At 38.2% G+C, this 72,089-nt stretch overlaps 5 protein-coding genes across 6 annotated transcripts in view; 2 read left to right on the forward strand and 3 right to left on the reverse strand.

Moving 5' to 3' along the window:
* Positions 1 to 17,533: 17,533 nt before the first annotated feature.
* On the reverse strand, positions 17,534 to 18,088 carry LOC108944929 (secreted RxLR effector protein 161-like). Its single transcript, XM_018770388.1, has one exon. It carries the CDS (start codon positions 18,086 to 18,088, stop codon positions 17,534 to 17,536), a length of 555 nt encoding a protein of 184 aa, XP_018625904.1.
* A 212-nt stretch (positions 18,089 to 18,300) lies between these two features.
* Positions 18,301 to 21,910, reverse strand: LOC138905389 (uncharacterized). Its single transcript, XM_070193910.1, has 6 exons — positions 21,367 to 21,910; positions 21,140 to 21,273; positions 20,773 to 20,844; positions 20,531 to 20,719; positions 19,944 to 20,250; positions 18,301 to 19,001 (listed from the first exon to the last, which is right to left on the reverse strand). The coding sequence occupies exons 1-6, from the start codon at positions 21,908 to 21,910 to the stop codon at positions 18,301 to 18,303; spliced, it is 1,947 nt and encodes a 648-aa protein (XP_070050011.1).
* A 4,909-nt stretch (positions 21,911 to 26,819) lies between these two features.
* On the reverse strand, positions 26,820 to 30,185 carry LOC104095040 (protein CONSERVED IN THE GREEN LINEAGE AND DIATOMS 27, chloroplastic). The gene is made up of 7 exons (XM_009601086.4): positions 29,794 to 30,185; positions 29,092 to 29,244; positions 28,850 to 28,927; positions 28,100 to 28,195; positions 27,558 to 27,593; positions 27,159 to 27,337; positions 26,820 to 27,085 (listed from the first exon to the last, which is right to left on the reverse strand). The coding sequence occupies exons 1-7, from the start codon at positions 30,025 to 30,027 to the stop codon at positions 26,923 to 26,925; spliced, it is 939 nt and encodes a 312-aa protein (XP_009599381.1). The 5' UTR covers positions 30,028 to 30,185; the 3' UTR covers positions 26,820 to 26,922.
* A 34,533-nt stretch (positions 30,186 to 64,718) lies between these two features.
* Positions 64,719 to 65,183, forward strand: LOC138905390 (uncharacterized mitochondrial protein AtMg00810-like). The gene has a single exon (XM_070193912.1). It carries the CDS (start codon positions 64,719 to 64,721, stop codon positions 65,181 to 65,183), a length of 465 nt encoding a protein of 154 aa, XP_070050013.1.
* A 4,182-nt stretch (positions 65,184 to 69,365) lies between these two features.
* The window catches only part of LOC104095039 (probable prolyl 4-hydroxylase 9), a 5,698-nt gene continuing 2,974 nt past the window's right edge, over positions 69,366 to 72,089 (forward strand). For both annotated transcript variants that reach the window (XM_009601083.4, XM_009601082.4), the window contains exons 1-4: positions 69,366 to 69,687; positions 69,778 to 69,894; positions 70,795 to 70,952; positions 71,652 to 71,754. In XM_009601083.4, coding sequence (XP_009599378.1) covers positions 69,565 to 69,687; positions 69,778 to 69,894; positions 70,795 to 70,952; positions 71,652 to 71,754 — 501 coding nt within the window. In that variant the 5' untranslated portion in view covers positions 69,366 to 69,564. The remainder of the gene's footprint in view (positions 69,688 to 69,777; positions 69,895 to 70,794; positions 70,953 to 71,651; positions 71,755 to 72,089) is intronic.

Consider the following 72,089-nt stretch of genomic DNA (forward strand, 5'->3'; position numbering starts at 1 on the left):
TAAATCCTCCCATTATGTAATACCTTATATATTATATACTATATAATATATTTTTACCGAGGTATTTTACTTATAGTTAAAATAATTTTATATTATTTTATTTATTATTTTATAATATATTCATACATTTAATTTTGTCACAACACTCAATTTGTTTAATCATATTCAAACATGAACATATATTGAAACATAAAAACGACAAAAAATATTTATTTTTTAATATTTATTTGATATAATAAAAACAGGTTTAGTTAACAATGATAGTTTTTTATAGTTAGTAAAACTTTCAAAAAAATTCAAAGATATTTGTGTTTAATATTAAGTCTTTTAAAGCTTTTAACTATAATATTATATTTTTTGAAATGTGTTAATTTGATGTGTTAGTGTGCTAAATGTGGGTATTTTGTTTATTTGTTTAACGAATATGGCTTGACTGATATAACTGTGAGCTTTAATTTTATAATTTTCATTAAAAATATTTCATATGTATGGTTAAGAATGTTGACTTGAAATTTATTCACAGTAATGTTACTAACAAATTTAATAATGCTACTTCTATATCTTGAAAATTAATGTTAAGAAAAAATTATATGTCAAATATATTATAAAAATAATAAATCAAACAATATTAAGTTATTTTAATTATAAGTAAAATACCTAGATAAAATTATATTATACAGTATATTATATAGAATGTATTACATAAATAGGGAGATTTATAATTTCAAGAACATAATAGACTTTTCAAGTGAAAATTTATGAAATTTGGTCAAAGTAACTATTGTGATAATTAGAACATAGTAAAATAATTTTTGTGTAACAAAAAAAAGAAGTGACTTTTGCGTAATAAACATTAAGTTGAATGACTTTTACGTAACAAAAAAAATATAACTTTAAGGTAATGAATACAAAGTTGAATATCATCCTTAAAATTTACTCTCAATACTCCCTATGCAGTATAACTTTAAGGTAATGAATACAATGTTGAATATCATCCTTAAAATTTACTCTTTATACTCCCTATGCAGTATCATGTCACCAAGAGAAGAATTAAAATTTAAAGTTAAAGGATTTTTAAATATAGAAAAGTTTCTTTCCATTCGTCACATACTAAGAAAGAATACCGTACAAAATGAAATCGAGAGAGCATAAGAGTATGAAACTTCTACTAATATTTAGCTAGCGTTTGGCCATAAATTCCAAGTTTATTTTGAAAAATCTGATTTTGGTGAAATTTGGTTTGAAGATGAAAATGTGTTTGGACATCTGTTTTGGGTGAAGTTTGGTTTGGAAAAACATGAAACATGACTTATACCCACAAGTTCTAAAAACTATCACAAATACCCAACAATACAATTATCAATAACATTCATTATATTATCGCAAACCATAGTCCTGAACATAAATAAATTTGATACAAAATTATTATTTTTATAATGAACTACATGATACACTATCAGATGACCGAGAAGATAAAGCAACATCGTTATAAAATAATAAATGGTGGGCTCTTTTATAAAATATAAAAGTTTGGGACAATTTTTAAAAATATAATAGTGATATTTTGGGCTGGTTTTGGAATTTGGGATTTGGCATTTAGGATTTGGCCAAAATATAGGCAAAATCTATGGCCAAACATATATTTGCCAAATAAAACCCAAATTTATTTTGACAAAATCTATAGCCAAACGGGTCCTTAGACTGCAGTAGTCGGACATCCAACTATGTATTTTTGTAGCTAAACTTACTTATTTGGTTCCTAAGTTATGGTATAAAATTAGAAATTTGGTTCTCAAGATTATGTAGCAAAATTTATATTTTTGCCTTTCAACTAATCAACATACCACCACCAACAAACTCAGTAAAATTCCACAAGTGGGGTCTAAGGAGAATTTTGTGTACATAGTCTCAAAGGCGGATCCAGAATTTGAACCTGTCATCAACACTGTTTACCCTCAAAATCGGATAACAATTGAATTTATACGTAGTTTTAAGGATACATGATCTAACTTGATACAAAATGAGAAATCAGATTCAAATTGAAATTAATGATAAAAAAGTAAATGCAAACCACACAGGTTGAACAATCTTGGCCTTGAAGATTGGTCACCCTCGAGTCAAAGATGTTGCAATCAGTGCCGGAACAGAGTGATGAGATAATAATGACTAGAAATAACAGTTTATTGCTTTGGGGCGTGTGTTACAATGTCTTTTACAAATAATCAGACCCCCTTTATATAGTAGAGGAGTCCTACATTAGGTACAATTCTATATAAGGTTAAAAATCTCATGATTTGCTAATTAATCGATTTCATTGATACGTGCCGAGATTCCCGCCGTGATATACGACCGGTTACAAATATTTCAGCCTTCCGTTATTTTTGTTCGATAATGTTTTTTCGAGCTAATTCGGAGTCGTGGTCAGTTCCGGGGTTACAGACTCGATAATCTTGAAGACGTATGTTCTAACATCGTGCCTAGGTTCTATGGAACCCAGGGTCGATCTTCAATCCATTATGTTTCATCCACGATCTATCATGCAATAGATGAGCTCGGTTTCTACCGTACACAGATAGTCCCCTCATTTTTCGGAGAGTAAACGACGAGAAACGATATGAGCCCTCGATCCTTGTCTTGATACTTTGCGTCAGAAACGATAAAAATGAGCAAAACGTCTCGTCAGTCACATCTAAATGGCATTAAATATTCGTCAGTTGCTGTTCGGCCACTACAGGTTTTGAACCGTCGTTTGCAAACTATAAATACTTCCTCCTTCGTTCATTCAAATTTTACATCCAATCTTTCCCTACTCTTGTTCTTAAAGAACCTTTGCATTTTCTAGTGTTTTCCCCAATTTCTTGAGAGCTTTGTAAGGGTTTCTCCTTTGTCTGAACTTTTCAAGCGTACCTCTTTAACTCCTTCTTCTTCATCTTCATCAAAAAATGGTGAAGACTTCTAAGTTTGTTCCCCAAAAAGAAACTCCCTCTGCCTCGCGACCGGCTGAAAAGGAAAATATTTCTGCTGCTACCGAGGAAACGATACCGGAGCCCCCTTGAAGATGTTTGTTCCTACGGGGTACCCGACCAGTGCTGATTTTAAGGTTGAGAAAACTTCATCGGTCCCGGGTGGGTGCGAGCCAGTCTCGAGATATATATGCTCGATCACCGACAACTTCCTCTCCAAGGTCAAGGAGGATTGCAACTCGGTTGGTAAGCATGTGGTGGTGCCTACGTCCGAGGAGGCGCCACGTAGAGGGTTTCTTGAGTGTTTATACTTATCCCTTCATGTTGGGCCCCTTGGACCCGGTCATCATTGCCTTTTGTAAGAGGTACGAGGTGACCCTAGGCCAAATTCATCCCTCATTCTGGAGGATAGTTATTATCCTCTGCTTCTTTGTAAACAAGATCGAGGGGTGTCCCTTCACCATCGATCACCTCATGCGTCTGCACAGTTCCTGACTCTATCTAGGGGTGCTAATAAAACTTGCTGGTCGGGCCAGTAAGGTCCCATTCTCGAGCATTGACGAGGATCGGGACCGAGGCTAGTTGGGCCGATTCATTCGAGTGAAGACCTCGGACTTAATCCCGGCCGAGGACCTGCCATTTCCTGCTAAATGGAGCATGAAGCGTAAGTATAACCTTGTCTTTAAGGTTTTGTCTATCATTTTTCTTTTGCCCTTCTTCTTATCGATTCTTTATGATGCAGTTGTTGCTCGGATGCCGGATGTAGTTCCTCGACTCAAGAAGAGGGTCGAGGGCATCGTGTCACAAAATCCCTATTCCGAGCGCGCGTGGTGCGAACTTTTGAAGGGCCGGTAAGAGGCCCGTGCTCACGGTGAGATTTCTCTACTGAGTGAATTAACACTTAGTTTTCTTAGCTGCATTCGTTCTCACCTTTTCTTCCTTTGTAGGTCTTCCCAAAGATGTTGAAATGAGGCCTCCATCTGGTGATGAAGACATCCTTCTCGAACCATCTGTTCCGAGGCAGGATAAAGAGAAGAAGAGAAAAAGGGCTCCGAGTTCTCCGAACTCAGAGAAGAAAAAACCAAAAAGGAGGCTGGTGTGCAAATCTAAGAAAAATATCAGTGCCCGAGAGGTCCCATCGGATTCGCTCAGTCGACTGAGGGACGAGTCCGTAGAAGAAGAAGAAGCCTCGATCTGATAACCCGCATGAGAAGCGGTACCGAGCTACCTCAAACCAGGGTAGCCGATGAGGAGGCAGTGGCCGAGGCCTCCGAACCAGGGAAGGACAAGGCCATTTTGCCCCGATCTGGGGAGGTCGATAAGGAGACCACATCCGGTACTCCTCGGGCTGAGGGAAATGCCCCGAAGGATGCGTTGGGTGTGATAGATCTTTTCGGGTAACCATCGTTCACCGACTCCATGATAAACAAGGCCCAGATACTGAAAGGACGCCCAAATGAGGGGCGGCAGATTCCTTCAACAACTTTTTCGATGGCTTCGATTCTACCGCCTTGGAGGTTATCATCGGGTTAGGTGACTTACGGGTACCAAAGAAGATGCTGTCTTCGGGAGCCAGCGGATCTTCTTCGAGTTTGAGATTAGTAGACCGATTCCCAGCTCCTAGTGTAGATCCTGACCGGAAGCGGACAATCATCATATCTATACCGGAGGATGCCCGGGTTTTCTCCGCCCCCGTGAGGGTTGCCAGCTATCTTCGATGCCTGGTGACCGAAGAGGATAAAACCAAAATGGACTAGGTGGAGGCCCCTTGTCTTTCAATGAAGCTCAACAGGCGTTGAATCGGGTAACTTCGTAACATTCTTCTTTGTGTTCGTAGGCCTCGATTCTTCATCACGAAACTTTTCTCCGATATAGGGAAGAGTTAAACCAACATGAGGCCGAGACCCGGGAGCTTACTGAGAAGAGGGATGCTTACGATCTCCTTGGTGAGAAGCTCCAGGCCGAGTTATAAGTGGCTCGGAAGGAGTATGTCGTCCTGGTAGAGTAGGTAAGAGGAGTATTTAAAGTTAGTGACGATGATTCAGACATAGTGGCTAACGACCCAAACTCGCAGGTTCAAAAAAAACTTGACCAGATCGAGAAGCTCCAGGCGGAGGTGGACACGGTGAAAGCTGAGGCCCAAGAATGGAAGAAAAACATAGACCGCATGGCCTCGGAAAAGGAGACTACCCGAGAACAACTGGCTTTGACTGAGGTCAAGCTTTGGGTTGCAAAAGAAAAGGTCTTGGTCTAGTCCAATAAGATCGAGGAGCTCTAGTCTCAACTGAGCTCGGCGATCTCCGGCCAAGAAAATCTGGCATGGGAACTTGAGGTGGCCAAGTCGGAGATTGCTGTGGTTAAGGCCGAGGTTGATGAGAGGGTGGCCTAGTACAAGGCCGATGCCGAGGTGACTCAGGATCAAGTGAGCAACTTGGTGGAGCATATGAAGTGGCAATCCCGAAGGGAGGCCCTCGAGGGAGTTCGAGCTCAGGGTTTTGTCCTGTTGGCCAAAATCGAGAATGCCAAGGTATTCGAAGCTAAGGCCATGAAGCTGGCTTATCCCGAGGAGGAGGATTCCGAGGGATCTGAAGATTTGGATGAGTCCGAAGGTAGCGGAGACCCCGAAGGTGATGACGCGGCTCCGGCGAATACTAGGCCATTTAGGATCTTTTTAAACATTTTTTTGTCTTTTGTTTTTTTGAGGCCGTTTTGGCCGTTGTAAAATTTTTATATCGGGGCCATTCGGCCCTTGTAAAAAGAAATTTCTGATTATGAATATAAGGCCTTTTCCCTTCAACAGCTTTCAAATTTTCTCTTTGCCTTATTTATTTTTATTTGCAAAGATCTAAATGCCTTGGCATGAAACAATTGGTTTTTGTTTAGAGACTCGAAGAAACCTTGCCTTCAACTATTTCGTTTTAAGGCATCGTGGGGGTTCGGTGTGACCGAAAGTTTTCTTTCCCCAAAGTCTATCGAGGGTAGCCTTTCGAACCGGTTAAGAAATTTCGAGACCTTGTTGTTTTTGTTACGGGTTTCGGACGTCTCTGAGCCATGTTTATGTGGCCGTAGCCTTTATAGTTCGGGTCTTGTCTTGTGTTAATATTATTATCCCAAGTTATCTGGGTTTGCCTAAGATGGCAGTCCCCTAGTGGGGGTGGCCTTAGCCTATAAAATTCAGGGGTTGCCTAATAGGTCTTATACCCTCGAGGTCTAATAGCTTGGACCATTCGGGTTTGTTTTTCGGACGGCAATTCCCCAGTGAGAGCGTGATTATTCAAACTCTGGTTAAGGTGGCCCTTGGGATCGTTTGATCGGAACCAGGGAATTCCTTAAGAAAAGTAAAGGAAAATTTTTTAAAAGACAAGATATTTGCAAGGAAGAGACTCCTCTTTATTCTTGTGCATAATCGTAATGTATGTGTACATGCTTTGTGTCAGGGTTCGCGCAGTCTATGTGGGCACAATTCATTTGACCGTTTGGCCCTTACATTGAATCCTATAGATCGAGACCCTTCAATCCCGAAGTCTCTTTCCATGCTAAAGTCGATATCAGAGGGTAATGCCCCCCAGTGTTCGGGGTTGACCGAAGAGAGGCCTCGAATGCTGATGATCATTGTCACCAGTTCGTTGCCAGCCTTTAATTCTAAGTTAGCACGATTTACTTGTTGCCTTGTTAAAAACCTTGCCGGAAAACCTATTTGGGATAAAATCGGCTCAAGGAAAAAAGAGTGAACGCATGCTTTTAGACCTAAAATTTCATCCCGTCCCTTGTTGGTTACCTGCAGGGGTTAGTTTAAGATGTAAATAAAGGAAAGAACAGGGCCATACCTTAGCAGTAATATCACTTTAAGTGAGTTATATTCCAGTTGTTCGGTAGTTGCTTGCCGTTCATTGTTCCGAGCTTGTAGGATCCTTTTACGGTGATCTCAATAATTTGGTACGGTCCTTCCCAGTTCGACCCTAATTTTCCTTCGTTCGGGTTTCGTGTGCTTAGCGTGACCTTTCTTTGTACCAAATCCCCGGTATTGAAGTGTCGAAGGTTGGCCCTTCGATTATAATATATTTCGATCCGCTATTTTTGGGCGGCCAACCGGACAAGGGCGGCTTCACGCCTTTCATCTAATAGCTCCAGGTTCGTACTCTTAGCTTCGTCATTCAATTCTTTTGTTGCATATCAGAATCTGATACTTGGTTCCCCGACCTAGACCTGTATCAATGCTTCGACGCTATAAACCGAAGAAAATGGGGTATCCCCTGTACTGGACTTTGAGGTTGTATGGTATGCTCACAAGACTTCGGGTAATATTTCCTTCCATCTTCCTTTAGCGTCGGTTAACCTTTTTTATGATTTTGGAGTATGGTTTTGTTGGTAGATTCAGCTTGTCCATTCCCACTAGGGTGATAGGGTGTCGATAGGGTCCTTTTGATCTTGTGGTATTCAAGGAATTTGGTTACTTTGCTTCCGATGAACTATTTTCCATTATCGCATACAATCTCGGCCGGCATTCTGAATCAGCATATAATGTGGTCCCAAATGAAATCGATGACCTCCTTCTCCCTGACCTTCTCGTACGCCTGGGCTTCCACCCACTTAGAAAAATAGTCAGTCATAAACAATATAAATTGAGACTTACCGGGTGCCCACGGAAGGGGGCCAACGACGTCCATTCCCCACTTCATGAACGGCCATGGTGACAAAACCGAATGCAGCAGCTCCCTGGGTCGATAGATCAGAGCGTGTCTTTGGCGTTCATCACATTTTCGAACGAACTCCTTTGCATGTTTTCCATGTTGATCCAGTGATAGCCGACTCTGATTATTTCTCGAACTAGCGATTCGGAGCCCGAATGATTTCCACAGGTACCTTCATGGATTTTTCTCAAAACATACTCAGTATCACCCGGCCCTAGACATATTGCAAGTGGGCCATCAAATGTTCTTCTGAACAAAGTTCCATCTTCTGACAGGCTAAGTCAGGCCGCCTTTGTACGCAGGGCCCTCGACTCTTTTGGACCCGAGGGTAGTTTACTGGATCTGAGATATTCCACGTACTTATTCATCTAGTCCCAAGTTAGGCTCGTCGAGTTGATCTCGGTGTGGCCTTCTTCCACCACCGATCTCATAAGTTGTATGACTTATCTCGAGTTAAACTCATCATCTTCGATCGATGACCCCAAATTAACGAGGGCATTGACCTCGCTGTTTTGATCCCGAGGTACATGTTGCAAAGTTCATTCTTTGAACCGATGTAATGTCACCTATAATTTGTCCAACTATCTTTGCATTCGTTCCTCTCTGACCTCGAATGTTCCATTGACTTCGTTTACCACAAGGAGTGAGTCGCACTTGGCTTCGATTACCTCTGCCCCCAAGCTCTTGGCTAGTTCAAGGCCTGCAATTATGGCCTCATATTCAGCCTCGTTGTTAGTTAATTTCACAGTCTTAATAGATTGTCTAATTGTATTACCTGTTGGTGGCTTTAGTACGATGCCAAGTCCGGACCCTTTTGCGTTTGAGGCACCGTCCGTGAAGAGGGTCCAGATTCCTAAGGAAGTTCTTGAGTTAACCAATAACTCTCTTTCGACCTCGGGTATTAGGGCCGGTGTAATGTCGGCCACAAAGTCTGCCAAAATTTGAGACTTAATGGCGGTCTAAGGTCGATACTCAATATCGTACCCACTTATTTCTACGGCCCATTTGGCTTATCGGCCCGAGAGTTCTGACTTATACATAACGTTCCTCAATGGGTAAGTAGTTACGACACATATAAGGTGACATTGGAAGTACGGTTTTAGCTTCCTAGAGGCGCTTAGCAAAGCGAGCGCCAGTTTTTCCAGGTGAGGGTACCTAGTTTCGGCCTCACCTAAGGTCCTACTAACATAGTAAATTGGAAATTGCATACCTTGCTCTTCCCGAACTAGGACTTCACTTACCGTTATCTCCAAAACTGCCAAGTACAAGTACAGTTGTTCGCCTGTCTTCGGTGTGTGAAGTAGGGGCGGGCTCGATAAATACCTCTTGAGTTCCTCCAACACTCGCTGGCATTCCGGGGTCCACGAGAAGTTGCTCTTCTTCTTCAACCGTGCGAACAATTAGTGGCTCTTGTCAGACGACCTCAAAATAAATCACCCAGGGCGGCTATTCGCCCGGTTAATCTTTGCACGACCTTTACGTAGTCCACGACCGTGATATCTTCGATGGCTTTGATTTTATTGGGATTGATCTCGATTCCCCGATTGGATACCATGAATTCGAGGAACTTACCTGACCCAACTCCAAACGCAAATGTTTCTGGGTTTAGCTTCATATTGTATTGCTTCAGTATGCTGAAGATTTCCTGTAAATGTTTTAAATGGTCCTTTGCTCGCAGGGGCATAACTAATATGTCGTCAGTGTAAACTTTCATTGATTTTCCTATTTGTTCCTCGAACATCCGATTTACTAGGCGTTGGTAAGTAGCACCAGCATTTTTTAATCCAAACGACATTACGTTATAACAATATGTGCCGTATTTAGTGACGAAGGAATTTTTTCCTGATCACCTGGGTCCGTCCGTATTTGGTTGTACCCGGAATCGGCGTCGTGAAAGCTGAGGATCTCGTGGCCGACCGTGACATCGATCATACGGTCGATGTTGGGCAAAAGAAAAGAGTCTTTGGGGCATGCCTTATTCAAATCTTTGTAGTCTACACATTCTTAGTTTATTCCCTTTTTTAGGGACTACTACTACGTTTGATAACTAATTCGGGTATTCAACTTCTCGAATATAGCCTATTTTAAGAAGTTTAGATACCTCATCCTTGATGAAAGCATGCTTGATCTCGCACTGGGGTCTCCTCTTCTGTTTAACCGGGTGAAATTTTGTGTCCAGGCTTAGCTTGTGAGTGGTTATCTCTGGTGGGATTCCTGTCATATCGAGGTGGGACCAAGCGAAATAATCTTTGTTAGTTATAAGAAATTGAATGAGTTTTTCCCTGAGCTCGGAGCTTAGCCCCGTGCCCAGGTATACCTTTCGATAGGGTAAGTTTTCTCGCAATATGACTTGTTCTAGCTCCTCAATTATCGATTTAGTGGCGTCGGAATTATCGGGGGCTATAAAAGATTTGGGAACCCCATAATTATCATCCTCGGTTTCCTTTTGTTTGTCCGAATATGTCGAAGATGGTATCAATGATTGCTATTTGGCCCCATTTTTTACCATCTGTTTGGGCCCTTCGATGTTGAATTTGTAGATGTCGGTATCACCTCCTCGACCTCGAACATTTCCTTCGCAGCCGGCTATTCTCTGTAGACTATTTTGACTCCGTCAGGTGTTGGGAATTTCAGTGATTGGTGTAGTGTCGAGGGCATCGCCCTCATGTTGTGGATCCATGGCCTCCCGAATAAAGCGTTATACCTCAAGTCTCCTTTGATCACATAAAATTTAGTCTCCTAGATATTTCTGGCGGTGTTTACGGGTAACGTTATTTTGCCCTTAGTGGTCTCACATGCCATGTTGAATTCGTTCAGAATTTGAACTGCAGGCACGATTTGGTCTTGTAGACCGAGCTGCTCCACGACCCTTGATCGAATGATGTTGGCTGAGGTATCTGGATCAATTAACACACGTTTAACCCGAATTTTATTTACGAGTACAGATATTACCAGTGCATCATTGTGGGGCTGCACATTCCCTTCTGCATCCTCGTCCTCGAAAGATAAAGTTCCTTCCGGTAAGTAGTCCCGAGTTCGTTTCTTCCTAGTGATGGATACTTTGGTGCGTTTCAACATCGGCCCCTGTGGGATATCAACCCCTCCGATGATCATGTTAATGACGTTTTGAGGTTCTTCTTATTCTGTCTGTTTGTTAAAATCCCTGTTCCTGAAATGATTCTTGGCTCGGTTGCTCAAGAACTCCCGAAGGTGACCATTGTTGAATAGACGGGCCACTTTCTCTCTCAAATGTCGACAATCTTCCATTCTGTGACCATGAGTGCCATGATATTTGCACATCTGGTTAGGATCCCTTTGGGTTGGATCGGACTGTAGAGGTCGAGGCCATTTGGTATCTTTAATGCGCCCGATAGCTTATACGACGGCGAAAGCATCGACATTGAAGTTATATTTCTATAGCCTCGATGAGTCTTTTGACCCGTCGAAGCCATTTTTGGTCAGAAGTCCCTGGCTGCTTTGACCTCGGTCATTTCTCATTTCATTTCTCATGGAGTTTTGCCTGGATCCGCTGCTTCTCCGATCTCCATTATATGGATGATACCGATCCCTGTTTGGCCTCGGTTCGCGATCGATATCTCTCTTGACTCCGTCGAGGGTTCTGACGGGATAGACAGACCCTAAAGGGCCCCCGATTTGGTCATCTTCGACTCTGATTTTCAATTGATACCGGTTATGCATGTCGTCCCATGTAACAACCGGGTATTTTATTAAGTTCTGCTTCAGCTGCCGGGAAGCCATTGAGCTTCGAATTTTAAGTCCCTGAGTGAAAGCTTGAACAACCCAATCATAAGCGACCGGCGGCAGATCCATTCTTTCCATTTGAAACCGGGACACGAACTCTCTGAGCATATCGTTATCCTTCTATTTGACTCTGAAAAGATCCGATTTTTGAGTCTCGACCTTGATGGCACCTGCGTGTGCTTTTACGAAAGAATCTGCAAGCATAGCAAATGAGTCAATAAAATTAGGAGGTAAATTGTGATACCATATCATAGTTCCCTTCGACAGGGTCTTCCCAAATTGTTTCAACAGAACAGACTCGTTATCATCGTCCTCCAGGTCGTTCCCTTTGATAGCACATGTATAAGAGGTCACATGCTCGTTTGGGTTGGTCGTTTTGTTATACTTGGGTATTTCGGGCAGACGGAACTTCTTGGGGATCGGCTTCGGAGCTACGCTCGGTGGAAAAGGTTTTTGCACGAACTTTCTGGAATCCAGGCCCTTCAATATCGGAGGTGCTCTTGGGATTTGGTCTACCCTGGAATTGTAGGTTTCCACCTTTTTGTCGTTAGCCTCGATCTACTTCTCCCCTGATTCTATCCATTTTGTCAGCTCCTCGAGCATTTTTATGATCTCGGGGTTAGCCCCCGATTAGTGTTCGTTCATCCTTTCTATGACCGGTTCATCCCTACGGGTGACTTTCCGGAGAGGATCGGGCTCAACCCTGCTCGTGCACGGCTTTGGTTCTGTAACTGAGCTATCGCTTCCTGTTGAGCCTGTAACATTTCGAAGATCACTCGTAGACTGATCCAGTCTCCTTTAACATTTTGCGTGTTTCGAGTTGCCGATCGGGCTCCACCACGGACGCTATTTTCGGGGTCGGTAGGCAAGTTTGTATCGATAGGCACATGCGAATTAGCGTCAATCGGATCTGCAATTAGAATTCCAGCGGGATCAGCAAGTGGTATCTTATTACTAGGTGCTATGTTGTTATTTTCACGTGACTGGACTCGTTGTCAACATGCAAAGGTATTGATTGAGAGTTTGACATTTTTGTATTTTAGTCTGGAATCAAAGACACTTCAAAGAGAAAGTGTAAAACAGTGTGTGTTATGGAGATTTTTATCAAATAGCCACTATTATCCTTAGCCCCACGGTGGGCGCCAAACCATTTACCCTCAAAATCGGATAACAATTGAATTTATACGCGGTTTTAAGGATACGTGATCTAACTTGATACAAAATAAGAAATAAAATTCAAATTGAAATTAATGATAAAAAAGTAAATGCAAACCACACAGGTTGAACAATCTTAGCCTTGAAGGTTAGTCACCCTCGAATCAAAGATGCTGCAATCAGTACTGGAACAGAGTGATGATATAATAATAACTAGAAATAATATTTATTGCTTTGGGGTACGTGTTACAATATCCTTTACAAATAACCAGACCCCCTTTATATAGTAGAGGAGTCCTACTTTATGTATAATTCTATATATGGTAAAAAAATCTCATGATTTGCTAATTAATCGGTTTCATTGATACGTGTCGAGATTCCCGCCATGATATCCGACCGGTTATGGATATTTCGGCCTTCCATTGTTTTTGTTCGATAATGTTTTCTCGAGCTAATTCGGAGTCGTGGTCAGTTTCAGGGTTACAGACTCGATAATCTTGAAGACGCATGTTCTAACCTCGTGCCTAGGCTCGATGGAACCCGGAGTCGATCTTCAATCCATTATGTTTCATCCCCGATTTATCATGCAATAGATGAGCTCGGTTTCTACCGTACACAGACACTCTACATCCGCCCCTGCCTAGACCTTTCTCGTATTTTAAAAAAGTAGAAAGACTGTTTCTGATAGACCCTCAACTCAAAGCAACATTAAAAAAAATAATAATAGTAAGAAGCAGTAACACCACCTTTCAACTAATCGAATATGCTTTTGGATTCAACTTGGAAATTATCCATTTAGATCATTAACAACTAAAATATGTAAATACCCACAATTTTGTGATCAATATCATACTTGTTTTTTTAGGTTGTAGGTGGAAGTCTCAAATTCCTTAAATTGCCTTTCCTCCTTCCTCCTCTTTCTGTAATTGCAGAGGAAAGTTCACATTTCATAATAGAGTAGCATCTTTGGCCTTTCCTCCTTCCCTCTTTCATTATGTAATTAATAAATAATTTAGTAAAAATATAACACATTTTTTCTGAGAAAAATAAGGGGCGCAAACTACACATTTTTATTGTATCTGATATCTTTTCTAAAGAGGTTGGTAATGAAATTCATTGCTCAAGCGACGGTCCAATATAAATCGTCAGATTAATAAATGCTGTAGACTTCATGAAGAGAACTTGCCGTGTTCAACTTCCAACTTCCAATAAGTAAATTACAAAGATAAAAAGAGAAAAAAAAATCTTCACCATTACTGAACATAGTGATTCATGGATCCATAGAGAAATAGAGTACTAGTGTTAAGTGTTGGTATTAATTTGTGTAACACAAGGTAGATATGGTAGGTGAGACCTCGATATTCCACCTTTCGGGAATTACTCTAACGACCCCAAATTATAAAGAGTTATTATAAGTAATTCTAAGTGCAAAAACTTAAATTTTGTTTTACTAGCCACTATTCTCGAATAAGAATAGACAAGGTTCAACCTTGTACATAGGGGCGGGGTCTATAGAAATAAACAAATCGACATTATTTAATGGTAGATGCTGCTAATTATGGGTGACAAATGAGATTGTTTTCTTGTAATTTGTGTAAGGGGGTAAAAGACAATGGAATCACGTGAACTTCGGGTCCTAAGATTAGTATTCTATTACTCCTACAAAGTGGGGAGCATGAAAATATAGGGGGCTGGTGATAAGAGTACAAAATTAAAATGCCAGTTTGTAGTAGTCTTAAAGTTAATTGGTACTTTAGCCACCCGATTAGTTTATCCACTATATATCCAGTCGATTATAGAGTCCTTTTTGAAAGTACAAGATGGATAGAATTATTTATTTTTATATTTTAATAGTTACTAGTTGACTAATTTTCTAATTAGTCGACTAGAAGTAATAACCAAATAATAAGAAAAGCAGAAATTAAGATGCAGAAATAAAGTGCAGGAATTAAAGACACCGAAATTTTTATACTGGTTCGAATTCAATGTGAATCCTAGTCCACTCCCCTTGGGTTGCAAGGGAGTTCTCTTTCAGTGAATGAGTTTCTGGAGTACAATCGTGAATGGTGTGGTTTACACAAATGGCTCAGTTTCTATGTCACTCGTTTCTTTTTGATACAATGCCTTACCAGTATTTTTCTCTTTTTCTTCTCTAACTTGTTACATAACAGATCTAATAGAGCTACAATATTTGTTTGCAGTAGAACAAAGAGAGGGTATTTGGTTTGATTAAAGTATATTTTTCTAAGGCTTAAGGATGTGTATAAATACTTTGTAAGAGGCCATTGCGGAAGAGATTTGCCAACCCAAGAGATTTGATCCTTGGAAAGAGATTGATTCTTTCCAAGAATAAGGTTATTTGCCGTTGCTCTTCCTTGATGGAAGGATGTTAATAGCTTTCCTTCTACAGGTCTTGATAGCGCCGGATTTACTCCTTGATTTTTGGTCCTTCTAGTAATAGCAACTTGATTGATTATCTTGCAAGATCTTCGATACTTCTTTTCCGCTTCAATCAATCTCGGATTGATTTCCTTGTCTTTGATTGATTCTTTCAATCTTGGATGCTTTCCTTGAGTTCCTTTAATTGATTCCTCCAATCTTGGATGCTTTCCTTGAGTCCCTATACCAAGAGCAATTATATTATTTTCATAATTAAAACTAAAACCTAACAATCTCCCCCTTTTTGATGATGACAAAATAATATATGTAAACATCAGTTGATTTCCCTGTATTTTACTCCCCCTCAATGAGTGCAGTTGACTTTTTTGTTGAGACTACTTCCTTTAGTCGACTTCTTTTGCAGGATCTATGACTCCCCCTCAAGAGGTGCCGCGTGTACCTCTAGTCGACTTCCATGCATGTACCTGCACGACTATATATATCATTTCTCCCCCTTTTTGGCATCGGCATAACAACAGATAACAATATACTATATACTAAAACAGGATTTATAGCATGATATGCTTGCAGAGTTATGGAAAAACAAAACAAAACATCATCCAACGACTGGTTATCCAGTCCAAAACAGCACATCAAAAAATATTGTCTAAAACTTCCACATTAGCGACGCAAGAAATATGTAAGAGTGTTGTAAATCGCCTCCTTCAGTTGATCAAAGCTAGCACTGGCTGAGACAGTCACTCCATCAAGCCTGTCGTGTATCTCCTTGAATGCTTTGACTGTGTTATTAGACCCTGTTTCTTTAAAGATTACATGAATATATCCAACAGTGGACTGGGTAGCAGCAAAAAGATCTTTGATGGTGGACAGCTGATTGTCAATGGCAGCAAGTTTCTCAGCAAGGTCAGTGTCACTAGGACTATGATAGGAAACAGAGGGTTTGGATTTTGATTCAGGTTGAACAAGTTTGACCTCACCTTCTTGCTTCTTAACCCATGAGCCCTTCACACACACATACCCCATACTCGCAAACGCTTTAGAATTGTAAGATTTTGAAACAGAGATGAAGGGATATTCAGAGATGGAGATATTATGAGCTTCTAGAATGTGAGTGATGACCATGCCATAGGGCAGACTGGTGGGATCATTAGCACTTTCAATCATAAAATTGATGACCCAGGAGGATAGTTTGATCTTGAGTTTTATCACAAGGCAATAGACAAGAAAAGTATCTCTTTGAGAGAAGGTTGAGAAAGATCCAGTACGAGGAAGCAGAGTAGTTGTAACAATGTGGGCTAGAACACGAGTTTCAAAACTAACATCACTTGGACCTAACTAGTTTGGGAGAGATTCAGATGGATACTCAACAATACACTGTTTTGCTTGATCAAAAGAGATTTCAAAATCATCAGGCCAGGAATTTTTAAAAAGCATGGGAAAACCAGAACACTTACACTAGAAAATTGAGTCAAACATGTCACAATCAAGAATAATGCGCTTCCCTAACACTAAGGATTCCAACTTGTTAGACTTACTAGAGCGAATATTTGCATAAAACATTTTCACTAGGGGTTCATAAACTTTAGGAGGGGGAACATAAAAGAATTTTGACCAGCCTTGATAGATGAACATATCTTTTACCTTACAATTTAGGGCTTCCATATCATCAAGATTGACTACCATCCCATGAGCAATTGGCTTGTCTTTCAAAGCGATGAAAAAATTCCTATTTGGAGAATCCCAGAAATTTAGGTCAGACTCTAAAGAGCTGGAGAGATCTATTCTCGACTTCTTTGGAGTAAAGGATTCAGGGGGTTCTTCCATAGGTCTTTTTCCCAAGGATTTTTTTTCTAAAGTATGAGAATGATCTGAGAGGTCCGCCTGAGAGGAGGCAAAACCTTCTGAATGGTCGGACCCTAGGTCTACTTATTCTGGAGGTTGATAAAGGGGTTTTGCTCTGGAGCGAGTACTCTTCCTGGTAGAGGCAGAGGGATTTTTGGAGTGTTTGGCCATGGAAAAGCTTTGGTTGAGGAAAGATTGGGATAGAGATGATGGAGATTAAAAAGGGGTTTCAGGTATTAAAAGAAGGGTTTCTGACGGTTGAGTACAGAAAAGGAAGGGGTGTCAGTGATCAGACGTGATGATTGGTTTTCCTTCTTTGAACTCTGCAACTGATGTGAAAAGAGAGGGAATTCAGAGGCACAATTAATGATTAAAAATGAGCATTAGCCATATAGTAACACATAGGTCCTACTATTAATGATTAATGCAAATAATACCAAGTAATTCTCTTAAAAAGCAGAATCTATCCTCTAGTAAAGGCTTAGTAAAAATATCCGCTAATTGATCAGTAGTTCCAATAAAATATAGTTCTATATTTCCCTTAAGGACATGCTCTCTAATAAAATGATGCTTGATGTCTATATGCTTTGCCCTAGAATGATGCACATGATTTTTTGAGAGACATATAGCACTAGAGTTATCACAGAAAATTGGTATAGGTTTAAAGAATAATTCATAGTCACCCAATTGATGAGACATCCATAGTAATTGTGCACAACATTATCCAATGGCGATATACTCAGCCTTAGTTGTGGATAATGCTACTGATCCTTGCTTTTTATTGTTCCAAGATATCAGTGCCTTTCCAAGTAGTTGGCATGTTCCACTGGTACTTTTTCTGTCTTCCTTATCACCTGCAAGATCAACATCTGAAAAATCTTCTAGTTTAAAATTGTTAGAGCGTGGATACCACAATCCATGAGAGACAGTTCTAATAAGATATCGAATAATTCTCTTTACTGCAGTCAGATGTGATTCTTTAGGAGCTGACTGAAATCTGGCACATTTACAGACACTAAACATAATATCCGGTCGACTCGCAGTTAGATAAAGAAGTGAGCCAATCATTCCACGATACTTAGTTTCATCAATAGAATTTCCCTTTTCATCTTTGTCAAGACTGGTTGAAGGACTCATTGGTGTGCCAATAGCTTTGGCATTGCTCATACCAAACTTTTGAATCAACTCCTTTGTATATTTTGTCTGACATATGAACGTTCGTTCTTCAGATTGTTGAATGTGAAGTCCAAGAAAGAATGTTATCTCCCCCGTCATACTCATTTCAAACTCGCTTTGCATAAGATTTGAAAATTCCTTGCACAAAAGAGGATTAGAACTCTTGTAAATCCGTGATCAATAAAAAATGAGCTAAGTCTTTCGTACCATGCTCGTGGAGCTTGTTTCAGTCCATACAACGCTTTGGTCAGTTTGTACACATGGTAGGGAAACTTTGAATCTTCAAATCCAGGAGGTTGTTTCATGTATACCTACTCTTCAATGAAACCATTCAAAATGGCACTTTTAACATCCATCTGAAACAGCCTGAATCTTTTAAAGGATGCATATGCAAGAAGAATTCGTATAGATTCTAGTCGAGCTACTGGAGTGAAGGTTTCGTCATAGTCGACTCCTTCTTGTTGAGAGTATCCTTGAGTAACTAATCTGGCTTTGTTTCTCACAACTTTTCCATCCTCATTCAGCTTATTTCTGAAGACCCATTTTGTTCCAATTACGAGATCATTTTCAGGATTGGGCATCAGTTTCCATACTTGATTTTTGTCGAATTGATCTAGCTCTTCCTGCATTGCTTGCAGCCAGCTTGAGTCTTTCAAAGCTTCCTCTATTTTCTTTGGCTCAATCTGGGAAATTAGTGCTATGTTAGTTTTCTTCTTGAGAGCTCCCCTGGTTTTCATTCCTTCGCTTGGATCCCCTATGATGAACTTTTGAGGATATTCCGGTTCACTTCTCCATTCATTTGGACGAACTGTATGAGTAGTTGACTCCTCTGGAGGTTCTGATTGACTGTTGCTAATCTCATTAGTTGACTCTACCAAACTGTCAGGTTTATTAGTCGACTTTTGAGATTTGCTTGTCTCCTGAATTACATGTGTTTGATCTTCATCACATGCAGTAATTCCTTTCTCGGCCGAAGTATTATTCTTATCAAAGATAACATGTACTGACTCTTCTACACACAATGTGCATTTATTATAGACTCTAAAAGATCTGCTATTCAATAAATAACCCAGAAAAAAACCTTCGTCACTTCTTGGATCGAATTTTCCAAGATTGTCCTTACCATTATTATGAATGAAACACTTGCTTCCAAAAGGATAAAAGTAACTTATATTGGGTCATTTAACTTTCCACAGTTCATAGGTAGTCTTCCTCAGGATGGGTCTTATGAGACATCGATTGAGGATGTGATAAGCTGTACTTACTCCTTCTGCTCAGAAATGATTTGGCAGTGAATATTCTAGTATCATAGTTCTTGCCATATCCTGTAAAGTCACGTTTTTCCTTTCAACAACTCCATTCTGTTGGGGTGACCTTGGAATAGAGAAATTGTGAGTGTATCCTTGATCGTTGCAGAAATCTTCAAATGTTCTGCTTTCAAATTCTCCTACGTGATCACTTTGAATAGTTGTAATAATATATCCCTTTTCTCTGTCGACCTTTTTACAGAAGATCTCGAAATTCTTTAAAGCTTCATCTTTGTGAGATAGAAAAATCACCCAAGTAAAATGTGAGTAATCATCAACAATAACAAATGTATATCATTTTTCTCCTATGCTAGCAGTTCTAGTAGGTCCAAATAAGTCCATATGAAGCAATTGCAAGGGTTTTGAAGTGGATACAACATCTTTGTTTTTGAAAGAATTTCTAGTTTGTTTACCAATCTGACATGCATCACATACATGATTTTTAGAAAAATTAAGTTTGGGTAAACTAATAACTAAATCATGCTTGGAAAGTTTTTCTATCAAATGCATGCTTGCATGACCAAGTTTCTTATGCCATAACCATGGATCATCAGATATGGACGTTAAGCAAATATGACCATCTATATATTCAAGACCATCAAGAATATAGACATTTCCATACCTTTTACCTGGGAGGATTATTTTACCTGTCTCATCTTCAATAGCACAGCCTGTTTTCTTGAACTTTACTTCATACCCTGAGTCGCATAGCTGACTTATACTCAGAAGGTTGTAGTTAAGTCCGTCAATAAGATAAACTTCAGTGATATCACAGTTATTATTGAAAGGAACTGTTTCGGTACCGACTATCTTTCCTTTTGAGTTATCACCAAATTTGACATTTCCTCCATCTATTTTTGTAACTTCTTTAAACAGGTTTTTGTCATCTGTCATGTGACTGGAACACGCACTATCCAAGTACCATTTTTCTTTGCGACTTCTTCTGTGGTATTCCTGCAAAACATTATTATCACTTCCTTTTAGGTACCCAAGCTTACTTGGGTCCTTGTTGGTTAGTATTACTAGATTCAGGATTGTTTTGGGGTTTCCAAATCCATCCCGAGACATTTGACTTACGAAATCGACAAAAAGAATATTTGTGTCCATTTTTATTACAGTAGTGACATGTAGGACTTGATCTATTTTTGGTTCTCCCATTTGTGTCAGTACTAGTGGACTCTATTCTGGCTGGTCCTTTTCCAGTTGACTTGTAAGTTGCCTGGTTCGATTTTACAGAACTATGACTGGTGGATTTGCGCATGCCATTGAGTTGCATTTGCAATTCATCAACTTCATCTTGAAGTACTTCTTTTTCAATTTTGCATACTTCAAGCTTGAGTTTCCCATCTTTTATTTCTCTCTTGAGTCTCTTTATTTCATTCATCATCTTTTGAGACTCTTCTAAAGTAAGGTCAAGAATATCCTGCAATTCATTACATCTTTCACAGTTAAAAGGTCTTACCTCGCTTGTTTCACCTCGTTCCATAAAACAATTATCGTTGTCATCTTTGCAATCATCATCTGAGATGTCCTCGTCTGTCCAGCACCCTGAGAGCATGTTCATGTCGTTTTTCAAAATTGTCATGAAGCATAGATTTGCTATCTCTTCATGTTCAGAACTGTCTTCATCACTCCAGCTTTCAAATGATTTGTTCTTGTACCCTCTGGAGACTTTTCTTTTAAGCTCAGGACATTCAGCTTGAACATGCCCAAATCTTCCATATTCATAGTATTTGCCATCATTTTTGTCTTGTTCATTGTATTAACTAGTTCGCCTGCATGGTATTCTGCCTCTTTTTATATTCCTATATCTCCTCATTAATCCATCCATATTCCTTGATACCATGGTAATTTCTTCTTGAAGAGTTTCAGAGTCGTCATCAATATCATTGTCTGTTCTTTCAGTTGTAGCCTTGAAAGCAACTGTTTTCTTCTTCTCTTCTTGGTTTGTTTTCTTGAGATGAGTTTTCTCGAAATCTATAAGTTCTCCTCGAAGTTCATCATATAATAATTTGTTCAAATCCTATGGCTCAAAAGTAACTACCTTTGTCTGCCAAGTAGTGGGCAGACTTCTCAGAATTTTCCTAACTTGATCACCACTTAAGTAGGGTTTGCCAAAAGCTTTTAGATCACTGATGATTTTGCTAAATCTGACAAATATTTCTTCAATAGATTCTCCTTCTTTCATCTGGAAAAGTTCGTAGTCATGAACCAACATGTTAATATGGGTTTCTTTCACTTTACTGGTTCCTTCATAAGTGACTTCAAGTTTATCCCACATCTCTTTGGCTGTATCACAACTGGAGGTTTTCTCATATTCCTCACCACTTATAGCATTATAAAGCAGATTCCTTGCTTTAGCATTAACTTGCACAACCGCCATTTGTTCATCAATATATTCATCTATATCTTCAGGATCAGCGGGTGGTTGAGCAACAACCGGTAGTGGGTAATTCCCCTTTTTGATAACTCTCAAAACCTTGACATCATAAGATTTTGCATATATTTCCATACGCACTTTCCAGTGAGAGAAATATTGTCCATTAAAGTATGGTGGCTTCACTTGTAATGTTCCTTCCTGAAAGAGTACTCCGACAATAACTTGATTTGTCATGATCTTTTCTCACAAGCAAAAGAAAAATTGTGAACCTTGCTTTGATACCAATTGAAAGTACGGGGGAGGGGGGGGGGGAGGGATGAATTATTTATTTTTATATTTTAATAGCTATTAGTTGACTAGTTTTCTAATTAGTCGACTAGATGTAATAACTAGATAATAAGAAGAGCAGAAATTAAGATGCAGAAATAAAGTGCAGGAATTAAAGACACCGATATTTTTATATTGGTTCGGATTCAATGTGAATCCTAGTCCAGTCTCCTTGGGTTGCAAGAGAGTTCTCTTTCAGTGAATGAGTTTTTTTAGTATAATCGTGAATGGTGTGGTTTACACCAATGGCTCAGTTTCTATGTCACTAATTTCTTTTTGATACAATACCTCACCAGTATTTTTCTCTCTTTCTTCTCTAACTTGTTACACATCAGATCTAATAGAGCTACAATATTTGTTTGCAGTAGAACAAAGAGAGGGTATTTGGTTCGATCAAAGTATATTTTTCTAAGGTTTAAGGATGTGTATAATTACTTTGTAAGAGGCCGTTGCTGAAGAGATTTGCCAACCCAAGAGATTTGATCCTTGGAAAGAGATTGATTCTTTCCAAGAATAAGGTTATTTGCCGTTGCTCTTCCTTGATGAAAGGACTTTAATAGCTTTCCTTCTACAGATCTTGATAGCGCCGGATTTACTCCTTGATTTTTGGTCCTTCCAGTAATAGCAACTTGATTGATCATCTTGCAAGATTTTCGATACTTCTTTTCCGCTTCAATCAATCTCGGATTGATTTCCTTGTCTTTGATTGATTCCTTCAATCTTGGGTGCTTTCCTTGAGTTCCTTTAATTGATTCCTCCAATCTTGGATGCTTTCCTTGAGTCCCCATACCAAGAGCAATTATATTATTTTCATCATTAAAACTAAAATCTAACACTTTTCTACACCATGGGATACATATATTTTTTGATTGTAAAAATATAATTTTGAAAGAAAGGTGTACCTTTTCCCCATAGAAAAAAGAAATAAGAAGCTTTAAGTTTTGTTTTTAGTTAAGAGTCTGATCTGGATATTGGATTTATATTAATACAAATTGGTTTTGCTCAGTTAAAGTGTATTTTAGAGCAAAGCAATACCAGGTTAACTTAGTTCGGGCAAGGAATTATATAATGGTATCAGTTAGTGGACGTACTACAAATGTACAAGTAATTTTCTTATCTTCTTGTGGATTTTCTTCCTTTGGTTTCAGATCAGAAGTTGTATAACCAATACGTCTGTTGTAGGAAAAACACTACGTACGTGTAAGTTATAACGGGCACGATCAGTTGTGGCCACTGACAGTTGGATTTTCCTTGGAGATAACTAAATTCTAAACTTTGTGCTTCCTTGTACTTACATTATACATTTTTTTTAGTAAGGGATAGGCCCCATTAGGGATATATTTGCAAATTATCTAACCATTTTTTTAAAATTTAAATGTGATTTCCTGGTGTGTTTCTCAAACTAAATTACATCCATGTGTCTCTCAAACATGGTTTTTCACATTTGGACAAAAGCTATAATAGAGTAACATAATTTCTAGCGTTTGAAACTCAGCCTTCTTTAATTAGATTACTTATTTACCGTATAATATTGCAACTTTATTGGGGTATTATAAAAAAACATATTGCAGTTGTCGAGAGCCAAAAATTTACAATGTTGGAACGGAATCCTGTTTGTTTAAATCTATTTAGTAAACTACACTATGATTTGGAATTTCATTTACTCATGGTGTTGCCAAATTGGCAACAAGTTGACGAGCATTTGATGTGAATTTAATTTCAGTTGGTCCAACTGTTGAATTGTTAACGGTCTAAAGTGAAGATGTTTTGAACTGGATACATTTTTTATAAAAATAAATGTACATAACATACCAAAAGAAAAAGGATACATGCATTGACATAAATGGCAAATATTTCATAACATTTTCAAAGACAAAGACCCCGGCCCTAGTATAATTAAAGATGAGGACCAATTAATCTGTGATACATAAAACATGCATGACAACTCTCCACTATATAGTATCTGCAATCATACATGTAGGTTAATAATGAAACAAATAGCTAGCAAATTTCTATTTGTGGTTTCACTTTCACATATAATTGCGTATAACATGTATAATCTGATAGTAATATAGTGGTTCCTGCCAGTAAAAATAGGATGAGGAAACCTTATACTCCTACCTAGGAAATGTTGCATGTCGGTGGTGCCTGAAATTATAAAGTATATATTTCCTGGTTATTTTTGTTGTTTAATTCCTTTTTATTTCCTAAAGAAAATTAAATTTCGCTGTTTTGTCTTGAGCATTTAATGTAGACTGATCGAATTTACATGAGCAGCTAATATTTGATTTAGGAGATAAGTTATATAGTCTAAAGAAGTATACATGTGCATTTAATGGGTTTACTCTATCTTTGATATTATCATATCAAGAGTTACTTAATATTGTAAATCGATAATGATATAAAAAGGCTATACATTGTCAGTGCAGAACTCAAACTCTTTAATTTATTAATGTAAAAAAGAAAAGATTATATGAATTAAACTTTCCATCTGCATTCACATGCATAGAAAACTTTCTTTTTCCTCTCCTTCACAAAATGCTGTAATAGAGTTGCTCTATTAGTTGTACCAGAAAGGTAACAGAGCCTTTTATTTCAACTGCCACATGTTATGGTCTTAACTTAACCCGATCGTCTTCTGGTCTCCTTTTTCCTGCCTACTCCCAACCTGTTTGCCAATTGAGCCTTAACTTCAGATCTCTTTAAAAGTTCTATACATGGCTGTCAAATGAATTTAATTTTGAGATCCAATCTTGTATAAAAATGTGTGGTATGGGACAAATTGAGCCCCTGACCATGTAGTATCTCTAACAGAGGTGTGAACTGTGAAGTACTGTCTTCTTCACAATAGAATGAAGAGTTTAATTAATTTTTCTGCACTTATTGTATCAATAATTTTCAGACTACCGGCCACTTAAGAACCTAGTACAGGTGATATTATGTAACAAGCATATGGTTCGACAATTATGATAAATATTGTAGCTTGTTACAGCAGGTAACACTGTATACGGGGAAAAACCGAGCTCCTGATACACTTCGGTCTCCAATAGGATAAGATGAGCTCGAGATATGATTGCGAAGGATCGGAATCGAAGCAAAGGTCTCATCGAGTCAGAATCCGAGGGCACGATGCCTGCCCTCGGGAATATCCGGGTTACGTTTCGAGGTCGATCCAGATCCTGAAAGACTTTGGAGAACATTGTCGGGCAATCAAGCATGACCAACAGAAGGCTGTAATATCCACGATCGGCCGGATATCACGGCGTGGATCTCGACACGTATCAATGAAGAACCGACAATCAGTTAAACAGAAGATTTTTTACCTTTTATGGAATTGTACTTAGAGTAGGATTCCCTTACTATATAAAGGGGTATGATAGTTTGTTGGGGACATAGTAACACGCATTCCAAAGCAATATACTACTATTTTCACTGTTATTATAAGTTATCTCTCGTTCATCAATATTGCCCACTGTGAGCCTGGATCGAGAGTGAATGTTTTACTAAGGCTGGAATCATTCTCCTCGTGTGGTTTGAATTTACTGTGTCTTTACTTGTCCATTCTAGTTCAATTTATCGTTTTGTATCAATTTAATCCGCATATCCTTAAAACCACTTACAAATTTAATTGTTATCCGATTTTGAGGGTAAACAAAAACTACATTAATAGTGATACTCTATCACATTGTCAGTGTTTTTATATATATATATATATATATATATATATATATATATATATAATTGAAATCCTATAATAAGGAGCAGAGTTATGAAATTAATTTGTATACGTTATTGCTATCCCATAAGAAAAAGAAAAAAGTGAAAGGATACTTCTAGTTCCAAATTATGAAATGGGGAAACAGAACGTATGGAAGCTGAAGACTAATATATGGAACTAACGAAAATTAAAACGTATTCTCTAGTAGAAAATAGTATGTACAGTAATAATATATGCCAAACGTCAATGGCTACGTATGGAGCTAGGTGCATTTATAGGGAGCTTTCGACTTCTATTTTCAAGTACTGATAGAAAAATGAGTATGCTTATTTCAAACTTGGGTTTTTATTGTGACGTTGGAAACCTTGTTGCCCACTCCGCTTGTGCATATAGATAGGACCATTTGGAAGTGGGCGCAAATGCTTAGCTTAAAGGATGTAATCCACCACAAATGTCAACCATCAACATGAATCATGTAGCGGAGATAGACTTCAGCAACAGCCAGATATTTCCATCATATTTGATACGAATTTAAGTTATATACATTGATAAACTAAAGATTTTTACGCTATAAATGCAATTTAATTGGTTATAGCATGTCTCGTTATAATTTTTTCCAGATTACAATATTAGCTTGATATGATGAGTTATCGATCGTCGTAGGAAAAAAAATATTATTGTAGGTCAAGTTTAGCTGATGGTGGTGCGCAAAACTTGAACACTTCGGATATATGTATATATAAAAGCCTTTTGGAGGGCATATAATGGTTTTGATTAGATTTTAGGATAAAAGAAAATGATACTGATTGTCAAGACCCATAAATTAAGTGAAGAATAATTCGTAAATCGTCAACGTAATCCTTTGCTGCTGATCCTAATGACACTCAAAAAGTGTATCTCTTTGTAATTATAAAATTTGTAGTATATTCTCTTTGTTCAAAAAAGTTTCGAACACAGTTTTGATAACAGGTTTCACTTCAGCTTGTTTGGATAGTTGTTACCAATTGTATCGTATTATATTTTTTCCAGATGATGCCTTGCAGCAAATAGAGGTTTTTGATCAGATGATGGATATTCACTTGATGTAACAGTTTCAGGTGAACATCAAAATTTCTCTCTAAAATTATAAGAACATGCTCAATTGTACAAATCTTTTGAGCGATCACAGAATTTAACTGTAGGTTTCTTCACTTATATCCTCTCATTTAAGTAGGTCTTCCCATTTGCAGTATTGTCCCCCTGCCAATGCACGATAATACCTATCTCTGCAGTAGACTGGCCTTCCATCAGCTGCTTCAGCGGCAGCTTTCGCCAGATCGTCATCCTCCTTGACTTCCAATGGCAATCTTAACAGCTCTTCTTTCCTATAATTACATAATGAAACAACGTAAACTCATGAATCTTCAAACATGTTTCTAAGTTTCGAGAATAGAATACCTGATGCCCAGTTTTGTGCTGTTTTGTGAAGTGGAACTCAATGAGTTTTCTTTTGTTGAGAAAGTTCCCTGAATAAAATCTTGTACTGGTGTTGCGAATATGAATAATGAGACTGCTGCAACTAGTAAAGCCCCTGTTCCTACCAGCGTTTGCTTCAGCATTTTAATGACTGGTTTCACCTACATATTAAAAATTCCTTCAGACTTCTTATGCTCATAATATTGGAAAGACCTGCTTTATGACATTCAGAATATGATGCCAACAATTGCCTAATATTTATGTAACCAGCTGATGTATTTTCTACTATGCTGTTTCACATGGTTTATAGTTATATGATTAGTTAATAACTGGAAGTACAAAAGTCCAATAACATAAAGCAATAGCATCAATTTGTGGTACCTTATATGAGCCGAGCAGCCTATCACGAGCTAGGATCTGCAAGGAATAATCACATCAAATGCCATACGTGCAACATCGTTTTTGATAAGTTTTTCAAGAACTGCTGGTAGTTTTAGTCTTTTGAATCATGTGTCGCCATAATAATGGAACTAAAATTAGCTTCACAATATAGATGTTATTCCATCATGTAGTTTTGCTGTGGGTTCATCTTAAGTAAGAGATAGTAATACTCTTACTTTCTTGTAGTATCTTTTGTTCAAAGTTTCTTGACAAGTTGTAACTAGTGAATTCTATACCAGGAAGAACTAAGTTTATCATTGAAATCTTTGAAGTTACATTTTAAAGATGGACAGAGCTGAACATTGAGTTGTCTAAGTTTTGCTACTCTATTTTCCCTCTTGCTGCTAGCTCTGTAAGCACTTTTGATTCACTTTGCCCGATTCGAAGCTGGCAATATTTTAGCACTGTGGGAATGAGGAGGAGCAGAGGAAGTAAAGAGAAAACAACTTGTAAAATATGTGTGCAAAGGAAAGACAACTAACCTCAGGTGGCTTCACCCACATCTGTCCATCGTACCATCCTGTCTCTTCATAAGGTATAACTGCTGATAAAAGCCTATCTCCAACATAGCTCCATCCCTTTTGTGGTCATTGTTAGGAATTAAAACGTTAGAATATTAGAGGAGTAAGTTCTCAAGTTACCTATCTCCAATGTAGCTCTATCCTCCTACGATGGTTATTGTTTGAATGTTAGAATATTACAAGAGTTAAGTTTTTAAGTTATATATTGTCCCACTTTTGACCAAGATCACATATGTGTTAAATTGGTGTCTCTTATATTCAACTAAATCATTAAGTCATCAATACATTTCTCTTTAATTTTCTTATTTTCTCACGGACATGATATACAATGGAAACTGATACCTAAAAAATATGGTATTTGCATATTTATTGACACTAAAGGAAATATCATATCTACAATGCATGTTTAATTTGACTAAGGGACATTATCATCTTTCTTGGTTCCATCAAAATGTGAATGTTGCCTTCCAATTTCAATACACAGTAACTTCCTCATGCTCTCTGTTTGGTAATAAAAATTACTGCTAACTGAGAGATTAAATCTCAAGCTTTGTCTCCTGGCAACTACACATCTGTCCACTGTAGAAAGTTTTAGCTTGGCAGTCAGACATGTGTATTGTTCTGGATGTATATAAAATACAAGTATGCGCGTCTAGATCTTCAAGCTCAACAAAAAAAAAAAAAACGAAGTTATGGAATTAAAGAACTTACCAGATAAATTCTCAGGACAATGAGTGCAACAAGAAAAAGAGTCCCTGTACTTGCAGCCAGGAGAAATCTTAAAGGGTCCTGCAGGATTGTGAAAATTTGAATGTCAATGTATATGAGGAGCTGTTATAAGATATTTTAGTGACTGAGTGGATTCTTTTATTCTTCACTTTGGGACTCTTTGAGAGAGAAAGAACTATATGATGATGTTTTTTCTTCATAAGGATTTATATAATTGTCTGTACCTTTGAAGGATTGAAGCTTGCAGCTGCAATAGGTGCTCCCAAAACTGTGAAAGTGACTAACCAAAGTCCCCCAAGACGTAGGAAGAAAGACCCTGGTCCCAATTCTGCCCAAGAGTATAAACCTTCATCTTTCAGAGATGAGTACTCATTCACCTAGTAATTGAGAAGCAAGAATTAATTAGCTAATTATTTAATAACTTATATTTGCTTATAGGTCTCCATATTAAGTCCCTTGTCACAATGAAACTTCAGAAATTGGTACATGTTAGGGGTGGCTACGTTACTGACTGGTTTGATTTCAATAGTGCTATAAATTACTGCAATAGCAGCTTACCATATGATAGAATGTCTCACCCGTGCAGGTGTTAAGTTTTGGCCTTCTGGAGGATATCATTTTCTTTCTAGTTTTAAGTTTTACGACGGTGTTAAATATTTTGCACAATCAGGTCACTCCCATGATAAACTATACAAACAGTATAAAAAGTCTTTACACTATTAGTTTAATAACTTAAATCCTGTCTGGATATCCAGGTAAGCTAACCCAGGAATAACTCCTTTTCTTTCTAAAAAAATAAATAACTTCATTAGTTAATAGTCAAGTATTCTGTACAAGTCTGCATGTGCAAAACAGGGAGAAGTATGTGAAAACATATAATGCCTAAAAAATGGGGAAATTGTAGCTTAATTAGAAATCATACGTACCGGCCTTTGTTCAAATGGCACCTCAATTTCCAAGCCAGGGTCCCAACTCTTACCAGGTAATCCACTGGTGCCTCCGTTCATCCCATCTTTCAGGGCTCTGACACTAATATTCCTTCTACATAGAATCGTTGGTTTGTTGGGCAAAATGATCCATGAACCGCAGCTTCTGCCAATGCTATTGTTGACTTGTTTTGGACCAGGAACTATGGAACAATATAAATTTAGCCTCAGCATTTCTGAATTCTCTTGCAATCTGAGAATTCAGAAGAATGGGAGTTCTTTTATTTTTGGAGATTATGCATTATACGTGATGGAAAATGGAGTAAGTGAATGTTTTCTGTTATCTGCCAAAAAATGACGGTCTTTTTTTCTTACTTTCGTCCAATTATAATCAGCCAACTGAGGGCTACTCTTTTGGATTGTGGGTACTCGACCACCAGTTTGAAACGTTGTGGTCCACTCTTGTGGCTCCTACATAGGATTATCTTGAATTATAGATTCTAATGTGAAACATTTTTTGTGGTATAGAAGGTAAGTTCGTGGTTATCTTGTGTTGCAACGTGGAAAGATTGTCTATGCACGCCAGTGTTGCGTTCATTTCTCACTGTTCCACAGGTTTTTTCTCTGATTTGAATTAAGAGGATGTATATTCGCTTTGATTCAAATTGAAAAGCCTTCTCATATATAGTCTGGACTCTGGACCGAGAAGATACAACCCAATTGCAGAAAAATGAAAAGCATCTTATGCACTTTTAAAATTGTTCTGGTCGCTTGCTAAAAGAATAAAAGCTTCACTTTTGGTACAAAAAGCATTTTCAGCAATATTTGGTTAAAAGCGAAGTGCGTTCTTTGATTAAAAGCTAGGTGTTAGCACGAGTAAGACAGTTAGCACCCTATTAGACGGAGGAAGAATAGCACTCTAATTTATTCCAACTTGGTTATTTTAATTAGGAAAAATGTACAAATTTGTTAATGTGGGATAAAAGGGGTATTTTCTCTCTCTAGAGTATTTTCTAGAGACAGTTAGCACCCTATTAGACGGAGGAAGAATAGCACTCTAATTTATTCCAACTTGGTTATTTTAATTAGGAAAAATGTACAAATTTGTTAATGTGGGATAAAAGGGGTATTTTCTCTCTCTAGAGTATTTTCTAGAGACAGTTAGCACCCTATTAGACGGAGGAAGAATAGCACTCTAATTTATTCCAACTTGGTTATTTTAATTAGGAAAAATGTATAAATTTGTTAATGTGGGATAAAAGGGGTGTTTTATCTCTCTAGAGTATTTTCTCTCGGCGTATGATAGGAGTGCCCCTATCATACGCCTTTGCTGGAAATGCCTAGAGGCCGGCAAATTAAGCAAGTTAACAAAATTCAGCTGTCAGAGATTAAGAAACTCAAGACAAATCGAAGAATACTTACAAAAGAAGCGTTAGTACTAGCATATGAAGAAGAGGGTCAAGAGGAACCACGAATTCTGATTGATGGAACCCTAGGGGCAAATCAGGGTGTTCTACTAGTGATATTTTGATGATAATGAAGAGTCCTGCTACATCAAACTTTATTGCTCCGAAGACTACAGTCACAACAGAGAATGTAACTATCCGTACTTTGATTGGGCAGACAAGTGTGATGAAGAAGACCTTGATGGGAACTACAGTGAACAAAATTGCACAATGTGAAGCAGTAAATGCATCTGGGTCTAACCCCATCGAACGTTGTGCCAGTTGTAGCTCAGAAGGAAGTTGTGCCGAATCAAGCACAAGAATGGAATAAATCATGTTCTCACATGTTCTTAGAGAACAAATTTGTTGCAAGAGGTATGGAATTGAACCATATTGCCCCAATCATTATAGAGGGTGAGATGGTAGCACCATTATCGCAAGAGGAGGTGAAAAAAGAGACTGTGAAATAGAAGTATGCCTTAATTATGTATATGGTAGGTCATTTCCCTTCCATATGAGCTGTTGAGAGGTTTATTGCTAGCAATTGGAATCATATAGCTAAACCAAATGTATACTATTATAACAACGGGTATTTTATGGTAAATTTTATTTGTATTGAGGACAAAGGTGATGTGTTATACTCTGTACCGCACACAATGAACTATTGACCAATAATTGTTAAGGTTTAGAAAGCGAATTTTGATTTCAGCAAAGAGGTGTTGAGGATGATCCCACTATGGGTAAAATTCCATAATCTCCTCCTTAATTGCTGGAGTATGAACTCTCTCAGTTGTATTGGTAGTGTGTTGGGGAGGCTTTTATATGCGGATGAGTGTACTTCAAAGCTAGACAAGGTCTCATATGCTCGTATGTTGATTGAAATGGATGTTACAAAACCTCTACCAAGTTCAGTCAAAGCCAGGGATCAAATGGAAAAAATCTTTTATCAAGAAGTTATTTATGATTGAAAGCCGGAGTATTGCCCTACTTTTCTGTTAATTGGGCACACCTGCCAAAAACCTCCTCAGAAGAAACCAACAAATATTATTAAGAGGAAACAAAATAAGAAAAAAACTGTTTGGCAAAAGAGAGATGATACAATGTATGTAACTAAGGATAATAGGCAGGACAAGACCCTACAGCCTATACCAGAAGTGAGTATTGAGAACCTAAATCAAAAGGATAGCTGGACAGAGGTAAGCAGGAAATCAGCTTGCAAGAATGTTCAAGCAAGCCTCATAGAGAGCAGATTGGCTGTTACAAATGGATTTAGTTCTTTGGAAATGCCAAACACTCGGCAACAACAAGATTACTTAGGAGGGGAACTTCGAGGGGCTAAATTGGTTACAAGGGTACTGGTACAAGACCCCCTGATATCTGTCCTCAATAAAGCTTATACCATGGAATGTTAGAGAACCAATAAAGTATATAAGCAAATAGAGTTAATGAAGTTTATTAGGCAGAATAAAGTAGGCATAATTGATGCGAGGGGTAGCATATGGCTAATGTTGAATCCTAATGAGTTTGAGTTTACTGAGAATATAAATCACACAGTGCTTATCCACAGGAAGATTAGAATCTATGCCTTGAATGTGGAGTTTCATGTGACAATTATGTATGGTTTACATACGGTAAGTGACAGGAAAGCATTATAGACTGAATTGAGATCAACTGCAAGTATGAAGGGGTATTCGTCAGTCGGTACGGTACGATAGTTAGTTATTTTAGTCCGGTATTTTCGGTATTCGATTTCTTAAAATACTGTACAAAATACCATACCTAATTGTATTCGGTATGGTTTGAATTTTCTCATTTTGATTTCGGTTTATTCGGTCCGATAATTTTGATTTATTTGGCTTGAATATTATCTAGTGCATAAAGTCATAGAGTGTAATATTCTTAATTAAAGTAAACAATGAAAACGTTCTAAGCTCACCTTACCGTTGACAAAATCTTTGTCCAAAGCCATCAAGTATCAGCTAAGAGAAAAAATGTACATAAAGGAATACATTTGATCATCAGAAATATCATCTTGTTTGCTTAGACTTAATTGTTAAAATTAGAGAATACAACAAGGATTAATCCTACATATGCAACAACAATACAAGAATAATGGAGTAAGAAACAACCTAAAACCGTTGAAACATTACGTTAAACTTCTTGGCAACCTAGAGAGTAAAAATTAGAATCTGCATCCTACCTTGTTCCTTCATTTTCCTAAAGAAATACATGGGCTTTACTGCCAACCTCAACATGAATGCCACAGAAAAGTATTGTGTAACTTAGTATGTTAATAAATAGTATCTGTAATGTGAATTTAGTATATATTTCGGTATTATTTTTTTTAATACCAAATACCATACCTAATATCAAATTATTTTAAAAACTTAAACCAAATACCAAAATATCGAATACCATATACCAAAATTTTCGATCTCGATACGGTAGTTCGATATTTACCATATTATGCACAACCCTATGCAGGAAGGAGCTTGGATCATAGTGGGTGATTTTAATGCCATTAAACATCTTGATGACACGCTAAATGAGAACCTAGTTCAGGAATTTGAGGAAGCTGACTTTCATAAATTTTTGGTGGACATTAATACGGAAAAACTAAAGACAACTGGGAGGAGGTATACTTGGATTAATAATTACAAACATAGCAAAATCGATTAGGTATTGGTCAATAGTGACTGGATCAGCAGATGGACACATTTGGAAGCTATTTCTCTTGATTCGGGATTTTCATATCACATACTGTAGTTGTTGAATTTACAAATATCCCTATAAAGGGTACCAAACCATTTTGGTTTTTCAACCATTTGGTTCAACATCCCAATTTCCTATCTCATGTGGGCACTAATAGAATAATAGAAGGTATAAACAGGGAATGCAAGGTATCTGGACTAAATTGCAAAAGGTGAACACAAGGATTGAAATTGAACTCTAAGGATTATTCAAAGATTGATGAAAAGGTGGAGAAATATAGGAACTCTTGGCTGACCTTCAAGTTCAAACAAGAGATCCAAATGAACATGTGGCACTAGCTGAGCGTGAAAGGAAGTGAAACTGCAGCTAGAAAAATAGAAATCAATATATGAGAACATCCTCAAGCAGAAATCAAGAGCTAAATGGCTACATCTAGGGGACTCCAACAATGCATATTTCCTTGTTTGCATGAAGCACAGGGTGGCTCAGAATCAGATAAGAAGACTGATTACACTACATGGTAACATTGCACATCCAGAAAGAGATGTAAAGGTAGAAATTATTAAGTTCTACCAGAATCTGTTAGGCTCTGCTACTGCATGCTTGCCTACTGTTCAATTGGATATTTTTCAAGAGGGGCATAAACTTGGTAGAGATCAACAACTGGAGTTAATCTCACCTATAAATACTGAGGAAATATTTAATTCCTTGATGGACATTGATGAGCAGAAGGCCCCCCGTCGCGATGACTTTAATGCACACCTCTTTAAAGAAACCTGACAGATTATTGGAGAAGAAATTTTTGAGACAATTGTTGAGTTCCTCAAGACAGGAAACATGTACAACCCCATCAATTGCACTTCAGTGACTCTCATTCCTAAAGTAAGGAAACCCGTTAATGTGAAAGAGTTTCGGCATATCTCTTGCTGCTCTGTGCTATAAAAAATTATATCCAAGGTGAGTACTAAGAGAATGCAATTCATTATGCCTAATTTAGTTGACAATAATCAAGTTGTATTTGTGCTATACAAAATTATATCCAAGGTGAGTAATAAGAGAATGCAATTCATTATGCCTAATTTAGTTGACAACAGTCAAGCTGTATTTGTGCCAAGAAGAGTTATTACAGATAATATAATCTTGGGACATTAACTTGCCAAAGCTTATGGTAGGAAAGAGATATCCCCAAATGTATGCTTAAAATTGATATGCAAAAGGCATATGATTATGTATAATGGGTCTTCATTGAGAAAGTACTACAGGGTCTGCACTTTTCAACAAAGTTTATAAGTTGGATAATGACCTGCCTGAAAACAATGTCCTATTCAATCAATATAAATGGCAAAACCTAGTAGACCATTTGCAGCAAAGAGTGGATTTAGACAGGGGATCCAATATTCCCCTATTTATTTGTGCTTGTGATGGAGAACTTGAGAAGACTACTCAAAAACATGATCAACAATCCAACATTTAAGTTTCACCCTAAGTGTGCTAAAATTAAGATTGCTCAGTGGTAAAGGATGAAAAATGTATATTTTGAATATATTTGTGTAATATTTCTTGTGTGAGTTGCGGAAATTTACACCGCTTTTAAAGTAAAAATAAGCTCAGTATGTTTTTCTCATGTGTAGGAACGAACTTGCGCGGAGAAGGATCAAATAGGAGAAAAAATAGCAAAAAAATAATAATTAAAGAGAGAAATCTGGGACCGCGAATCGAGGCTCGCTTCTCCAGACCGGGACCGGAGTAGAAGAAATCAGCTTCTCCAATTCGAATTAGGAGAAGCCAAATTCGCCCCAACTCAACCCTAAACCATATAAATATGAGAGTTAGCTACTTTTTGAAGGGAAAGAAGATTTTGGGGAGGCAAGAACACACTTGGAGCAGGGAGAAGAATTCAACTTCATATTTTTTCCTCTTTCTTCCAATTTTTCATTATTGGTTATGAATTTTAATATTGTAGTTTTACATACTATTATGAATAGCTAATTTATTATCTCGGGTTTTGATGAAACCTTTTGTAAGATAAATTCTTATTATGTTTTTATATAATAGAGTCGTTGGATTTCTCTACTTGTTCAACTACGTGTTTATTGATGTTGATTGAAGGGACATCAATTGACTGTGCCTATTTAGTGTGTATTGCTTAAGAAAGGGTACGTATTTAGGTAACTGTTGAACAACATCACTCCTAACGTATTTGAAAAATCAATACGGAGGGTTTAAAGGCGGGATTGGAAATAACGAAACTTTGGTGCGATCGTAGTGAGCAGCGAATTAATACCAGCTAGCGTAGTTCGAGAGAATACGCTGAGGAAATTGTGGTAATTTTTGAAAGAGAATTACGATACCCGAAGTACTCACGATCGGTAAAAAATAGTTAGGCGATATCATAGGAGACGTAGCGAGAAGGATTCCGATAATTAGGGAAATCATAACCCTAGGCTTCCTTAATTCACTCCTTTAATTTGTTAGCTAATTAGTTAGATATAAGAATCTTTATATTTATAACTTAGGAATTGTTCGAGCTTGTCTTCTTAGTGATAGTAAACAGTTGTAGCTAAATTTTAGTTCTCTGTGGGATTCAACTCCTGATTCTTAGACCGGATTATATTTGTAGCGACCGCTTATCCTTTTTAGGACTAGAGTTGAGCGTGATCAAATTTTGGCGTCGTTGCCGGGGAACTAACAGAGTAGCTGTAGGTGTACATATTGCTAGGTTTCAAGTTTGAACTTTTATTTTGTTTTCAAGTATTCCCTCTGCTTCAATTTAGATGAGGTAGTTTGACTCGGCACGAAGTTTAAGAGAAAAAAGACTTTTAAAATTTGTGGTCTTAAAAACTTAAGGGATAAAGTTTTGTGGGCCATGACATTTGTATGGTTATAAAAGTTTCTCATTAAGGGTAAAATGAAGAGTTTAAAGTTGAATTATTTCCAAATTTAGAAATGTGTCATTTATTTTGGAACAGACTAAAAAGAAAAATACCTCATTTTATTTGAAGCAGAGGGAGTATTTGATTTTTTTTAAAAAAATTTTGGTTTTACTTGTTGATTTGAGAAATATGGCATCTTGAAATTATGGAAATTTCGATGTTAATAATTCTACTATTGATCTTCCTTGTGCTTATTGTGGAGGAAGCCACTTGTGGCAATATTGTCAAAATATTTTTTAGAGTGAGTTATGTGCACTAACTCAATCTTATGTGAGATGTATGTGATGTGTGTGGTGGTCAAGATGGTCACTTTTATGGTTATGCTTGTGTGTGGTGGTCAAGATGGTCACTTTTAACAGGAACAAAGAACTAGGGGAAGCTGACCTAAAGGAGATCAAGGATATGTTAAAGTGCCTCATGGAATAAAATAATGAGAAACACTTGCATATTCAAAGGCAAGAGGCAACTATTCCCAACTTGGAGGCGCAAGTAGCTCAATTAGTTGAAGCATTTAATGCTCAACAAGCTAATATTGTGGATAGTAACCAAAAAGTGTATGCATTAGATGCAGAAATTGAGGTGCTAATGGAGAAAGTTAGAGTAGAAAACCAACAATCTATCCAACTAGAATTTTAGGATACCAACGTTGTAGAAGAGATACTAGAGTCAACCAAGGACATTGAGGATACATATTTAGTTGACTCTAGTGTCATTGGTGTTGAGGATGTTGACAGTCCTAAAGTTCATGTATTTGAGCGCATTGGTCCTCACTCCAAGCATTTTTCCACATTGTGTTTAGATGATGATATGTAAATAGAGTCATTCGAGCCAATTAAGGGGGTCAAGGAATGAGGAACAAGGTGCCTACATTCTGAAATTCTTCTTGCCAGAAAGTCAGGAGTACACACCTCATCTAAAGGCCAAGAAGTGCAGAATACTACATTATTTCCTTGGGCCAGTCAAATTTGTTTCATCGCCCCAGGAGCATAATCATAAGCTTGAATCAAAATTAGGGGTTCAATTCATAAGCTCGAGGTGGAGGAAGAAAGTGATTCACATTGTGCCGCAACGTTAAATCGGGCGCTTATGGGGAGACAACCCAACTTTAATGCTTTATTTTAATTTTAATTTTTATTTTTTTTATAGTATTATTTTTGTAGTGTTGTTTTTGATTTTCTAGGAGAATGGGAAGCAAAGCCATTGGAAGGATGCAAAACTAAGCTAGATGATTGGACTTAAGTGTGGGGTGCCCACACAAAACAAAAGTCTGAGAAAAGTCTAAGTACCCCAAGAGCTGCTAATACTTCGGCCTTTAGCCGATCATGGAGTTTTTTTTACCCTCTTGTATTTATGGGTGTGCATTGGGGACAATGCATAATTTTAAGTGTGGGGTGAAGAGACCGTTTGGGTGATTTCCTATGCTATTTTAGTTATGCTATTTTATGTGTGCTAAAAATAAATTAAAAATAAAAAAAATAATTAGGTAGAAATAATCCCTCTTGGTTTTTCTTATGGCCAAGGTTCTTTTCCAAGGAATGACTCTTTAAACTGGGTAGTCATTTTTTTTAGGTAGAATTTTCAAAAAGTTTTGGACTTTTCCGATAATGGACTTCCTAGACAGTTTTTTTGAGGGTTTAAAGTAAAAAAAAATACAAAAATGAAATCTTTTTCTTTTTGAATTGATAATGAAATAGGGAGAACTTGAGTATCTATGCTTTTTGACATATTTTATATCGGGTCTTAGAGGTGGAACATTTGCACTAAATACTTTATTCATGATATTTGTAATTATATGCCTTGAGAATATATGTGACTTTATTTTGACATCGAGGCTCATCTTTCGACTCTTGTGACTAATTTATGTGTGCTTAAATTTTATGATAACTGTGCTAGTTGCTTTAGCTTTAGAGTCGGGTCCGAGTCGTTCTGAGTGAGTCACGTACATTGTATGAGGTGAAATTTTAGTGTACTTTGTGCCATCCTTACTAGTCTAGAACTTCCCCGTGTGTGAATCAAAGTGAAATAATTAAGTTTTGTGAGTTTGTGAAGCGATATAGGCTTTCTTTGATTGATAATTTTAGCTTATTTGTTTACCTGTGCTAATATTATCCATAGTCACCCCTTTTGAGCTTGTAGACCTTTTCTTTGGCAACCACATTACAAGCCAAATTCCCTTTGTTATTAATCAAATCTTGTTAAACCTTTACCTCCAAAAGCACTTAAGTAGCTAGAATAATAAAGAAAGAGATTGAGTAGCTTTTGAGTGGAACCATAGAAAGGCCGACAAGGTGAACTTGTGTATTAAAACAATACTAGCCGAAAATACCAAATTAAGGAGAGTGAAAAAAAAAAAGAATAACACCACCAGTATCTTTGTCTGGGCTAGTAAGTATCTATATGTTGACGTGCTTAATGAAGAAGGGCCTAAATGTGTATGGTTTCATGGCAAGACATTGAATTGATCATGACAAGAAGGTGTTTGGAAATGAAGTGTAGTGTATTAAAGTGATTAGGAGGGTTAGTCACTATTCTCAAATATATCTTACCCGTCCTTTAGCTTACATTACAACCTATAAAGTCCTACTTGATCCTACACATTGCGAGCTTAAATTAGTAAAGACTTACACTACGGGCAAGTCTATGGTACGAGCTTTGGTGGCATAAGAGTTTTTTTGTGAGAGTGAGCAAATTTTTTCGATTGAAGAGTCCTTAAAATATACTTTAACTTATATTGAGTGTGTGGACTACTTTCTATATGGTTTGTTGGTGTGGGCATATGAATTGCAAAGGATTGGTAGAGACTTTGATTTTTGAGTTGGCACAAGGAACGAGCCATAATGTAGAATGTGCTGGAGTCAAGTTTTGAGGCAAGGATGTTAGAAAAAGCCACACGAATATTTTAAATAATCTTGACATGAGTTTAAAACTTGAGAAAAGATATGAAGAATACATATGTTGGGTTCTAAGTGTTGATATAAACCAGTGTCATTGATGTGATGCTTGAGTTTGCTTTGAAAGGTGTTTTTTGCCTATGTGCTTAATTTTAAGTTACTCGAGGACGAGCAAGAGTTTAAGTATGGAGTGGTGATAAAGGGTGAAAAGTGCATATTTTGAGTATATTTGTGTATTTCTTATGTGAGTTGTGGGAGTTCACACTGCTTTTGAAGTGAAAATAAGCTCATTATGTGTTTCTTATGTGTAGGAACGAACTTGCATGGAGAAGGATAAAATAGGAGAAACACTGGCAAAAAAAAGCTGAAGAGAGAAATCTGGGTTCGCTTCGCCAGACCAGGACCAGAGCAGAAGAAATCAGCTTCTCCAATCCGAATTAGGAGAAGCCAAATTCGCCCCAACTCAACACTAAACCATATAAATATGAGAGTTAGCCACTATTATGATAGCTAATTTATTATCTCGGGTTTTGATGGAACCTTTTGTATGATAAAACTCTTGTTATGTTTTTATATAATTGAGCCATTGGATTTCTCTACTTGTCCAACTACATATTTATTGTTGTTGATTGAAGGGTCATCAATTGACTGTGCCTATTTAGTGTGTATTGCTTGAGGAAGGGTAAGCATTTAGGTAGCCGTTGAACAACATCACTCCTAAAGTACTTGACAAATTAATACGGAGAGTTTAAATATGAGATTAGAAATAACGAAACCTTGATGCGATCGTAGTGAGCGGCGAATTAATGCCAACTAGCGTAGTTCGAGAGAATACGTCTAGGAAATTATGGTGGTTTCTTGAAAGAGAATTACGAGACCCGAAGTACTCACGATCGGTAGATAATACTTAGGCGATATTATAGGAGACTTAGCGAAAATAGTTCCGATAATTGGGGAAATCATAACCCTAGGCTTCCTTAATCTTATCTCCAACCCTGAGTATCTTTAGCTGTTAATTCACTCCTTTAATTTGTTAGCTAAATAGTTAGACATAAGAATATTTATATTTATAACTTAGAAATTGTTCGAGCTTGTCTTCTTAGTGATAGTAAACAGTTGTAGCTAAACTTTAGTTCTCTATGGGATTTAACTCCAAATTCTTAGATCGGATTATATTTGCAGCGACCGCTTATCCTTTTAGGACTAGAGTTAGACATGATCACTCAACTTGTTTTTGCTGATGACATTATACTATTTTGCAAAAGGTGATAAGATTTCAGTGCAGCTGCTGCTCAATTGCTTTCGGTAGTTTTCTCAGGCCTTTGGACTTATTGCCAATCCTACAAAGAGTTCTGTATAATTTGGAGGTGTTAATCTGTAATGACCCGACCGGTCATTTTGAGCTCTAGCACGTCACTCGGTGGTTTGAGGATTTGGGTACCTTCACTTCATATTTTATGACTTGTACACGTAGTCGGAATCGAATTTCGGGAAGTTTAGAGTTGATTCGGATGGAAAATTCTAATCGGAAGCTTTAAGTTGGAAGAATTGACTAAGGTTTGACTTTTGAGTAAACAACCTCAGAATTGGGATTTTAAGGTTACAATAGGTTCGTATGATAATTTCGGACTTGGGCGTATGGTCGGGTTGAGTATCGGGTCGCCCGGGAGCATTTCGGAGCTTATTGTGAAAAGTTGGCATTTTGAAGGTTTTAGAATTTCCTAAGTTTGGTTTGAGGTGGACTTTGGTGATATCGATGTCTGTTTGGGGTTCCGAGCATTGGAATAGGTTTTGTCACGACCCAAAATCCGCTAAAGGTCGTGATGGCCCCTAACACCGCCGTCAGGCAAGCCAACAGTGATCTAGCAACTCACTTACTTATTTTTGTAATTGTAATAAAAATATTTCCTTAATTAAATTGTATGTAATAGATTCTTCAAAGTAAGTGAAGATATTTACACAACTATGTTAACGAACAACCCGTAGGAATCCTCCAAAACCCGGTGTCACAAGTACATGAGTATTTTTTTCTAAGGAGTACAATAATAATACAGCAACTGTCCCAAATATAATAAGACAGAATAAAATAATTAGTACAGTGCAGACTCGGTGGACTGCAATGCATAGCCTGTAATGCAGCTCACATGAAGTCTCCTTAACAGGTGCGCCTACGCACCAAGGTGATCATCAATGAACCTGTCAGATCCTGCACATTTAGTGCGTACGTAAATCAACGCGTACCCTGTAAGTATCTAGCCTAACCCCGGAGAAGTAGTGACGAGGGTTCGACATCGACACTTACTAGAGGTCCAAATAAATAAAATGATAATTCATAACAGATAGGAAGTGTACAGCTATAGCGAAGTAAATCTGTAATCTCATAATTTTTCAATTTATTCCCTTTAAAGCATAAATTTTCTAAATCTTGTATTCTTCCTTAATATCTCAGAATATGCCAAGTGTCAATACCAAATAAATAAGAAATACCATAAAATGTCGGGCATCAGTGGAAGGATTAGCTCGTGAATGTTCGGGCTACTAGCGATATAATGCACGATACTGTCGATGTCGTTCGGCCCGATTCAGAATAGCGTGTACACTGCCGAGGGACGTGCGGCATGATCCATAAATGCATCTATATACTGCCGAGGCGTTCGGCCTACTCCACAAGATAAAGGAAGGAAGTTACCGAATTACGAGGCACGTGTTTACAATATAATACATGAGTACAAAAATGAATTTATTCTTTACCATTTCTCAAATAACTCGCCCACAACTCAAAGTTTTAAGGCTTAGCCTAGTGTACATATATTTACTTCTAAATCAATTTTAATTATAACTTTAATTAATTAATCTAGTAGAATGAGTTCAAGTAATTCAAACATTTCATAATAAGATCCTAAGTCTACCCGGACATAAACATGCTTTAGCTACGTACGGACTCTCGTTACCTCATGCGTACGTAGCACCCACAACTAGTTGCACATAACAATAAATATCACCTAGGAGGTAGTTTCCCCCTCACAAGGTTAGATAGGAGACTTACCTCGCTCCGAAGTTCCATAATCGGGTCCAAAGCCTCTCTAACACCTCAAACGGATGCCCGTCGATCCAAAATTAGTCAAACAATGTTCAAACCAATCAAAATATACTCTAATACACATAATCAATCAATTCAAACAAATTTCCAACTCCGCTCGAAAAGTCGATAAGGTCAACCTTCGGACACACGTGCCCGGATTTCGAATATTTTCTAGTATAACCTTTACCCATAATACCATGAAATAAAATATATGATTTGTTCCTAATTCCATGTCCAATTTCGTGGTCAAAATCCAGAAATACCAAATTCTAGGTTTTTTTTACCAAAATCCTAAATTTCTACTAATTTTCATGTTTAAATCCATATACAAATCATGTTTTTAACTCATAATGTGAAGAAATCACTTACCCCATGATAGTTGATGAAGATGGCACTCCAAAAGTGCTCCAAAATCGACTCTCATAGACGAAATGAAGTGAAATTGAGCCAAACCCTCATTTTAAAGAAACACACTTCCCAGCCCGACCTTCGCACATGCGGTCCAATAGCCACTCCTGCGGATCCGCACATGTGTAAAATCTATCGTAGGTGAGGCTTTAACTCAACCCAGTATCCCCCGCTTTTGCGGCCCAAACAGCGCTCCTGCGCTTCCGCTTCTGCGGACAACAAGCGCTTCTGCGCTCACGCACCTGCGTACCAAAGTCCACTCCTGCGGTCCTATAATGACCCAGACAATTGTTTTGAGAGTAGTAGCCCCTAACCCCTATTTATTGCTCCCTCTACTTCATTTAGTGGTTATGTAACTTGCCGGGAGGATTTATTTTTGGTTTCGAGGTGAAATGGGACACATAGTCTCTAAAATGTAAGCTTAAGTCATAAGGATTGACCGTAGTTCGAAATCTATGAACACGACTCCGGAATGGAGTTTTGACGGTTCTTATAGCTTCGAAGGGTGATTTAGGTCTTAGGAGTGTGTTTGGATGTTGAATTGGAGGTCCGTAGGTCATTTTAGCGTTAATTGGCGAAAGTTGGAAATAAGATAATTTTTGGGAAGTTTGACCAGGAGTGAACTTTTTGATATCGGGGTCGGATTTTGATTCCGGAAGTTGGAGTATTCAGTAATGTCAATTATGACTTGTGTGCAAAATTTGAGGTCAATCGGACTTGATTTGATAGGTTTCGGCATCGGATGTAGAAGTTTGAAGTTTTAAAGTTTATTAGGCTTGAATCGATGTGCAATTCATGTTTTTAGCATTGTTTGATGTTATTGAAAGGCCCGACTAAGTTCGTATGATGTTTTAGGACTTGTTGGTATGTTTGGTTGAGGTTCTGAGGGCCTCAGGTGGATTCCGAATCAAAAAAGGGACTTGGTGCATGCTGAAGCAGGACTCTACTGGTCTAACCGCACCTGCGGAGCTTTGATCGCAGGTGCGAGCTCGCAGGTGTGCGGGCCAGGTTATGCAGATGAAAAGGTTTGGACTGGGGGCTATGGAGTGCAGATGCGGAGGATGTTCTGCAGGTGCGGACTCGCACCTGCGCTTGGAGGGTCGCAGAAGCGGACGCGGGTGTTTGAGGCTGGCCCGCAGAAGCGGTTTTTTTTATGCAGATGCGGGGTTATGACCGCAGAAGCGGATGGGCGGCTTAGTGGCCTCCGCATATGCGAGGGACGGACCACAAAAGCGGTGCCGCAAAAGCGGCTAATATGACTGCATAAGTGAGAAGCCTGGGCAGTGTTTAAAACCGAAGGGCTTCGTGATTTTTCGTCATTTTGGACTTTGCAAACTCGATCTTGGCGATTTTTGAGAGCATTTTCGAGGGATTTCTTGAGGTAAATACCCTGTGCTTATTTTTGATCAATAATCTTGCTTCCCCATTTATTTTCTCACCTAGTTAGTGTGTATTTAAGGTAGAAATTGGGAGTTGGAGGCTAAGGGTTTGGAAAGTTTAATTTGGGGATTTGAGTGGTGACTTGGTGTCGGATTTTGGTAATTTTGGTATGGGTGAACTCGTTATCAAATGGGTGTCCGTAATTTGTGACTTTTACCCGATTCCGAGATGTGGACCCGAGTCGACGTTTTGGGGCAATTTTTCGATTCTTTGATAAAGTCGTAGTCTCATTATTTAAATTAGTTGCTTCTAGTTTTATTCATGAGATGTAATTGCTTTTGGCTAGATTTGGGCCATTCAGAGTCGAAAAATCGAGGAAAAGGCACCCTTATCGATCGATTGAGCGAGATTTGAGGTAAGTGACTTGCCTAACTTTGTGTGGGGGAAATCCCCTTAGGATTTGGTACTGTTGTAACATTTTGTGATATGTGAGTGTCGTGTACGCGAGGTGACAAGTGCATACACGGGCTAATTGTAGAAATTTCGGTTCTTGTTGAGTTGTCTTCTTTTAAATTCCTTAACCGAGTTACCTTAGCATATGTAGTGATCATGTTTAGCCTAGTATCGCATGTCTACATGCCTTAGCCCTTACTTGCAAATTTGTACAACATGCTTAGTTGAATTACCTACTTCCCTTGATTTAAATTAAAACTTTAACTGTAAGTTTTTCTGCCATAAATTCATTGTTCTTTCGGTTCCTCGGAAGATCCCCATGTACTACATATTTACTTTGGGACTACGAGGCGGTTCTTCGGAAGATCCCCATGTACTACATATTTACGTTGGGACTACGAGGCGGTTCCTAAGAGGAGATCCCCCTGTACTGCATATTACTTTGGGACTACGAGGCGGTTCCTCGGGAGATCCCCATGTACTGCATATTTACCTTAGGACTATGAGGCGTTTACTTGGGAGATCCCCCTGTCTTGCATATTTACTTTGGGACTACGAGGCGGTACCTCGGGAGATCCCCCATGTCGTGCATATTTACATTTGGGACTACGAGGCGGTACCTCGGGAGTGACCCTGTTGTTTACCTCTATTTACTATGCTGATATTTTCTAAAACTTCTTATTGTTTAAATTCTCAGTCATTTCAAAGTATTATTATATCCTTTGCCTTACTTTTCTTTTAAACCAGTAGGGCCCTGACCTGACCTCGTCACTACTCTACCGAGGTTAGGCTTGACACTTACTGGGTACCGTTGTGGTGTACTCATACTACACTTTTGCACATCTTTTTGTGCAGATCCGGGTTTTTCCCACGAGACCAGATACCAGTGAGTTGGACCGCACACGGAGACTTCAAGGTATATCTGCCAGCTTCTGCAGACCTCGGAGTCCCCCTCTATCCTTACTATGTTGTTTTCCTTAATTTCTTTAGACTCTGATGTATATAGACACTTAGTATTTGCTCGTAGAAGCTTGTGACTTATTTCCAACAGACTTTGGGAGTTGTAATTATTGAATGGTAGTTTTATAATTATTTCATGTGTTGAGATTTGGGCTTCAGTTTTATATTATGTATTTCCGCAAATCTTTTAGGCTTACCTAGTCTTAGAGACTAGGTGCCATCACGACATTCTAAAGAGGGTGCAATGGGGTTGTGACAAGTTGGTATCAGAGCTCTAGGTTCATAGGTGTTATGAGTCACAAGCAGGTTTAGTAGAGTCTCGTGTATCGGTACAAAGACGTCTGTACTTATCTTCGGGAGGCTATGAAACTGTTAGGAAAAGTTTCACTTTCTTTGATTTTGTTATCGTGCGATATTTTTGACTTCGGACTCTAAACTTCTTTCTTTCTATTCTTTCACAAATGGTGAGGACACGTACAGCTGGATCGGACGATCAGACACTCGTACCCCCTACTAGAGCCGCGAGTGGCCGGGGCCAGGGTAGTGGCCGAGGACGTCCACGTGGTGCAGCTGGAGTACCCGTTCGAGCTACCACAAAGGAGCCACCAGTAGCTCTAGTTGGAAGGCAGGCACCTGAGACGCCTGTTACTACACCAGCTCTCCAGGAGACTCTAGCCCAGTTTCTGAGCATGTTCAGCACCTTGGCTCAGGCAGGATTGATACCTCTTGCTCCTGCCACATCTCAGGCCGGGGGAGGAGCACAGACTCCCATCTCCGGTACCCTAGAGCAGCGGGTTCAAGTAGACCAGGATCTAGAGATCATACCGATACAGCCGGTAGCCCTAGTTCATCCTGAGGTTAGGGCAGTAGCTTCTAAAGAGAGCAGCTCAGGCTCGAGAGGTACAAGAAGTACCACCTACCTACTTTCAGTGGCTTGGCGTCAAAGGATGGCCAGGGTTTTCTTGAGGAGTGCCACCGTATCCTCCGTAATATGGGTGTTGCGGAGACTAGTGGTTTTTTTTTCACTACGTTCCAGCTTAGAGGAGCGGCCTATCGGTGGTGGCGCGCATACGAGTTGGATAGTCCGACTAAGGCAGCTTCACTCACTTGGACTCAGTTCTCAGATATGCTCCTGAGGGAGTATGTTCCTCAGAGTCTCGAAAATGCTTGGCGCGCAGAGTTTGAGCAGTTGCGCTAGGGTGTTATGACCGTGTCAGAATATGCGGTCCAATTTAATGATTTTGCTAGGCATGCACCAGCCTTGGTTTCAATTGTTCGAGAGCGGGTTCGTCGGTTTATTGAGGGGCTCAACCCCAGCATCAGATTGAGCATGGCATGAGAGTTGGAGATGGATATTGCGTATTAGCAGGTAGTGGGGATTGCTAGGAGGTTAGAGGTCATGCTGACTTGGGATAGATAGGATAGAGAGGCCAAGGCGTCTCGAGAGTCTGGCACTTACAGTGGAACTCGTGCCCCAACTACAGCTCATCAGGGCAGAGGTTATATGGGTCACCCTATTCATTCAGCACTTCCAGCTGCCAGCGGTGCTCCGGCCCCTACTAGGCCCCAAGATCCTTATTATGCACCGCCAGTGTCTAGTATGCCTCCTGTATGGGGTGCTTCCAGTGGTCAGTCCAGTCGATCAGGCCCGAGCCAGTCGCAGCAGTCACGCCCTCCGAGAGCTTATTTTTAGTGTGGCGACACTCGTCATTTGGTGAGGGATTGCCCTAGATTCAGGAGGTGCACCTCCATAGATTTCTCAGGTACCTCGTGCTCCACCAGCTCAGGCTATGATTATAGCACCAGCTACCACCCCACCTGCTCAACCAGCTAAAAGTGGAGGTCGGACAGGTAGAGGTCGCCCTAGAGGGGGAGCCCAGGCCAGATGTTACGCCTTTCCTGCTAGGACAGAGGCAGCTGCATTAGATTATGTTATCACAGGTATTTCTCCAGTCTGTCATAGAGATGCATCAGTCTTATTTGATCCACGCTCCACTTATTCCTATGTGTCATCTTGTTTTGCTTCGTATTTGGGTGTATCCCGTGATTCTCCGAGTTCACCTATTTATGTATCTACACCCGTGGGTGATTTTATTGTTGTTGACCGTGTATATCAGTCGTGTTTGATTTTTCTTAGTGGTTTTGAGACCAGAGCCGATTTATTATTGCTCAGTATGGTGGATTTTGATGTTATTTTGGGCATGGACTGGTTTTCACCCTATTACTCTATCCTTGATTGTCATTCCAAGACGATGACGTTGGCTATGCCAGGTCTACCGCGTCTAGAGTGGAGAGGTACCTTGGATCATGTTCCTAGTAGGGTTGTTTCATTTCTTAAAGCTTAGTGAATGGTTGATAAGGGGTGTGATGTGTATCTGGCCTATGTGAGAGATGTTAGTGTTGATACTCCTACCACCGAGTCTGTTCCGGTAGTGAGGGACTATTCAGATGTATTCCCAACGGATCTTCCGGGCATGCTGCCCGACAGGGATATTGACTTCGGCATTGATTTGTTATCGGGCACTCAGCCCATTTCTATTCCACCTTACCGAATAGCCCCATCAAAGTTGAAAGAGTTAAAGGAACAGTTGGAAGAGTTGCTCGATAAGGGCTTCATTCGGCACAGTGTATTACCTTGGGGTGCTCCTGTCTTGTTTGTGAAGAAGAAGGATGGTTCTATGCGAATGTGTATTGTTTATCGCCAGTTGAACAAGGTTACGGTGAAGAACAAGTATCCATTTCCACGTATTGATGACCTATTTGATCAGCTTCAGGGTGCCAGAGTGTTCTCTAAGATTGACTTGCGTTCAGGCTATCATTAGTTGAAGATTCGGGAACCAGATATCCCGAAGATTGCTTTCAGGACTCGGTATGGTCATTACGAGTTCCTTTTGATGTATTTTGGGCTAACCAATACCCCAGTAGCATTCATGCACTTAATGAACATTTGTATTTTAGCCCTATCTTGACTCCTTCATCATTGTATTTATTGACGACATTCTGGTGTACTCCCGGAGTCAGGAGTATCATGAGCAGCACCTGAGAACTGTGCTTCAGACCTTGAGAGAGAAGAAGTTATATGCAAAATTTTTGAAGTGTGAATTCTGGCTAGATTCAGTGGCATTTTTGGGTCACGTAGTATCGAATGTGGGGATCAAGGTAGACTCGAAGAAGATTGAAGTAGTGCAGAGTTGGCCCAGACCAACCTCAGCTACGGAGATCCGGAGTTTTCTTAGTTTGGCAGGGTAATACTGTCGATTTGTAGAAGGTTTCTCGTCTATTGCATCACCTATGACCAGATTGACCCAAAAGGGTGCTCCGTTCAGGTGGACCGAGGAGTGTGATGAGAGCTTTCAAAAGCTCAAGACTGCTTTGACTACAGCCCCAATGTTAGTGTTACCTACAGGATCGGGATCCTATATGGTATATTGTGATGCGTCACGCATTGGTCTCAGCGCGGTGTTGATGTAGGACGGTAGGGTGGTTGCCTACGCGTTTAGATAGTTGAAGGTGCATGAGAAGAACTATCTTGTCCACGACCTTGAGTTAGCAGCTATTATTCATGCCTTGAAGAACTGGCGGCACTACTTGTATGGTGTTCCTTGTGAGCTTTTCACCGATCACCGGAGTCTACAACATCTGTTTAACATAAGGATCTTAACTTGCGGCAACGGAGATGGTTGGAGTTGCTTAAGGATTATGACATCACCATTCTCTATCATCCCGGAAAGGCCAATATGGTGGCCGATGCCTTAAGTCGCAAGGCAGAGAGTTTGGGCAGTTTAGCATATCTACCAGTAGCAAATAGGCCTTTAGCCTTGGATGTTCAGGCCTTGGCGAATCAGTTTGTCATATTGGATGTTTTTGAGCCGAGAAGAGTTTTGGCTTGTGTGGTTTCTCAGTCTTTTCTCTATAATCGTATCAGGGAGCGTCAGTATGATGACCCCCATCTGCCTGTCCTCAAGGACATGGTTAAGCACGGTAATGCCAAGAAAGTCACTATTGGAGACGATGGTGTATTACGGATGCTTACAGTTCGCGGTACTAATGTAGATGGTTTGCGTAAGTTGATCCTCCAAGATGCTTACAGTTCGCGGTACTCCATTCACCCAGGTACCGCGAAGATGTATCAGGATTTGAGGCAGCACTATTGGTGGAGGCGGATGAAGAAGGACATAGTGGAATATATAGCTCGTTGCCTAAACTGTCAGCAGGTGAAGTTTGAGCATCAACGACCGGGTGGATTGCTTCAGAAGATAGAGATTTCAGAGTGAAAATGGGAGCGGATCACTATGGATTTCGTTGTTAGGCTCCCACGGACTAAAAGGAAGTTCGATGCAGTTTGGGTGATTGTGGATAGATTGACCAAGTCAGCCCATTTCATTCCTGTGGTTACTACTTACTCTTCGGAGCAGCTGGCTCAGGTTTACATCCGCGAGATTGTCAGGCTTCATGGCATCCCGGTATCTATCATCTCTGAACGGGGTACGCAGTTTACATCACGGCTCTGGAGAGCCGTACAATGTGAGTTGGGTACTCGTGTGGAGTTGAGCATAACATTTCACCCTCAGACGGACGGACAGTCCGAGCGCACTATTCAGATATTGAAGGATATGCTTTGTGCATATGTGATTGATTTTGGGGGTGCTTGGGATCAGTTCTTGCCACTTGCGGAGTTTGCCTACAACAATAATTATCAGTCGTGCATTCAGATGGAGCCGTATGAGGCTTTGTATGGTAGACGGTGCCAGTCTCCAGTTGGTTGGTTCGAGCCGGGCGAGGCTAGGCTAGGCTATTGGGTACAGACTTGGTTCAGGATTCCTTGGAAAAAGTTAAATTAATTCAGGATCGACTTCGCACAGCCCAGTCCAGGCAGAAGATTTATGCGGATCGGAAGGTTCGCGGCGTTGCATTCATGGTTGGGGAGCGGGTTTTGCTCCGGGTTTCGCCCATGAAGGGTGTTATGAGGTTCAGAAAGAAGGGCAAGTTGAGCCCTAGGTATATCAAACCTTTTGAGATCCTTGAGAGGGTTGGAGAGGTGGCTTACAGACTTGCACTACCACCTAGTCTTTCTGCAGTTCATCCAGTATTCCATGTTTCCATGCTCATGAAGTATCACATCGATTCGTCTCATATGTTAGACTTCAGCTCAGTCCAGTTGGACAAGGACCTATCTTATGTTGAGGAGCCAGTGGCCATTTTGGACAAGCAGGTTTGAAAGTTGAGGTCGAAGAACATTGCTTCAGTAAAAGTTCAGTGGATGGGGCATCCGGTCGAGGAGGCGACTTGGGAGACCGAGCATGTTATGCGCAGCAGTTATCCTCATATTTTCACTACTTTAGGTATGTGTCTATACTCGTTCGAGGACGAACGTATATTTTAAGAAGGGGAGGATGTAACGACCCGACCAGTTGTTTTGATAGTAGTAGCCCCGAACCCCAATTTATTGCTCCCTCTACTTCATTTAGTGGTTATGTAACTTGCCGGGAGGATTTGTTTTTGGTTTCGGAGTGAAATAGGACACAGAGTCCCTAAAATGGAATCTTAAGTCATAAGGATTAACTGTAGTTCGAACTGTGTGAAGACGACTCCGAAATAGAATTTTGACGGTTCCTATAGCTCCGTAAGGTGATTTTGATCTTAGGAGCGTGTTCGGATGTTGAATTGGAGGTCTGTAGGTCATTTTAGCGTTAATTGGCGAAAGTTAAAAATAGGATAATTTTTGGGAAGTTTGACTGGGAGTGGACTTTTTGATATCGAGTTCGGATTCCAATTCAAGAATTTGGAGTAGGTCCGTAATGTCAATTATGACTTGTGTGCAAAATTTGAGGTCAATCGGACTTGATTTGATAGGTTTCAGCGTCAGATGTGGAAGTTTGAAGTTTTAAAGTTCATTAGGCTTGAATCAATGTGCAATTCATGTTTTTAGCGTTGTTTAATGTGATTTAAAGGCTCGACTAAGTCCGTATGATATTTTAGGACTTGTTGGTATGTTTTGTTGAGGTTTCGGGGGCCTCGGGTGGATTCCCGATGGCTAACGGATCGAAAAAGGGACTTGGTGCATGGCTGAAGCAGGACTCTGCTGGTGTAACCGCACATGCGGAGCTTTGATCGCAGGTGCGAGCTCACAGGTGCAGGCCAGGTTGCACATATGCGATGGTTTGGACTGGGGGCTGTGGAGCACAAATGCGGAGGATGTTCCGTAGGCATAGACTCGCACCTGCGCTTGGAGGGTCGCAGAAGCGGATGCGAGAGTTTGAGGCTGGCCCACAGAAGCAGGTTTTGTTACGTAGAAGCGCACCCGCAGAAGCGGTTGGAAGGCTTAGTGGCCTCTGCAGATGCGAGGGCCGGACCGCAAAAGCGACTAATGTGAGCGTAGAAGCGAGAAGCCTGGGCAGTGTTTAAAACCAAAGGGCTTCGTGAGTTTTTGTCATTTTGGACTTTGCAAACTCGGTCTTGGCAATTTTTGAGAGCATTTTAGAGGGATTTCTTGAGGTAAGTTCCTTGTGCTTATTTTTTATCAATAATCTTACTTCCCAATTTATTTTTTCACCTAGTTAGTGTGTATTTAAGGTGGAAATTAGGAGTTGGAGGCTAAGGGTTTGGAAAGTTTAATTTGGGGATTTGAGTGGCGACTTGGTGTCGGATTTTGGTAAGGGTGAACTCGTTATCGAATGGGTGTATGTAATTTGTGACTTTTACCCGATTCTGAGACATGGACCCGGGTCGACTTCTTGGGGCAATTTTTCGATTCTTTGCTAAAGTCGTAGTCTCATTATTTAAATTAGTTCCTTGTAGTTTTATTCATGAGATGTAATTGCTTTTGGCTAGATTTGGGGCATTCGGAGTCGGAAAATCGTGGGAAAGGCATCCTTATCGATTGATTGAGCGAGATTTGAGGTAAGTGACTTGTCTAAATTTGTATGGGGAAATCTTCTTAGGATTTGGTACTGTTGTAATACTTTGTGATATGTGAGTGTCGTGTACGCGAGGTGATAAGTGCATACACGGGCTAATTGTAGAAATTTCGGTTCTTGTTGAGTTGTCTTCTTTTAAATTCCTTAATTGAGTTACCTTAGCATATATAGTGATCATGTTTAGCCTATTATTGCATGTCTACGTGCCTTAACCCTTACTTGCAAATTTGTACAACATGCTTAGTTGAATTACCTGCTTCCCTTGATTTAAATTAAAACTTTACCTGTAAGTTTTCCTGCCATTAATTCATTGTTCCTTCGGTTCCTCGGGAGATCCCCCCTGTACTGCATATTTATTTTGGGACTACGAGGCGGTTCCTCGGGAGATCCCCCTGTACTGCATATGTACTTTGGGACTACGAGGCGGTTCGTCGAGAGACCCCCTCCCCTCCTTGTACTGCATATTAACCTTAGGACTATGAGGTGTTTACTCGAGAGATCCCCATGTCTTGTATATTTACTTTGGGACTACGAGGCGGTACCTGGGGAGATCCCCCCTGTTGTGAATATTTACATTTGGGACTACGAGGCGGTACCTCGGGAGTGCCCCTGTTGTTTACCTCTATTTATTGTGCTGATATTTTCTGAAACTTCTTATTGTTTAAATTCTTAGTCATTTCAAAATATTATTACTCCCTCTGTTCCAGTTTATGTGAACCTATTTTCCTTTTGGTACGTTCCAAAAATAATGACCCCTTTCTAAATTTGAAAATAATTTAGCTTAAACTTTCAATTATACCCTTAATGAGAAGCTTTTATAGCCACACAAATACTCTGGACCCTTTTTGACTTGTTTAGGACCACAAATTCCAAACGTCTTCATTTTTTCTTAAACTCCGTTCCCAGTCAAACAGGTTCACATTAATTGGAACAGAGGGAGTATATATTCTACCTTAATTTTCTTTTAAAATAGTAGGGCCCTGACCTGACCTTGTCACTACTCTACCGAGGTTAGGCTTGGCACTTACTGGGTACCGTTTTGATTTACTCATACTACACTTCTGCACATCTTTTTGTGCATATCCAGGTTCTTCCTACCAGACCAGATACCAGTGAGTTGGACCGCACGCAGAGACTTCAAGGTATATCTACCAGCGTCTGCAGACATCGGAGTCCCCCTATATCCTTACTATGTTGTTTTCCTTATTTTCTTTAGACTCTGATGTATAGAGACACTTAGTATTTGCTTTTAGAAGCTTGTGACTTGTTTCCACCAGGTTTTGGGAGTTGTACTTATTGAATGGCAGTCTTATAATTATTTCATATGTTGAGAATTGGGCTTCAGTTTTATATTATGAATTTCCGCAAATCTGTTAGGCTTACCTAGTCTTAGAGACTAGGTGCCATCACGACATCCTACGGAGGGTGAAATGGGATCGTGACAGGCCCCATGCCTTATTGGCCAAATCCGCTTCTGCGATCTCCCCTCCGCATCTACGGCTTCGCAGGTGCGGACATTTCCTCGCACCTGCCCAGCTCGCCCATAACCTCTTATGTGACCCTCTTGGCCTCTTCTGCGGCTCCGCACCTACGGCCAAAACCTCGCAGGTGCGGTTACATCATATGTGAGCTGCTTCAGCATTTCTCCCAAGTCCAAACTAGACCCGTTTTCAATATGATTCGCACCCGAGGCCCCCGGGACCCTGTCTAAACTTACCAACATATCACAAAGTACAATACGAACTTAGTCGAAGCCTTAAACCACGTCAAACAACATCAAAATCATGAATCGCGCCTCGAATCAAACTTATAAATTTCCAAATTTCCAAATTCTATATCTTGTGCCGAAACGTATCAAATCAATCCGGAATGACTTCAAATTTCACACACGAGTCATAAATGACACAACGAAGCTATTCCAAGGCTCGAAATGCCAAACGGACATCGATTACATTAAAATCCACTTCAAGTCAAACTTAAGAATTTCTTAAACTTTTAAAATACCAACCTTCCATAATTAGCGCCGAAATGCTCACGGGTGATCCGATACTCAACCCGAACAAACGCCCAAGTCCGAAATCATCATACGAACCTATTGGAACCTTCAAATCCCGATTCCGAGGTCGTTTACTCAAAAATCAAATCTTAGCCAATTCTTCCAACTTAAAGCTTCAGAAATTAGAATTTTCTTTCCAAATCAATCCCGAACTTCACGAAATTTGATTCCGACTATACGCACAAGTCATAATATCTGAGGTGAAGCTACTTAATTTCTCAAATCGCTGAACTACGCGCTATAACACAAAATGACCGGTCGGGTCGTTACAAGTTCGTATCGTGATTTGTGACTTGTGCCTAAAGTTTGGCGTCATTCCGAAATGTTTTGATATGATTCAGACACGTTCGTCGAAGTTTGGAAGTTTGAAAATTTGAAAGAAAGATTTTTATCGTCGATTCATGATTTTTATGTTATTTGTGGCATTTCGAGCCTTTGGATAAGTTTGTATAAGGTATTGGGACTTGTTGGTATGTTCAGATGGGATCCCGAGGAGCTCAGGTAAGTTTCGGGGTGGTATCAGATCATTTCTAGGACATTTTTAATTGTCGATTTTTGGGTACAATAGTGTGTATCACGATCGCAGACATTGGATCGCGTTCACGAAGAGCAAAATGGGAGAAAAGGGTTTGTGAATCGCGTTCGCAGAGATAGATTCGCGTTCGCGAAGAAGATATTTCTGCTGTACAGGGCTCACTTTGGAAGCTCATATCTTGCAATCTATAAGAAATTTTAAATGATCCAAAAAAGAAAGTGTAGTCCATGGTGTCTAATTTTCAGAAAGTCAAACCATTTGTCATTTGGAATTTTGTACAAAAAGTTATGACCATTATACTAGAGGCTATCTGGAAGAGTTGGGCAGCTTGTTCTTAGAGATAGCGATTGGTTTTCCGTGATCGCGAAGGGCAATTTTGAGCTGAAAAAAGTTGTGCTTCGCGATCGCGAAGGGTAAATACCTGGGCACAAGCTATATTTCGGGGAATTTCGGCCATTTTATCATATTTGGAGCTATGGAGCTCGGATTGAAGCGATTTTCGCCATATGGATTGGAGTAAGTGTTCTCTACTCGATTTTGATTATATTTCATGAATCTATCCTCGTTTTTGGCATTTGGTTGATGATTTAAAAAGAGAAATAGGGGGGTTTTGTCTAAAGTTTCATAGAGTGAACTTTTGAGTTTTGAACGTCGATTCAGAGCCGGATTTGAGTGAAACTAGTATGGTTGGACTCGTAATTGAATGGGTTATCGGATTTTGTGAGTTTTGTCAGGTTTCGGTACGTGGGCCCGGAGGTTGACTTTATTGACTTTTCAAGCGGAGTTGAGAATTGTTATAAATTTGATTTATACGGGTATTAGAGTTTATTTTTATTGGTTTGTATATTATTTGACTAGTTTTGGAGCGACGGGCATCGGTTTGAGGTCTTAGAGTGGCGTTGGAGCCGGTTATGGAACTTCAAAGCGAGGTAAGTCTCATGTCTAACCATGTGAGGCGGAATTTACCCCGTAGGTATTATATTCTTATGTGCTACATATTGTGGGAGCTACGCACGTATGAGGTGACGAGTGTCTGTGCATATGCTAGAATTCTTGGTTATGTTCGGGTAGACATAGGTTCACGCCATGCTATAATTGTACCGTTTGAGTCATCTTTGCTCGTTTAATTCTTTTATTTCGCGTTACGACTTGAGACTTGACTTGCATAGGCTGATAGACTCGCTATTGTAGAGATGTGATAAGCTACTTGATAATCCGCGGAATAATTTGTGCTTCCCTTATGAATTCCTCCCGCGTTGTGCGTTTTCATCGCAAAGCTTTACTTGAAGTCCATAACTCACACGTTTATTTGTTAGTGGGGTCAAAGACCCGTTAAATCTTCTTACTCTAATGGGATCGGGCTGATCGCCTCGGCAAGATTATGTACCACACTCTTATGGGAGCGAGCCGTTCGCCTCGGTAGTATAATAGATGCATTTATGGTTTGTGTCGTTCGACCCTCGGCGGTGTATACATTATTATGGGATCGGGTCATATGCCTCGGCATTTCTATAAAATATTCTTATAGGATCGGGTCGTTCGCCTCGGTAGCGTCGTGCGTAATATTTGACAAGAAACTAGCGTATCCGTGTGTTTTCCTGATTTGAGTTGTGGTAACCTATCTGATGAGGTCCATTTCATATATACTCCGGTTGAGGAGGTAACTCATAATTGAGAGCTTGAATTTACTGTTCAGAGGAGGATTGTACCACGTACCTATATTTGTTTATATTGTTTATTATCCTGCCGTATATTTGTTTACTTCCTATAGTATTTGAGTTATTAGATCACTAGTAAGTGTCGATGTCGACCCCTCGTCACTACTTCGCCGGGGTTAGACTAGATAGTTACTGGGTACGCGTTGATTTACATACTCATGCTACACTTGCTGCACTTATTGTGCAGGTGTATATATATATATATATATATATATATATATATATGTGTGTGTGTGTGTGTGTGTGTGTGTGTGTGTGTTTGGTGGTCTTTTGGGCGCAAAGGCGCGGCTGTTGCGGGGACTTTACGGTGAGTTGAATTCCATATTACGATCCGCGGCATACAGAGTCTCCATCAGAGTTATTTATATTCTCCTGTCTAACTTGTATTCTAGACAGATGTTGTATTATTATTGTACTCCTTAGTAGATGCTCATGCACTCGTGACACCGAGTTTTGGAGGTTCATACTGGATGTTTATTATTGTAGTTCATGTAATTATTATCATTTGACCTTATAATTTATATTTTATACGAAAATTGGAAAATAAAATCACGGGTTTTCTACGAGTACCAGATTTTACTCTACTTAGTTAATGGGATTCATGATTTCGAAAATAATAAAATCAGTAACTAAGTTGATTAATCACCGTTGGCTTACCTGACGGCGACGTTAGGCGCCATCACGACCTACGGTGGATTTTGGATCTTGATATAATCTAGTGATTCAACAACATATATTAGATATGATAGGATTCTAAAAAGGGGAACTCCCATTCATATACTTGGGGGTGCCTCTAAATTCCAAAAGGTTATCTATTACACAATGCCAACCTCTTATGGACAAGATCCTGGGTAAGATTACAAGTTGGACCAGTAAATTTCTCTCTTATGTTGGAGGGCTATGTTAATTAAGAGCGTATTATTTGCTATCCAAACCTATTGTTCATATGTTTTTGTCTTACCAAAGAAGATACATAACTTAATTGTGGCAATCTATTTTCTTGTGGACCGGAGATACATGAAGTCCAACAAAGCATTGCTTGATTGGAAAACTTTATGCTATCATATGACAACAGAGGGAGTAAACTTTATTGATTTAGAAATATGGAACAAGGCAGAAAAATGCAAATAACTATGGAATCTATGCAAGAAGAAGGACATGTTGTGGGTGCACTGGATACATGCCTACTACGGAGCAAACACTCCAATCTGAAAGCTAAATGTATCCAGGCCTCATGGATACTACAGAAGATATTGAAAGAAAGTAAGTATGTTCTTCAAGCTGGGATGGTCATACATGATTTGATCAATATTAAACAGTTCTCTATCAGAGAAGGGGGGGCTTTTTCAAAGTCCACGAGAAGAGGCTGATGTGCAATAACTATGGTGCACCAAAATGGATATTCATTCTAAGGATAGATGCTCATGAAAGGTTGTATACTAAGGACATGTTGCTGCAATGGGTATTATATTTAGCTCAACTTGCCTTCTGTGTAATGTAGAAGATAAAAGTGTGTCACATCTACTCTTTAAGTATGTAATATCTGCTGAGCTTTGGCGAAGACTGTTGCAATGGCAAGGTATAGTCAGGCAACCAATGGGATGTCATGAAGAGGTAGCTTGGCCGTCACTAATTACAATGGTAAGAATGTTGATGCTGAAATCCACAGGATGTCACTCGTGGATAGTGTTTACTATACTTGGCAGGAGAGGAACCAAAGAGTATTTCAAAACAAAAAGAAAAACATATCTTGTATCATCAAACTGATAGTACACGAAATATTTTATAAAAGGACTATGAAGCCACATTTGTCAAAGAAATTAAATAGCTTAAATTTATACCCTTAAGCAATAGAGGGCATTGATGCAATAACTGTTCGAGAGTAGCTTGGTGGATATAACAGAATAGACAGTGAGCTGAAGTCTGGGACTATATCTAGTCTCAGAGGTTTTTCTTGTTTTCTTCTCTTGAGTTGTACATATTCTTACTTGGTAATGAAAGTTATTAATTACCAACAAAAAATATACAATTTTTTTCATAAATTATGCGAAGTGGTCTAATTCTGCTCTTGTTTAATAGTTCGGTCATCCATATACTTGCCGCGAGAAAACTTGGTCATCCAACACTATGATTGTTGATACGACGATAAGTAAAAGGAAAAAAGTACTATAATAATGCTTGGCCATCTGATATGGGTGTTAATACGATAATAAGGAAAAGGAAAGAGGATTAAAATGCAAAAATCTAACAACTAGGAAATAAGGACTAATTGGTAAATAAAATCAAAAAATGCAAAAATCTAACAACTAGGAAATAAGGACTAATTGGTAAATAAAATCAAAGAGCGGCAAGGCGGCTTAAGTCCAAACCAGTAAAGCAATTGCTTGAGCCTTAAAGTTCAAAAAATTAAAGAACTCACGTAGATCAAGTCATTTTCTCGCTTCAAAATAGATTTGAACTTTATGACTAGGTTAATTTCACTTATTGTTATTCAACTATTTTTCAATTTTATTAAAGTCACTTAACTATTTTTTATCACTTAAAAGTAACTAAACTTTATCATTCTCAGTTAAAAGTCATTTTAGTTCAAATCTCTACCATAAATATGACATGGCATAAAATTTAATAAGAAAAATCCAAAAATAAATGACACATAAGCTTAAATGGACCATACCCACTTTAGATCAATTTCTCCCTCAATGTGATTTGACCCATAACCCAAATGATTTCGATAAAAAAATAATAATTCCACATTAGTTTAAAATAATTATCTTATACTACAAAATTCTTGCCTTTTCTTTTACATAATGCTCATTTATAATTATTCTATACTAAAAATTTCTTCTCTTGTTTGTATGCCCCATCCGAGTCGTTTTATAACTCTACTGAAGTTAAAATACTTTTGTATCCAACTCACATAACATATTTATAATTTTCTAGTGAAGTTAAAATTGTATTGTATCCATCTCACATAACATATTAATGTATCATAAGCATACAAGAATAATAAGGCTAATAAGAATTTATTTTTACAAACTACCATTCTATTAATTTCAAAATGTTGCTTATTAAGCAACATCAACATACAAATAACCTGCTTAGTAAGCAACATGTAAAGTGCATAACAAAAATTGTCAATAGACATGTAATTACAGACAACCTATTGTAATTGTTTAAACAAAAGAAAGATTGTATCTGTAAGATCAACCCCCCCCCCCCCCAACACCCAAAAAAAATCACAAGACCTAATTTTATCAAGGTGTGCATTTTTTTTCTTATTGAAGCTCATTTGGGTTATGGGTCAAATCACATTAAGGGAGAAATGAATTTAGTGGGTATGACCCATCTAAGCTTATGTGGTATTTATTTTTGGATTTTTCTCATTAAATCATATTTATGGTAGGGTTTGAACCAAAATGACTTTTAAGTAACAATGATAAAGTTTAGTTACTTTTAAGTGACAAAAAATAGTTAAGTAATTTTAGTGAAATTAAAAGATAGTTGAATGACCATCAGTGAAATTAACCCCTTTATGATTGTATGATCATTGATATTCTATTCAATGGCAAAAAGTTGAGATCAGTTGACAAAAAGAATTTCAAAAAAAAAAAAAATGTACAAACCTTGTTATTACTTCAAAATGATTTGAATTATTCTAAATATAAAAAATTATTTTTGACATTTTACGTAATGGTAAAAGATGAGACTACTAGGGACCTTGAATATTTGCTAAACATTACATAAGTCTTTATGACCAGTGGAGATGCTTGTAGGATGGCTAGATCATTGCCGTTATAAAAAAATTAAGATAAAAGCGTATACAAATCTAAAGTATAAATTTAAACCTCTTATCTAAATTTGGATTTAAGCCACTAATAATTTTAGTTCCCTTTTGGAGAGAGGGCTACAAATCATATACTTAACTTTCTGTAATATTAAATATTAATTATATAATATTATCAGGTGCAATTTTATAGAAAATAGACAGTGGTGAAGTCAGCTGCAATTGTAACGTTAAAAGATAAATTGCCTTTGTATAATGTTACAAAGAATATTTTTTTACCGCTGAAATCCGCTTGTGAAATTGTGTGGTATAACAACAAATCTTGCTTTAATTTATAATCGAAAGAAAGGACAATATGCTCAGTGAAGACTTTTATCCTCCTTATACAATAATTATCAATATCAGAAAACTTGTAGGGCAACGTTGGTTTTCTCATGTTATTCAAACAATAATATCCCACACGTTTCAAAGTATTCCTCCGAGTTTGAGCTCGATGGCTTTATCCGCAATTTTTATATAATCAAATATGAATGAAGTTCAACCTTTTCTTAATCGTCCATTTTTTCACGCTCTTAAAATTAACGATATCGTAATTTGGCGTAAGACCGAGGAGAAGTCTTCAATCTACCGCTTTACAATGGCCAAAATGCTTTTTCAAGATATTCCAAAATAATTCAACGGTAACACCACTTTTAAACCCACTAAAACAAACTTAATTCCCTTGGTTCTCGTCACTGCTTTTTGATAATCTTTTTTAGATAAGAAAATCTCAAAATTACTGATTGAACTCTGAGACATAACCCAAGATTAATCAAAAAAGAGAATCATATACCAGCTCTTAACTATACGAAAAGAAAAAAAAGACAATGAATGAGTAGCATAATATTAACTTACACTGCAAGATTTGCATCGCTATACAAGAAACTTGTTAGGATCGGGTTATTGGTTAGTGCGGAATTTAGCCAAACAACGTTATAATGACAATAATAAAGACAATACAAGTTGATAATAACGGCAATTAAAGAAGATACAAATTTAACGTGGTTCGGTCAAGGTGACCTACGTCCACAAGCGGAGAGGAGCAATTTTACTATACCAACAAGAGTACAAAAGAGAGTACAAAATTAGAGTAAATACTCTAATTAGTCCCAAATACCCCAAGAGAATAACCTCACAAGATCACTCCAAATAAAGGGTTCACACAAATGTTTCCCAACACTCACTCTCTTACAAAATACTCTATAATAAAATAAAGAGGAGAAAGAAAGACAAGAGTGAAAAGCTCTTGAATTGGTGTGTTTTCAAATGAGGAGAAGTTTCTCTATTTATAGCAAAGAAATCCTTGGCCTAATAGTGGATAAGCCAAATTGATGGTCATATTACATATCTCTAACTTTTTCTCAAATAACAATTTTCCAAGGTCTTTTTAATTGTAAATAAATAAACAAAACAACCTTGATGTTTGTCTTATTTTTTCGGTTTGAATAAATTGAATACTATCTTATTAGCAAAAGGAAATATGGCAGCACTTGGAGATAGATGAAAATGGTAGAGTTTGTTGGAGATGAACTGCTTCCATCTTTGGATTGTAAAGGAAATGAAGGGTTGCAGACGGAAAAAGAATAAACATAGTAAACAAAATTGAACTAGAAAATAAATGAAAAGGATAAAAAAAAACTATAATATCTCGATCCCCAGCATACATTAAATTTTCTTAGAGTCATGTGAAAATAACTTTTATTTTTGCCAAGAAAAAAATGATAGTTTTCCTCTTAGTTTTTTTCTTTTCTTGGAACTGTTCTCCTCTTAGTTAGTTAGACTCAAGTAGGATAAGAAATTGTATCCTAATCTAAGGTCATGACAGCCTTCTTTAAATCCAGGTAGGACTAGGATTGACTTGTATGGAAATTGATTTTTGTTTTCTAACAAAGAAGTTTAGCTCTCGTTTCGCCATAGATTTTGGCTTCATCTTTTTTTTAAAAAAAATTAAAAACATTATTTGTTTATGAAATATGATCATATTTTGAGAAAAAAATCAAAAATTTTAAATTTTCAAAAACTGGTTTAAGTTAGTTTTTGGGTAAAAAAATTCCTTCCACTCACATAACTTCAACATTTCTTCAAATAAAATGCATGTCCAAACACAACTTTAACTTTTATAAATAAATTTTTAATACAACTTCAAAAAAAATATCAAGTTTCAATCAAATCTATGTACAAACTATTGAGCCAGGTTAGTGTATAGTGTATGTGTACAGAAAGTTTAGGGGTCAAAGTATATAAGATGAAAGTTAGCAACTAACTAAACCAATTAGTGGTAGTTAGATGTGTCTTTAATAAACTTTTACTCTCTTCTTAGCTTCTTATTTTTCGGTCGATAATGGAGAAATGGAGTTAGTAATGCCTCTCGTCTCAATTCCTCATGCATGTCTTCTTCCATGGAAACTTAATATGGTATCAGAGCGGTCGATTTAGCTTCGTTGTTAATACCCTCCCCTCCCCCCTCGTAATGGTTAGGATGTATGAGTGGAGCCACTCAGCTTGACTCATTTGATGGCTGCTTGAATGAAAAGTCCTTGAACACAACATCCATGTCTTCAAGTTTTCTATTTCCAGATATACAGGAAGATGGTCTTCCCAGCAGCCCTGGTGTTGATCTCCCTACATCACCAATTGTTGATCCTGCAACTACCACATAGTCACCACCATTTCAAAATGGTGACACCTTGAACAATTTTGAGCCTCGCAGGACCTTTAGAATCTCCAGGCCCCCAATTTGGATGCAAGATTATGAGAGTTCCCAGAAGAGCAAAGGTGTCCGTGCCTATCCCATTTCTAATTCTATCAACTATCTTCACCTGAAGCCTCACTACTCCAAATGTTTGGCTACTTATTCTTCTGAGACAGAACCAAGATCCTTTGTTGAGGCTGTTAAGGATCCTAAATGGGTTGATTCTATGCAACAAAAAATTCAAGCCTTGGAGGATAACCACACTTAGAGCCTAGTACCTCTACCCCCTAGACGAGAAGCAACCTATAGGGTGTAAGTGGGTATTCAGAATTATATATCAGGCTTCAGGTGAGGTTGAGAGGTACAAAGCTCGACTTGTGGGCAAAGGTTACACACAGAAGAAGGGTCTTGATTACACTGATACTTTCTCACTTGTTGCCAAAATGATGAGAGGCAGATCAATCATAGAAGTAGCAGTTTTCTCTTATTAGCCTCTCTATCATATGCATGTTTACAATGCCTTCTTGCAAGGCGACTTAATTGAGGACGTTTACATACTTGTCCCTCCAGGTTTCTCTAAGAGAACTGGCAAGCAGGGGGAGTACCTTGTATGCAGACTACATAAGTCCTTATATGGCCTCAAGCAGGCATCCCGACAACGGAACATCAAGCTATTTGTGGCACTACAGACCATGGGGTTCTCCCAAAGTCACTATGATTACTCTCTATTTACCAGAAAGATTGATGCTTACATTTTTCTAGTGCTAGTTTATGTGGATGATTTGATAGTCACTGGAAACAACATTACAGAAATCAACAGGACAAGGGACAACTTGCAGCAGTTCTTTAAAATGAAGGACTTAGTATAGTTAAAATTCTTTCTTGGGATTGAATTTGCTAGATCTAACAAAGGCATATACATGAGCCAACGTAAATATGCTTTAGAGCTAATTTTAGAACTTGGATTAGCAGGAGCCAAACCTGCTAGCACACCATTAGAAGTAAATCAAAAATTGACTTCTGTGGATTTTGACAAATTGATACCCTCTTCAATAGATACTGCCCAAGATCCTCTCTTGAAGGATGCTAGTGAATTTCAAAGATTAGTGGGAAGGTTACTATATTTAACAATGAGTAGGCCGGATATATCTTTTGATGTACAGATCTTTAGTAAATATATGCATTCTCCAAAGCAATCTCACCTAGATACAGCAAGGAGAGTTATCAGATATGTCAAAAGTGCACCAGGGCAAGTATTGTTGTTGCCTTCATCTAGTGATGTCACTTTGAAGATATACTGTGATGCTGATTGGGGAGCATGCCTTCAAACTATAAGGTCAATCACTGGTTACTCGGTGTTCTATGGTAATGCTTTGATTTCTTAGAAATCAAAGAAGCAAGAAACAATGGCAAGGAGTTCAACTGAAGCTGAGTTTAGAAGCATGGCTTCAACTGCAGCTGAGATTGCCTGGCTCATTGGTCTGTTTGGTGAATTAGATGTCAAGCTGCAATTACGTATTGCTCTGTTTTGTGACAGCAAGGCAGCAATCCAAATTGCAGCAAATTCCATTTTTCATGAACGCACAAAACGCATTGACATTGATTGTCATTTCATCAGAGAGAAGATAAAGGCTGGTATCATAGAGATCGTACATGTGAACACTAAGGAGCAGATAGCAGATTTACTAACTAAGGGACTTGGCCGAACATAGCACCATCATTTGCTTTGCAATCTTGGAGTGAAGAATATTTTTCTACCCTCCAGCTTGAGGGGGAGTATTGAGTCGGGTTAGTGTATAGTATATATGTACAGAAAGCTTAGGGGTCAAAGTGTACAAGATGGAAGTTAGCAACTAACTTAACCAATTAGCTGTATTAATAGTGATAGTTAGATGTATCTAGTGTAATGAACTTTCACTCTCTTCTTAGCTTCTTATTTTCCAGTCGATAATGGAGAAATGGAGTTCTCTGTAATGCCTCACATCTCAATTCCCCATTCATGTCTTCTTCCATGGAACTTAATACAAACGCTACCTTAATGTCAAGATGATAAGCATTTACCGCCAACATTTGGTTGAAAAGCTAAGCGTACGCACGCGTAGGACAGATACATAATCAAATTTTCATAATTACTCCGTATTTAAACCATTTTCTTAACAGATACATAACTGTAGTATGTTAGAACTTTTCCTATCCCCTTCTGTTTTTTCCTTCTCTTTTTCTTGATAGTTCCTCGCTGCTGCTCTGAAGTCCGACGAGCTCCAATGGTCAAGTTACGAGCTCCAGTGGTCAAAGTTTTAAGTTTTCAGGTCACTCTTTTCTCGCATTAGAGCTCATAGAATAACTACAAATACATGTAGAGAACTTTTCAATGCCATATGATAATCATGGAAAGAAGAATGATACCCATTTTACAATAAATGAAAGTTGTCGTTGTGAAGAAAATATTGAGAAAGCTAATAGAATGGCGAAAGAAATGATGAAGGGTAAATGGGTTTGCTTTTTAATCGAAAATGAATCTCTTAGAAGTTGAATGTGCAAGATGTTTATTTTTTAATTCTAATCAACATGAGGTTCATTTAAAACTTGATCTTGAAACAAAATTGAAGCTGGTTGGTCGATCGATTGAGATATATAGAGAAAATGATCAAAATGGTCTTTAACATATAAGGGGTGGACTATTTTAACGTATACCCCTTAACAAAAGTATGCAAAAAGTGGACATTTGTAATCTTCAACCCTCAAACTAATTTCAGGCTAAAAAAGTCATTAATTAATACCTTTCTTATTCTAACACTTATTTTGGATCAAATTTGTTTGACTAAAAAGGACATTTAAAATGAATTGGAGAGAGTATAATCTACTAGTAATACAGTTGTTGGCGATCATGACTTCGTGAGCCATAAATAAAATCTGCAGAGGAGCCATAAATGGCACATTTGTTTTTGCCTAAAATGGATTAATTTGGGACTAATAAGTCTTATATTGGAAAGAATTATCTTACTGGCACGAGGATGATTATTACACATTAGGGAAATAAGTAACAAAATCATGTAAGATCTGCTTTCTGTCCTCTTGATACCTTTTTTTTTTTTTTTTGCTTTCTTCCTCTATGACACAGTTGATTTGTTTACATTTTCTCACGTTTTCGTACTTCTAATGCAAGAAAAATAGACACATTTGTCCCCTTTTTATTCCTTTTTAACGGTCCTAAATTGGCTAATTCTTGTAGCAGTACGAAAAGGAAGATTCCTTCAACTTTTTTCTTTGAAATGAACATACGCCATATGTCTCTATCCTGGGTAAAAATGTTTGATAAAGAACAGGCAAGATATTTCCATCAAAACATAAGTCGCATAGTTGATTTCTTTACTTGTAATATAAAGGTTAGGTAGCACAGATTAGATGTTATTAAACGTAATGTGTCAATAAATGATCTGAGTAAGATTTAGATTGCAAACAGTGATTCACGAAGAGCAAAAAATTTGAAGTAAAATTACCATATAACAAGACAAGTGTTACCCTCTTAGTTTTCTGAAAGTGTTTCTTCTCTGCTTTTTATGTGAGAGTACATGACTTATGAGGGGAATTTATTAAATTAATTTGTGGATAGGACAATTTCATAAGTGCGCTTTTGTTTTGGCGTACCATTGAGTGGACTCCACCTGCCCGTGCGACACATGGCCTGTGGCAGCCCAGAGATTTTACTAAGAAATACCAAAATATATTTTTTTTAAAAGAAGGAAATTTTACAAAAATATCCCAAATAAGTCTCAATTTACCATATCTAGTCATTAATCATAAATTTATCAAAACTAGCCAAATACGTATAAAAACTGAAAACCCAAATAAATAAGGTTCTTTCTCTCCAAGAATTACACGCAAACATCTCCTTCCATATTTTTAAGTGTGATCAACAACATTCGATGCAAAACGGAAAGGAAATTTCATAGCAAATAAGGTGATGAAATACAAAAAAAGATATATATATATAAGATTCCAAAAATTTAAGCTAAAAAGGGATCTTTTTCAATGGGTATGATTGAAATTCATTGAAACATATAGATGAGTCAATATACAAAATTTGAGGATGATTGGAAGTGATTTGGACTGATTTGGTATCAAAATTCGTAGTTAAAATCGAGTTTAAAATTTTTTTCTGCGACATATGTATTAAACATGCACTGCGTATGTATCTCACACACAAGTATACATGGATATACACGTGATACACATTTGATACAATTTTATGTGATACACAGTGTGATACACGTATCATTTTTTCATGTTGGTTTTCTACTTCAAATTTTCAATTCAAACAATCTCAAAACTCTATCAAATCATCCCAAAATTAAAATTCAAGCTTCTTAAGATGTACCCAATTTATTTTATTAACACCCGCTCAAAACAAAGCAAAAATTTGACCTTTTTTTTGCTACAAATAGCTAATTGGCTAATAATAATAATATTTTATGAATTGACAAATTTTTATAATGTGTTACTTATAAATGAACATAACGGATAGTTTTTCAAAAAAAAATATGCATGCAAAAAAATGAAGAAGAGTCAAAATATAGTATATATAAATAAAAATATTTTTTTGGCTCAACTTATTATCCCATATCTTAAGTCAATCATAAAATTTTAGTCGCACTCAATATTTATATATAATTATATTTATTTATTATGATTAAGTAATTAATTGTGCAAGAATATATATTAATTAATTATTTTAAATGAAAAAATATATATAAAAAATACAAGTCATACATCTATTAATTTGATGAAAATGATGCGGAAAGGTATATATCCAGTTGGACTCTACTTACTAACTTACTACATAGTTTTAGACTTCTTATCGGATCTTCAACCATGTTGCTTTCCTACACGAAACTAAGTTACTAATATATGATATATCCTTGGCAAATTAGACAAAAAAATCCACCACGATCTGCACTATATTTTGGTTCGGAAATTTGAGAGATTTTTTCCTTTGTCCATAATAAAAATTTCCTTTTTTTCAAACTTTTTAAAAAAATGTGTTTATCCCTAAAAATTTGTAAGTTTTTGACATTTTTCGAAAATGAGTTTTTCAAAATCACTTTTCCAAAATTTTCAGAAATTTTTCCTCACTCACAAAACTGCAACATATTTTCAAGTAAAATGCATGTCCAGACATAGTTTCAAATTTCAAATACCATTTTTCAACTTAACTCCAATAATACTTTTTTCAAAAATTATGAGTAATTTTTATATCCAAACGCCTACTTAAGTTTTTAAAAGAAAATAATTTTTGAACTTTTTTTATTCAATCAGCTATATAGAGCCCGGGTCCTGAGTAATTAACTTAAAACAGTTTAAAAATTATCCAACGTCCCCTTATGATGTAATTTTTTTCACATGTCCAATGTAGTTTCTCTGATTTTATCAGGTAATAATCCAATTTCTTTTCTACTCAATATAATATTTATTTGCAATTAGTTTCCAGGTTACTAGTAGGCTGGAGTCTATTACTAGTAAACAGGAAATGACATGACATGACCAATTTCAGCTAAAACTAAAAAAGAAGAAAAGAGAGAAAAGAATTCCCGCCGCGGGCGGAAGTCAAAGATCGTACATATGCAAACACACACTCTTTCTTCACACCACCCCGTCTTTTTTTTCCCTCTCTGTATTTGGGCTGTTATTAAATAGCACAAAGAAATTATCAGTTAAGAAAACTAAAGTCTCTTATAGTCAATTGATTTTCTTCATCAGCGGAAAAACATGAAGAGCAGAGGCAAATTACTGGGACAAAGATGGTGGAGCTTAGGGTTACCTTCGGTTTTTCTCCTTTGTCTTTTCTTCTTCCTCGTCGGTTTATTCGGTTCTACTCTCATCTCTCAGCAGGTAGACTTCCTATTAGTAAATTTTTAGTTCGTAACTGATGGATTTTTCTATTCTATACATGTACTGATCAAAGTGTTTGGGTGCGATTAGGATGTACAAGTAGATAGTGTACGACCGAGGTCGAGGGTGCTTGAATCTGTGGAAGAATTTGATGCTTTGCCCAATGGCGAGACTGGAGAACATTCCCTCACTTCCATCTCCTTTCAGGTCATTTTCTGTCGTTTCAACTCTCAAATTTGGGATTTCTTTTCTCTTTGCTGATTAGCCCTGGTTCGATTTTTAGTCGATTTCAGGATTTTTTTTTAAAAACCATTAGTGCTCCAAAATTATTACTATTTGTTTACATAGTTCAAAAGGTTGGATTTTGAACTATTTGATGAATCAACATTAGCATTACTTGAGCTTGTTGCCTTTGATGCAAAGACACCCCTTTTTGTTACAGCTGAAGTAACGTCAATTGGTGTTTTGTTTCTTGATCAGTAACATAAATGGGTAATTAAGTAAGACTAAGAATAAATACCCATCCCCTAATTTCTACTCTTCTTCTGCTACCTCATCTAACAACAACAACATATCCAGTCTACTATTTTATTATTTATTTATGATTCCCATTTGCTACCACCGATTGGAGGGGTTGCTCTGATGGTAAGTAACCTCCACTTCCAACTAAGAGGTTGTGAGTTCGAGTCACCCCAAGAGCATGGTGGGGAGTTCTTGGAGGAAAGGATGGTCAATTGGAAATAGCCTCTCTACCTCATGGTAGGGGTAAGGTCTGCGTACACACTACCCTCCCCAGACTCCACTAGTGAGATTATACTGGGTTGTTGTTGTTGTTGTTGTTGTATTTGCTACCACCGATTGGAGGTGGGTTGGGGGTGTTGATAGGAGAAGGAAGCAGCAGTATTAGGCATGTATTTAAGTCTATTCGCATAATAGCTGTAGCTGTAAATGACCATGTTAGCATCCTGATTTTATCCCTAAGCTAGTAAATTTAGAAATCTGTAATTTATGGTGAACTTGTTACTATATAAGTCTGTATCTTTGATCCACATTTGTATTCATTTGTTTTGGTGTATTTTATGACGCTGATTTCAATCTTTTGGATAGGTCTTAAGCTGGTTCCCGCGTGCAGTATACTTTCCCAATTTCGCAACTGAAGAACAATGCCAAGGCATTATTAAGATGGCAAAGGCGGAGCTGAAACCATCAGCTTTGGCTCTCCGCAAAGGAGAAACAGCAGAGAATACCAAAGGAATTAGAACAAGGTAAACACTACTCTGGGGGTTGTGAATGACCTTCTATTTTGCTTCTCCCATGTCCCAAAACAATTGACCCCATCTTTAACACTATCCAAGAATTTTATTAAGGTTCAAGTCATTACAATGTCTTGATTGAAATTTCCGTTCTTTTAATCATAAATGCATCTTTGATCTTTTTACTCTTTCCAAGAGTTAGTTGAAAATGTCTTAGATTATGAGCCTGTTTGGATTGGCTTATTTTAAGTGTTTTTAAGCCAAAATAGCTTTTAAGCTATTTTGTAGTGTTTGGATAAAGTAAAGAAGTGCTTTTAAGCACTTGTTTTTAAGCTAAAATGACAAAAACAAGCCAAAAACTAGAATTCCTAACTTATGGCTTATGCTTAAAAGTCACTTAAAATAAGCCCATCTAAACGGGCTCTAACTCTTAATCAACTTAAAACATATTTTCGTAATATCCATTTCTGGTAGGTCACCATGAATTGGGTGTGTGCATATACATTTTATACTTTTATCGAAGACAAAGTTGTTCATGGTATTTGAACTGGCCATGTGTCTTGTTTTCCATTCCTGATCATTTTTTTAGAGTTTCTTTGATCTTTTTTTTGAAAGAACTATTTTATAGACAAAACTGGAATTTTCCACCTCTTTTGGTTTTGACAAGTTACAAATCTTGCATGAACTTTACACTTCTTTCCTTTTCCCCAGTTCTGGCATGTTTATCAGTTCATCTGAAGACAAAACTGGAATTTTGGACCTCATTGAGGAAAAAATTGCAAGGGCGACTATGATCCCCAGGACACATGGAGAGGTAAAATTCATTTAAAGCACGCATCCTAAATATAATGCATGAAGCGCTTCTCACTGTATATCAGTTTTATCTTTGCGTCCATACATTTGAAATTGGATTCTAGCTGAGGACATAATAGCAGTACCATTGGTGGCGAATCCTTTTCCAGAGCTTCTTCATTTCCTTCCCTCTCCCGCACCTTCTATTTTCTTGAAAACTAAGTTGATTCAAGCTCTGAAAGTCTATGCTGCTCTGATCCTCCAAAAAAGTCGTGGGATGTGTGTTAGATCCTCCAAAAATAATGCATTTTCGGAGGATTAGATATGGGGTGCAGCTGCATTTTGCAGGATCTGAGC

The sequence above is a fragment of the Nicotiana tomentosiformis genome, chromosome 2 (genome assembly GCF_000390325.3).
Source record: "Nicotiana tomentosiformis chromosome 2, ASM39032v3, whole genome shotgun sequence".
In the NCBI taxonomy this organism is placed as follows: Eukaryota; Viridiplantae; Streptophyta; class Magnoliopsida; order Solanales; family Solanaceae; genus Nicotiana; species Nicotiana tomentosiformis.

What these genes read in the sequence shown, in the direction of transcription:
- LOC104095040 (XM_009601086.4), bottom strand. Translation starts at nt 30,027, where the DNA reads ATGCTGAGGCTAAATTTATATTGTTCCATAGTTCCTGGTCCAAAACAA. An exon ending in CAAGCTTCAATCCTTCAAAG is followed by an intron (nt 28,928 to 29,091) that starts GTACAGACAATT and finishes ACAATCCTGCAG; the next exon opens with GACCCTTTAAGATTTCTCCT. An exon ending in TTGTCCTGAGAATTTATCTG is followed by an intron (nt 28,196 to 28,849) that starts GTAAGTTCTTTA and finishes TGACCACAAAAG; the next exon opens with GGATGGAGCTATGTTGGAGA.
- LOC138905390 (XM_070193912.1), top strand. Translation starts at nt 64,719, where the DNA reads ATGAGCCAACGTAAATATGCTTTAGAGCTAATTTTAGAACTTGGATTA.
- LOC138905389 (XM_070193910.1), bottom strand. Translation starts at nt 21,910, where the DNA reads ATGACAAATCAAGTTATTGTCGGAGTACTCTTTCAGGAAGGAACATTA. An exon ending in TAATTGTTTTATGGAACGAG is followed by an intron (nt 20,720 to 20,772) that starts GTGAAACAAGCG and finishes AATGAATTGCAG; the next exon opens with GATATTCTTGACCTTACTTT. An exon ending in TGCTATTGAAGATGAGACAG is followed by an intron (nt 19,002 to 19,943) that starts GTAAAATAATCC and finishes CATTGTGTGTAG; the next exon opens with AAGAGTCAGTACATGTTATC.
- LOC108944929 (XM_018770388.1), bottom strand. Translation starts at nt 18,088, where the DNA reads ATGACGGGGGAGATAACATTCTTTCTTGGACTTCACATTCAACAATCT.